The following is a 64154-nucleotide window of genomic DNA, read 5'->3' as shown; positions in this document are numbered from 1 at the left end:
CTAAACCAAGATATTGTTCTGCCTTCCTTTTTTCCAGATCCCTGTTCTACGGAAGAAAGGTCACTACATTCTTTGGATGTAGTGAGAGCAGTCAAAGCCTATCTGGAAGCAACTGCTCAAATTCGCAAAACAGATGTTTTGTTTGTATTGTCAGAAGGTCCTAATAGAGGACAGGCAGCGTTAAAATCTACCATTTCGAAATGGGTTCGACAAATGATTGTTCAAGCTTATGGCTTGAAACAGAAAATTCCGCCTTTTCAAATCAAGGCGCACTCCACAAGGGCTGTTAGTGCTTTCGTGGGCAGTGCATCCCCAAGCCTCTATGGCTCAAATCTGTAAGGCTGCAACCTGGTCTTTAGTCCATACATTCACTAGATTTTATCAGGTGAATGTAAGAAGGCATGAGGATATTGCCTTTGGGCGCAGTGTGCTGCAGGCAGCGGTACAAGATCCTCAGGTCTGATTACACCCTACTTTGTTGTGGTTCCCCTCCCCTCAGATAGCATTGCTCTGGGACATCAATAATTACTGAGGCTGTGTGTCCCGTGATGTACGAGAAAGAAAATAGGAGATGCAGACTAGAATACTGCAATCACTGATCAGCAAATTATATCACCTGTGATTTACTTAAGTTATCTTGCAAACCTGGCCTGTTAGTGGGTCCTGAGGACAGGAGTTGAGAGCCACAGCCTTAAGGATTGGCTAGGATAGGATGTAGACCGGTTAGAACCTTTTATCACATTTTGTCTGCATCCCCACTGGGGCGATGAACCTCTTATTCTGACCTGTTTGCCCTGATCACCGTTGTCTTTGGTGGAGGAAGTGATTGGAAATACTAATACCGTATATACTCTAGTATAAGCCAAGTTATAATAAAATCTCTCTCCCCCCCCCCCCCCCCCCCCCCTCCCCAATCCATCTAGTACAGGAAGTGAAGGAAAGTCTTCCTAAATGGGACACAGACCACAAAAAATATAAATACAATGAAGGTCTTAACCTTTTCTCTATTCTACATAAATCTAAGAATGAGGTAGCTTTGGATAGCTCAATCCTGCTACTAAAATTTTCAAATCAGGAGTTGTAGGAAATGTTTGCTATACAATTGGATTCTGTGGTGTAAGCTGCACAAATCGCAAGTTGTAGAAATCAATCTCTCATGTTTGTACAATTCTCCATTCATGTGCAATTGCTACTACATGCTACCTCAGGGGTCTTAAACTGGTGGCCCTCCAGCTGTTGCAAAATTACAAGGGTGACAGTTACAAGCATGACTCCCACAGGCAGAGGCATGATGGTAGTTTTGCAACAGCTGGAGGACCGCCAGTTTGAGACCCTTGTGCTGCCTGTTGGGGGGGGGCACGAGCGATACTTTCAGCAGCTTTCCACTCCTTGTTGATGCATCCCAATCTTGGAAAATTTACAGAGATTGTAATGATTCCTGGTTGTGTCAACATTTGCCACTTTTCCCCCCCATCTCCTGCACTTTACAAAGGAATTTTAGATTCCTAGCCAGGTAAATTAGATATATTTGCCTTATCATTGGCAACTCTGACTCTTTAAGTAGTTGTAAAAGGTGTGTGGGTTTTGTTTTTTCCTTTAACCTCCCTGGCGGTATGATTATTTCGGATTTTAGGTGCTGAAAGCGGTACCATTATTTTGCATGGAAATTTGGCATTTTATATTGTAGGTCTGTAAATCTTAACAATAACACACTTAAATCTGTCCAAACCAGAGTCTAGTAGATATCCCGGGTATGATAAAGTTTGAAACACAAAAACATAAATTATAATATAATAAATAAAAATAAATAATTAAAAAAAAAAAAAAAAAAAATAGTAATAAAATAAATTTCCCCACAATTCACTATCGCTCAATTCTGCAAGTGTTCTAATTTACTATCGCTGTTTTCTAGCTGGTCTAAAGCCACTTTTTTGACGTAAAGGGACACTTTTTGGTTGCTATGGACAATCTCCAGTTTCCAGGCAGAAAGAACCGTATATATCATATAAAACTGCATGCAGGGCATGGGCCAAAGCACTGGGGACAAAAGGGATGTGAAATCATTTCATACAGTACTGTAATCTGTAAGATTACAGTACTGTATGTGTTATGATTTTTACTTTTTTTTTTAATTTGCCGCCAGGCTCCGCCCCCGTGCGTCGCGCCGCTCGCAGGGAACGGAGCCTGGCACGGAGAGGCTTCGGAGGAGGACGGAGTCCTCGGACACTGCGGGTGACATCGCAGGATCCCGGGGACAAGGTAAGTAACGCCGCCCCAGGATCCTGCAATACGATCCCGAGTGTGGCTCGGGGTTACCGCTAATGGTACTGAATTTTAACCCCGAGCCACACTCGGGAAAACCGCCAGGGAGGCTACTGCATTCCCTGAATGAAGGTACAAAACCTTGAGCCTTTAGGCCTAGTTCACACCTAAGCATTTTGCAGATTTCCACTACAGTCCGTTTTATCATGGTTTTCTTATGTGTTTAGTAGGGGAACAAATGTTGTTATTCCTTACCTGCGCGGTTGGCTGAAAAGTGTAAATATAAAAGAAATTTATATATAAATTTTAAATTCTAGCTAGAGCTGCCCGTTCCAAAGTTGTAAAAACCAGTAAAATGTGTGTGTGTGGTGAACTGTGCTCCCTATGGGTTGATACCTTTTAAAAATATGTAGTACAAACATAAAACTGTAATAACCACTGGATTCACTTCAATGGAAAGTTGATAAAACAATCATATGTGTACATGAAACTGTGATCAAACACATTAATATCATCAATTTAGTAAAAGTCACAAATCAATAGTGTCCAAATAACCACAATGATGTAGTGTAAGTCCAAAGAAGGTCATCAAATATTCTCCAGTGAAAAGGTTATTTCATTGATCCAATGAATGGGTGACTAGAAATTCTCCACCAACACCAAGCACTCACCCTACTCCCCAAATGTACGTGATCCCTATTACGGAGATCTTAACAGCTTTGGAAAATTTGGGATATCTGAAGATCCGTCTCGGCAAGCCCAGTGTTACCTCCGGTCAAATATTCCAAAAGGAATAGCCACATGCATCCAGGTCAGACATAAAACAAGGAACAATCTCCCATGGTGCAGTATATCATAAAAAATGGTTTATTTAATAAAAAGTGGCTTTTAAAGGCCATCCAGCAAGAAACAAAAGTTAAAAACATACAGGGGGAGGCCGTTTTGCGCTCCACCTGCGTTCCACTGTAGGCGGAAGTGATGTGTTACGGTTTACCGCACCCAACACGTTTCATCAGTATGTCTGACGTCATCAGGGGTCACATGACCGGATACATCACCTCCATAGTTTTATACTGCCGCCCACTCGAAAGTATCCAATCCTTCCAATTGGCATTGAATTAATAGAAATTAAACTATGTACTAGTAAGTGTACATGTTTATTAGTAAATAAAAAGTTATATTAACTTAATATATTAAAATTGTCGCAAAAGAAATTGGAAATGTAAATGTTATAGCCTCACATGCGACACCTATGGTGAAAAGTATGTGAACAAGCTCAGAGTATTGTCTTGCAAATGTCGCCATCATGTGGCGGACAAAGGGTAGTGCTCCTCACAATCTACAGCTCATTTACAAGAAGTTTTAGATTGGATAAAGGACACCTTTTACAACATAAATAAAACATATTGAGCGAATCAGGTCTATATCGACATTAATATCCGCTGGATTAAGTGTATTCATTCTAAAAATCCACTCGGTTTCATTTTTTTTAAAATTCTCTGGGTCATGTCCCCCCCCCCCCCCTCTCCAGTGGGGTTCTATTCTATCTATTCCAAAAAAGGTTGCTAAACTTGGGTCCCTATTATGGTACATTCTGAAATGATTTGAAAGGCTGTGTTTGGGAAAACCCTTTATAATATTATTGAGGTGCTCATTTATTCTTGTGCTCAAAAACCTAGTGGTCCAATATACTGTAACCCACAAGGACATGCCACTACATATGTGACATGTGGATTTACAAGTAATGAACTTCTTGATACTGAATTCCCTACCGGTACTAAAAGATTTAAATTTATCTATTTTTCTAATATTTTTCCACGTCATTTTACATGCTTTATACCTCCGGCAATAAAAGAAACCGGTTTGGTCTAGAAAAGTGACGTTCTTTTTAGGGGGGTCATGAATGTTGGGAGCTAATTTATTCCTTAGATTTGGTGCTCTACGACAAATGAATTGTGGACGCTTGGGGACTAAGTCAACTAGTCTTTTCCCTAAGCAAAATTGGCCAATGTTTCTTCACTATACATTCTAACGCCTTATAATCTCTATTAAGATTAGTTAGAAAAGGTATCTGTTCCTTATTCTACTCTTTTGGTTTATCCATCAAAAGTGTTGCTCTGTCCATTTCCATTACCTGTTTCTGCAGTGGCACTAAATTTTGCTCATGGTGCCCTTTTTTCCTTAAACTTCTTCACAACTAGATCTGACTGTGTTAAATAATCTCCCAAACTATCACAGTTGCGTCGCACACGCATTAACTATCCCTTTGGGATCCCTCCCAACCATTTGGGGTGATGGTAACTTGCTGTGGGGATATAACTGTTCCTATATGTTTCCTTAAAAAAAGGTTTTGGTGATGATAGAACATTCCCCCTTCATTAAAACTAGATCTAAGAAACTCTGCTCATGTAAATTTCAATCCATAGCAATTTATTATTGATGTTTGATAGAAAAACCTTGAGACTTTCTTCTGTGCCATCCCATAATATCATCTATATATATTTTGTACTGTGATATTTCTGGTATATCACTGCCAAAGATATTGGTCTCTTCCCATTGGCTCATCAGTATGTTGGCCACGCTTGGGGCATATTTGGATCCATAGCTACACCCCTTATCTGGTTATAATGGGTGACTTCATGCCAGAAGTAGTTGTTCGAGATTGGCTAAATTCAAAGCTTCTAATAGGAAGTCTTTTTGTTCCCTTTTCAAATTGGATTTACTATCCAGTTAGAAAAAAACAGAAAAAAAGGAGGGCGCACTAACCTAGTGCATTACCACTGATAAACTTCCTCTCTATAAATGTATATATGTGTGCACACATATATACATTTATAGAGCGGCAATTTCGAGAGACCAGCCATTGCCCGTTCAGGCTCTGAAGAAGGGGGTGCTCCCCTGAAACGCGTTAGCCATTGGCCATTTGCACCGGTCTGACCCTCTTGGCAATAGGTCCTGGTGTGTCGATCCACAGAACAGCGCATTTGCGCCCTTTTCAAAGCTGGTTTTGATAGCTCGTTTGTGAGTATAATTTTTGCTGTTTTTATGCTGCATTAAAGTTTATCAGTAGTAATGCACTAGGTTAGTGCGCCCTCCTTTTTTTCTGTTTTTTTTCAAGCTTGAATACCCATTGTTCAAAGGAGGGCTGCAAGACGCTAGGCAATACCTTTTTTAGGTGGTCGCACCACATGTTCAGTTCCTGGACACCTGAGCGCAGGAGAGATTTTTATTGTATTTACTATCCAGTGCCATCCTAGTAGTTGAAATTACATCATTCTGTTTTAAATTGGTGTACAATGAATCAACACCCACAGTGACAATAAACGTATGGTCACTGATGGGTGTTTCCTTTAGGATGTTCATTAGATGTTTACTATCCCTCAAATAGGCCGGATATGTTTGCACAACGGGTTGCAAAAAGCACTAAAAATGCATAGGTGTGAATCGGGTCTTAGAACCACTTTAATTAACCACTTGCCGCCCGCCCTATTACAAAAGGACGGCGGCAAAGTGGTTTGATATTCCTGACTGGACGTCATATGACGTGATCAGGAATATTGAGCCGCTGCGCGCTCCCGGGGGTGCGCATCGCGGCGATCGTTGTTGCGGGGTGTCAGTCTGACACCCCGCAACACTGATCTAGGTAAAGAGTCTCTGACGGAGACTCTTTACCACGTGATCAGCCGTGTCCAATCACGGCTGATCACGATGTAAATAGGAAGAGCCGGTAATTGGCTTTTCCTCACTCGCCTCTGACAGACGCGAGTAGAGGAGAGCCGATCGGCTGCTCTCCTGACAGGGGGGGTATGTGCTGATTGTTTATCAGCACAGCCCCCCCTCGGATCCCGCCCAGGACCACCAGGTATGCCCCTAGACCCCCAGGGAAATACCACTATGTGCCCAGGCAGCTGCCAATCAGTGCCCACTCCAATGCCTACCACTGTCAGTGCCACCAGGGATGCCTATCAGTGCCCAGCAGTGCCGCCTTTCAGTGTCAACCAGTGCCACCCATGAGTGCCCGTCAGTGCCCGCTCATTGGTGCCACCTCATCGGTGCCGCCGTATCAGTGGCCATCAGTGAAAAAGAAAACGTACTTATTTACAAATTTTTTTAACAGAGACAAAAGCAAAACTTTTATTTTTTTCAAAATTTTCGGTCTTTTTTTATTTGTTTAGCAAAAAATAAAAACCGCAGAGGTGATCAAATACCACCAAAAGAAAGCTCTATTTGTGGGAACAAAATGATAAAAATTTAGTTTGGGTACAGTGTAGCATGACCGCGCTATTGTCATTCAAACTGCGACAGCACTGAAAGCTGAAAATTGGTCTGGGCAGGAAGGTGTCTAAGTGCCCTGTATTGAAGTGGTTAAGAACTGACAAATGGAAATGACTTAAATGATTCTGAAAAATGTATCTACTTAAGGTTACTAGGCCATTTCAAATAAAGGCATAGCATAAACTTCTCAAATAAAAATGAAAAAAATAAATAATACAGTTATACCAACATCTGAGTGACTTCGTTTGTGCCCAGAAGTGGCCTGTCTTTACCTTGGGTGTAATGTAATTTTACTGCAGTTTTTCTTTGGACAACTGTAAAAAAAAGTTTTAGTATTTCTAAATACTACTGCACTTATTTTATACCAGAGTTAGACAGGTTCAATTCAAGTACCAGTCACAACAAGGGAATAAACAGTAGTACAAGCATAATGTTTGCACCCCTCTTCTAAATTTGAAAAAACGAGCAGGAGCTGCTTCTAAATAACAAAAGGGGCACATGTCCCTTTTATTAATTAGAACGGATCTGTTCCCTCTTTCTATGCTGTGTCTGTGTGGACAGTTTTCTGAGACTGCCACGATCTTTAATTTGTAGCAAAACCTGTGCCAGTTTCTATTTTACGCTGCAATAGAAACTGGCGCTGAAAGACCCCTAGAGAATAAAATGGCGGTCGTCGCAATACTTTGTCACACCGTATTTGCGAAGCGGTCTTACAAGCGCAATTAATTAAAAAAAAAATAAGACAGCAGTAAAGTTAGCACAATTTTTTTCTATATTGTGAAAGATAATGTTAGTGAGTAAATTGATACCCAACATGTCATGCTTCAAAATTGTGCCCGCTCGTGGAATGGTGATAAACTTTGGCACCTAAAAATCTCTATATTAATTAATAAGCGGTACTTCTAGGTATAATATCCACCCTATACTTAGTTGACCACCACTGCGCCTCGGAGAATCAACCTAGATGATGATTATCATCAGTTGGTATAGCCTACCTATAGCTGCCACTTGGTAAATATCAACTGTGTAAGCAATATTTTCAAATCTTGTGACGTGACAATGGTGCACTACACCCCACGTGAAGAGTTAAAAATGTGGCGCTATCCCAAATACACTATATGTAATGTCACTATTTACAGTGAAAATCCTAATCTAGTGAACACATTTTTACAGGTGTATATTGAAAAAAAATGAAAAATAAAAAAATATACCAAATGAAATCAAAAACACCAAATTAAATACAATACCTAAAGTGACTCAGTGCTGACACTACTAGACAATCATATGTGTCAATCCTATTACAATCAACAAGTGTATAACATTAAACCAATAACATAATGTACATATTAAACATTGACTAAGTGACTATTATACAATAATTATAGTCCGTGACAAGTGCACACATATGTGAAAAAAAGTCAGTGATAATGATTAAATAAAAATCAACTGTGCCACAACAAGTCCTTATTGTTCCTGAAGTTTAATTGAACCTTCCACCACACCTATGTGTTCAGTGCTCCCTCTCCCAATAGACAGTCTCTCACCCGCTCTCTATGCCTCCACTTTCGTAAGAGGCTATCAAGCATAAGAGTATCCAGGCTACCAGTAGGGGTTAAGTGTATTCCATCCAGGGATTCGTTCCATATGCAAATGAAAAAGAACTCCCAATAGTGTAATAACGTAAAAACTTTTAATGTCGCACACTTCAAATTACACTTCAAAAGATCCACTCACATTGTGTAAACACTATAAAAGCACAGCAAAAAAATCCACGGCAATCTGTACACGGTAATATCAACACAGCAACCTGGATAAGCTTTCCTATGGGGTATGCGGTCACGGCGGACCTTGCCACAGCTGACGTGTAAGGAGTCTCTCTCACCCTCTCCTCGCCCGCTCGTCCAATGGTCCCACCGTCTCCCCTAATAAGCGAACCACAGAGCTTGCTTCCTTCTGTCACTAAGTATATGGTGTTTAACCTTCGCTCGGCCACGGGGGCGTGGCCGAGCGAAGGTTAAACACCATATACTTAGTGACAGAAGGAAGCAAGCTCTGTGGTTCGCTTATTAGGGGAGACGGTGGGACCATTGGACGAGCGGGCGAGGAGAGGGTGAGAGAGACTCCTTACACGGTCAGCTGTGGCAAGGTCCGCCGTGACCGCATACCCCATAGGAAAGCTTATCCAGGTTGCTGTGTTGATATTACCGTGTACAGATTGCCGTGGATTTTTTGCTGTGCTTTTATAGTGTTTACACAATGTGAGTGGATCTTTTGAAGTGTAATTTGAAGTGTGCGACATTAAAAGTTTTTACGTTATTACACTATTGGAGTTCTTTTTCATTTGCATATGGAACGAATCCCTGGATGGAATACACTTAACCCCTACTGGTAGCCTGGATACTCTTATGCTTGATAGCCTCTTACGAAAGTGGAGGCATAGAGAGCGGGGTGAGAGACTGTCTATTGGGAGAGGGAGCACTGAACACATAGGTGTGGTGGAAGGTTCAATTAAACTTCAGGAACAATAAGGACTTGTTGTGGCACAGTTGATTTTTATTTAATCATTATCACGGACTTTTTTCACATATGTGTGCACTTGTCACGGACTATAATTATTGTATAATAGTCACTTAGTCAATGTTTAATATGTACATTATGTTATTGGTTTAATGTTATACACTCGTTGATTGTAATAGGATTGACACATATGATTGTCTAGTAGTGTCAGCACTGAGTCACTTTAGGTATTGCATTTAATTTTGGTGTTTTTGATTTCATTTGGTATATTTTTTTATTTTTCATTTTTTTCAATATACACCTGTAAAAATGTGTTCAATAGATTAGGATTTTCACTGTAAATAGTGACATTACATATAGTGTATTTGGGATAGCGCCACATTTTTAACTCTTCACGTGGGGTGTAGTGCACCATTGTCACGTCACAAGATTTGAAAATATTGCTTACACAGTAAAAATCTCTATAGGTGACGTTTAAAAATTTCTACAGGTTACCAGTTTTGAGTTACAGAGGAGGTCGTTTGCTAGAATTATTGCTCTCGCGATCGCGGCGATACCTTACAGGTGTGGTTTGAACACAGTTTTTTGATATGCGGGCGCAACTTACATATGCGTTTGCTTCTGCGCGTGAGCTAGGCAGGACGGGGTGCTTTAATTTTTTTTTTTTTTTTCGTTTCTTATTTATTTTACTTTTTTTTTTTTTTTTTAATTCACAATGTCCATTTAAAAAAAAATGTTTGGGTCATTTTTATTCCTATTACAAGGAATGTAAACATCTCTTGTAATAAAAAAAAAGCATGACAGGACCTCTTTAACGTGAGATCTGGGGTCGAAAAGACCTCAGTTCTCATGTTTACACTTAAATGCTATATAAAAAAACCTCTTTTTTTTTCCCCCCTTTTTAAGACCATTGGGTGGAAGTGACATTTGACATCGCTTTCATCATTCAATGGTATGGAGCCGAGTGGGGGCTATCTTTCCCTCACTCAACTCCATGCCTGGCAGGGGAAAGGCACCTCTCCCGCCGCTAATAAAAGTGATCTCGCGACGAATCCGCCGCAGAGATCACTTTTATCTGAAAGCGGACTGCCTGCTGTTTTAAGAATATACCAGGGTTATGGCAGCCAGCTACTGCCATAACAATGGTATTCTACGTCAAAGTACCGACGTATAATGACGGTGGGCGGTCTGGAAGTGGTTAAGGTAATCCTGCACCTGTTGATTGGTTACCATGCATCACTGCTTCAAAGTCTTCCAAAGCCATTTTTATAATTTAAAAACTTTTGTACAGGGTGTTTTATAGGCTACTAGGTCCAGATGGTGTAAAGGTTATAAACTGGTTCTTGATTCTTTTGCAAGTTTATTTTGATCCACTACTATTAGAGAATGGCAACCTGTCCCAGTTCAATCTTTAGATTCCAACTGTCATCTTAAAGTGGAACTAAACCCACATATTTTTCAGCCTAGGAAGCTGCCATCTTAGATTCTGTTTTGATCTGCAACTATCATGGTGCTGCACATGTGGATCAGTTATGAGGCCAGACATTTGAGTGCACAAGTATATGACAGTTAGCATTCCTGGCATGCTAGCTGTTTTTGGAAGCCGTTAAACCGATGGGTTTAGTCCTGCTTTAATTGTTTGAGTCTGATCCGTCTCTAATGCCACGTACACACGACCGGACTTTACGGCATACTTTGCCCGGCGGACTTTGCAACAGACTTTACGACGGACTTTACGAATCAACGGATTTGCCTACACACGATCAACCAAAGCCCGACGGATTCGTACATGATGACGTACGACCGGACTAAAACAAGTAAGTTCATAGCCAGTAGCCAATAGCTGCCCTAGCCTCGGTTTTTGTCCATCAGACTAGCATACAGACGAGCGGACTTTTCAATCGGACTCGAGTCCGCTGGATAGATTTGAAACATATTTCAAATCTAATGCCGCGTACACACGGTCGGACTTTTCGTCTACAAAAGTCCGACAGCCTGTCCGACAGACTTCCGACGTACCTTCGGCGGACTTGCGGCAGACTTTCTTACGAACGGACTTGCCTACACACGACCACACAAAAGTCCGACGGATTCGTACGTGATGACGTACACCGGACTAAAATAAGGAAGTTCATAGCCAGTAGCCAATAGCTGCCCTAGCATGGGTTTTTGTCCGTCGGACTAGCACACAGACGAGCGGATTTCGGGGTCCGTCGTACTTACGACGTAAAGATTTGAAGCATGTTTCAAATCTAAAGTCCGTCGGATTTGAGGCTAAAAAAGTCCGTTGAAAGTCCGGAGAAGCCCACACACGATCGGATTACCAGCCAGCTTTAGTCCGTCAGCGTCCGTTGGACTTTTGTAGACGAAAAGTCCGACCGTGTGTACGCGGCATAAGTCCGTCAAACTTTTGATAAAACAAAGTCCGCTGGAGCCCACACACGATCGAATTGTCCAACGAAATCCGGTACGCCAGACCAAGTATGCTGTAAAGTCCGATTGTGTGTACACGGCATTAGGGCTCGTTTACGCCATACGTACATGAAAACTGATAACAGATTTCACCTACAGAGACATCAGTTTTCATCAGCATTTCAGTCTTCTTTTGCATGTTGCATCAGTTTCCATGCGCATTAGTTATGTGCCCTATTCACATCAATGTTGATGTCTTTTTTTTTTTTTTCCCTGTGCAGAAAACTGCATACACATTTCAGATTCCTGCGCATAATAAATCTGCATGTTGTGATGTGAACAGGGCACATAAAGAACCATTGTATGGTGTGTTTTATTTTATTTATTTATTGTTGCTCTTGCAGAACGTGTGCAGAAAAACTGACGTCTCTGCACCATGGTGTGAAAGAGGCCTTGAGATGTAACTCTTTTTTGCTCATGCAGTATAGCTGCACAATTCTGGGCAAAATGAGAATTCCTATTTTTTTGCTTAGAATAAAGATCACAATTCTTGCAGCGTAACAATCTTTCACATTATATAAAAAAAATTGGGCTAACTTTACTGTTTTTAGTTTTTTTTTTTTATTAATTCATTAACCGGTTCCCGACCGGCTCACGTGTATTTACGGGGGCAGAATGGCTCCCTTGCGCGAAACCCCATACGGGTACGGGGTTCCTTTTGCGAGCTGCCAGAGGGGTGTGCCCGCTGCGTGTGGCCGCAGGCGAACGCGTACAGGAGCGCCAGCACAGGGGTGTGTGTGTGTGTATGTATAAATGCACAAATCCCTGTGCTGTCAGAGGAGAGGAGACATGTCGTTTGTTCCTAGTGAGTAGGAACAGCGATATGTCTCCTCTCTTACTCAGTCCTATCCCCATACAGTTAGAACACACCGAGGGAACCCACATTTAACCCCTTGATCGTCCCCTAGTGTTAACTCCTCCCCTACCAGTGACATTTACACAGTAATCAGAGCATTTCTATAGCACTGATCGCTGTATAAATGTCAATGGTCCCAAAAGTGTCCAATCTGTCGGTCGTAATAACGCTAAAAATTGGAGATCACCACCATTACTAGTAAAAAATGCTATAAATCTTTCCCATAGTTTGTAGACACTATAACTTTTGCGTAAACCAATCAATATACGCTCATTGATTATATTTATATATATATATATATATATATATATATATATAGAGAGAGAGAGAGAGAGAGAGAGATATTTACCAAAAATATGTAGAAGAATATATATTGGCCTAAACTGATGAAGAAATTTTGTTTTTTAAAATAATTTTTGGGGATATTTATTATAGCAAAAAGTAAAAAATATTATTATTTTTTTTTCAAAATTGTCGCTCTTTTTTTGTGTATAGCGCAAAATATAAAAACCGCAGAGGTGATCAAATAGCACCAAAAGAAAGCTCTATTTGTGGGGAAAAAAAGGGATGCAAATTTCTTTTGCGCCGTCATGCAATGCTGTACCCAATTACCAGATAAAGCAACTCAGTGCCAAATTGTAAAAAGTGCTCTGGTCAGGAAGGGGGAAAACCTTCTGGGGCTGAAGTGGTTAAAGTGTATTTTTTCCCAAAAAAGACCGCTGCGCAAATACATTGTGACAAAATGTTGCAACTGCCATTTTATTCTCTAGGGTCTCTGCAGAAAAAAAAATATTTTTGGGGTACTAAGTAATTTTCTAGCCAAACAATACAGATTTTAACTTATAAGCGTGAGAAAAAGGTTTAGTCTTTAAATGGTTAAACGTCTCTCATTTAGACCCCTTTCACACAGGGGTGCTTTTCAGGCGTTTTAGCACTAAAAATAGCGCCTCTCAAGCCACCCCAGTGTGAAAGCCCGAGTGGTGCACTTGCAGGACGGGGTAACAGCGGTAAAGCGCCACTAAAACTAGCGGCGCTTTACCGCTAACGCCCGCACCGCCCCAGTGTGAAAGGGGTCTTACAGACAAGATCATCCCTTTGATCTAAAGTACCAAGTGTTACAATGTTTCTCTTTATCCAATGTTGTGAAACTTGTCAGACTGCCTTTTGTTTTTTTGGACAGCTGTAGGCTTGAGCAGAGAACTCTCTGCATAGAATCAGGAAAATGCTCTGAGATTGCATGGGGGGGGGGGGGGGGGGGGGGGGGGGGGTAGAATCGCGATCTTAGCTCTTTAACGATTAACCGTGCAGCTCTATCATGCAGTATTGAGTTTGTTGGAAATGTGAAAGAAATGTTTACACTTAAAGTGGTTATAAACTCTTTTATATACCTAGAGAAGTGATTGGCCTCAAGTGATGCACAGAGATTAAACCAATTCTCCTACATAAGTTGTACCTGTTTATCTGCAGCCATCTCTAGTGAAGATTATGTGGTGCAAGACTTGGTGACTGCACAAGTCTGTATGGCACAACAGTTTGATAAAGATCTATGTCCTACTTGTGATGCTGTTACTGGTGACAAAGGGTCATCAACAGGATTGCCATAGAGAACCAAGAATTTTTACCTGTTTCTCTAACCCGCTGCCTGGACCAGTGAGGTGGCATTTCCTCATTGACAAAGGACATTCTAAAGTGCTTCCGTCAGAGGGGAGGTGATGTTGTAAATGGGGTGTATTTCTCTTTCTTCTAAGTAGCAAGCTTGTCATTGGTGAGGAGTCGCCAACTCCAGGCCTGCAAATATGACATGACTGTTAGTGACTTTTTTTTTAAAGTATTAAAGCGGAGTTCCACCCATTTAAAAGTCAGCAGCTACAAAAAGTGTAGCTGCTGACTTTTAATAATCAGATACTTGCCTGTCCCACGGTCCAGCGATGCGGGTGCATGAAGCCCTGCTCCTCTCCGCTGTGCCGGCATTCTGATGCCCTGTACACACGGTCGGACATTGATCGGACATTCCGACAACAAAATCCTAGGATTTTTTCCGACGGATGTTGGCTCAAACTTGTCTTTTATACACACGGTCACACAAAATTGTTGGAAAGTCCGATCATTCTGAATGCGGTGACGTAAAACACGTACGTCGGGACTATAAACGGGGCAGTAGCCAATAGCTTTAATCTCTTTATTTATTCTGAGCATGCGTGGCACTTTGTGCGTCGGATTTGTGTACACGCGATCGGAATTTCTGACAACGGATTTTGTTGTCGGAAAATTTTATATCCTGCTCTCAAACTTTGTGTGTCGGAAAATCCGATGGAAAATGTGTGTTGGAGCCTACACACGGTCGGAATTTCCAACAACAACGTCCTATCACACATTTTCCATCGGAAAATCCGACCGTGTGTACGGTGCATAACTGTTGACCATTGCGAATGCACGAGCCACGCTGCGAATGGCTGGGCAATCTTTTAGGACCTGTGACGTGTCCCAGAAGATTGCTGGGAGGGGGGAGAGGTGATCTTCCTTCCGGGGGAGGAAATAGGAGCTGGGTGCCTCTAAAAACAGGGTGCCCCCCCCCCCCCACAAAATGACATGCCAAATGGGGCATGTCAGGGGGTCACCAACACTTAAAGCGGAAGTTTCATTTTTGGGTGGGACTCTGCTTTAAGTTCTTGGTGACTTTTTTTTTTTTTCAGAAGATCACTGGGATTTCTCTTGCAGTGTGTTCTGTGGCTGTAAACACTTGTTTGTTTTCAAATGTCTCCTGCTCAATGTAATGGAAGAAAAGAAATGGTTTTCAAGTGTAAAAAAATAAAAAACGGATTCACATTTTAATGTCCTTCTTCTGGCATTTGGTACAGTATAAAAACAACCTAACAAATACCAGAAAGTGTTCTAGAAGTTTGTTAGGCAGGTGCAATCAGTGAATAGATGGCCTTCTGGAAAAAGTACTTGGAGAAACATGAAGTTGTGTTGGTTCAGTGCCTCAAAGTGTAGAAGTACAGGATCAGAATGACAGCTGATGGCGGGCTTTGTATTTACAGAACACAATATATCAAAAGTGGTGGTGGTAATGGTTGAAAGTTTTTTTTTAAACTGGGAATTAGAACATTGTATTATACAGTTAGAAGCTTAAGACTTTCCCACTAAAATACAAAATTTATTCAGCCGTAAATATACAGTTTGGCAAATATTTCCCGTATCTTCTGAGTATTTTCCATATAGTATGATGTGGTTATTTCAACCATCCAGTGGGGAGCTTGTCTTTAACTTCCCCGGTTACTTGGTCACACGTATTCTGAGCAGCTTGACATCCTTGGTCAATTACTGTCAAAGAAAAATAAATGTTAAAAAGATAATTGGATATATATATATATATATATATAGATATAGATAGATAGATAGATATTATAGCAAAACTACAGGACATTCTAAATACCATTGCATTTTCAAATAGCACCTAGATTGCCAAGCTGCTATTGCATATTCAGATGTTCAATGATTTGTGTCTAGTGAAAGTAGTCTACAGGGAGAGCCCAATTCCATTGAAGGGTCCACTCACAAGTGCCCAGGCTCAGTGTGTCCATTCACACCAGAACAGGATATGCCATGACTAAGGTTCCCGCCAAAACGCATCAACTTCTTTGTTTTATTTTTACTCTTATGCAGTCAAATACGGATTACAGTGTCACCAGCTCCATCTTTCTGCATATCAATGATATGTGTACTTGTAGCTTCATCTTTTGCCTGGTAGAAAGCTGTGGAGTTGCCAGGGTACTATTGTGTCTTCACAGACTAATCTTTTCCAAAACTCATTCCAGTATTTGGATCCCGTTTTAAAAGTAAACCACTTAATCTAGTACTAAAAAAAAAAAAAAACATTCTCTATTCACTATTCTCTCCATTCACTAGGAGCCCTTAAGTCTGGGATGCTCCTATATGCAGATCTTCACTTTTGTAGAGAAAAGGGTTTCAGTCCATGGCTCCTCCCCCAATTCACTAATAGTCCAACAGCATGATGGCTGGCATTAATGATCAACAGACCTATTTCCTCTTCAAATATTACAAATTTCATAGTGGAGCATTTTGGGGCAATAACCGGCTTGGGAGAAGGCGTGTGTAGATCTTTAATGACGGTAGTTTAGTTTCTGTGGGGCTTACTTTAAATTACAAAGTCAATAGCTCAACATGTGACTGACCTATAAATGGGTCTTATATAAACTATAAGGAGTTTCACTTAGTAATGCAATATTTGGAAGCTACCAGCATCAACGCTCCTGCCCCTGTTTAAAATTTCCTATCCTTAAGCCCTGGTTCACACTGGAGCATTTTGACATGCGATTTGACATGTCAAATTGGCGGCAATTGACATCAATGGCACCGTCCTAATCGGTGCGACACTGCATCTGTTTCATTTCAAAAAGTAGTTTCTGTACTACTTTTTGCAATTTCGGGCTGCGATTTACATTGACATCTGTGCAGAAACCAGCACAGATGTCTCTGAAATCGCAGCCGAAATCGGGACTGACGTGCGGGAGTGAAATTAGCTGAACTCGCAAGGCTTAATTCCCGCAGCTCAGTGTGAACCTGGGCTAAAGGATAAGCTCACCTTTTAAAAAAAAAAAAAATAATAATAAAAGCACATCTTTTTGCAGGTAAAAAAAAATGTGCATTTATTATTTTTTTAAATTAGGAGCCTGGAAAGCATTGCACCCACGATCGGCACATTTTGGGTGCTATGCAGGGTTCTTGCAGACTGTATATAAGCCGTGAATGAGTGACGCAGTCGGGCGGGCGAAGCCCCGCACGGCCGTGTTCTCTGCAAATTCTGACGGGGGGGGGGGGGTAGAAGATCCCCCGCCACCCTTGACATCGGAGAGGTGTGGGGGTCCGTGGATTTATAACGTTACACCCTGAATATGGCTGTAACATGTTACAAAAGGTAAACTTATCCTTTTTAAGCAAAATTCGGCCAGTTCAGCAGGGACCAGCCAAATTTAGATCCATGTGTTGGCACTGTGGTTGAACAGAAGTTGATCTGCTTCTGTATGGCCACCCTGTCCGATTTTCACGGCTCGATCATACCCTGCAGCTCTGATCTGTGTATTCTGACGATGGGGACGTCTACCTGCTGTCAGAATACAGCGACTCCGGTGGATTCCCTCATCCACCTTAGAATATGGTCAGTATTTTCGCTTGATACTCATCCACTCAGTCCTAATAGGAGTGGGGCTCAGTGGCAAGGGCCAGCATATGAGAAGAACGGAACTGTACCAAGAAGGGGGGGGGGGGGGTGTACGGTTCAAAGTACCACACAGTTGAGCCAAATAGTTGCCTTATAGGAACATGGTGGATGCCACGATCACCTTCCTTCTTCCTGGCTACTGTCATGACCGACTGTCTTCAGTACAGCCTAAATCTGGCCATACATTATACAATTTTCTGGTTCAGTTCGGTTTAGATTTACCTTCAACTATGTTGTGCAAGGGCCTGCCTGACTGCATACAAATTGAAAGTGTTTAGGTTTGACCTACCATGGTTTTGGAAAATTGTAATAATGTATGGCCAGCCTTAGTCACTGACATGGAACAAGCATGCGATGAGAAAAGTCTAGTTAAAACCCTTATTATTTAAATGTTTGCTATTTGTGTCTCACTGACCTGGAATCACAACAGAAATAGGTCGGGAAATACCTACTTAGTTGTCCCCACTGAAGATATTAGTTTCATCTCATGTTCTGGTGACAACTAGTAAAATGTTGGATTTTTCAGAATTTTGTCTTGCTGACAATGGTCATGGTGAGATGGTGAACCTACCTAGCAGGGATATAGCAATAAAAATTTAAAAGAGGATATAATCCTTCCCTACTCTATCCAAAATAAAAAACTTTTGGCTATGCATATGCCTTAAAGAATATGTTACCCCAGCATTTCATATTCCTGATATGTGCCTGCTGTTCCATGTACTTATATGTAGAATTTTCCTGTTCTCTTTGTATTGCTTCCTTTGTGTGAAATCCCAGGTGTTCCTGTCAGTCCCTCTGCTTTCCTATTAAAAACTGACCACACTAAGCAGAAGAACACACCACGGTCAGTTCTCTAGCAATGCTGGGAACTCTGCCTGCTCTCCTCCAATGATCAGACGTCCTGATACACCTTCCCTACACAGCCATTCACTGAGAAGTTCAGTGTAATGCTGTTTCTCCACCTCCAGCTCCTATGCAGTTCAGAACAGAGGATATGTGATTATATGTATACACAAATGTTTTGCCTTTCATTTCTTTTTTAAACTGAATGAGTTGTTTAACAAGGTGAGGGTTTACATACACTTTAAAGTGGTTGTAAACCCACTTTTTTTTTTTTTTCAAACTAACACCTGCAAGACAAAGGCATAATGAGCTAGTATGCATAGCATACTAGCTCATTATGTAATACTCACTTGAGATCGAAGCCCCCGCTGCGGTGCCCGTACACCGCTCCGGCGGCCGACACTCCCGGGGGTTAATTCCGGGTATCGTGGCTCCAGCGCTGTGATTGGCCAGAGCCGCGATGACGTCACTCCTGCGCATGGGAGCCACCAGTAACGGCACACTCACTGAAGCAAACGGCACGTATATGCCATTGCTTCAGTGTACATGTGCCGATGACGTCAGCACATGCAAATACAGGGGATATCTCCTAAACCGTGTAGGTTTAGGAGATATCCTGGGTAGCTACAGGTAAGCCTTATGCCGCGTACACACGGTCGGACTTTTCAGCTACAAAAGTCCGACAGCCTGTCCGACAGACTTTCGACGGACTTGCGGCGGACTTTCTAACGAACAGACTTGCCTACACACGATCGCACAAAAGTCCGTCGAATTCTTACGTGATGACGTACACCGGACTAAAATAAGGAAGTTGATAGCCAGTAGCCAATAGCTGCCCTAGCGTGGGTTTTTGTCCGTCAGACTAGCATACAGACGAGCGGATTTTTCGACCGGACTCGAGTCCGTCGGAAAGATTTGAAGCATGTTTCAAATCTAAAGTCCGTCGGATTTGAGGCTGAAAAAGTCCGTTGAAAGTCCGGAGAAGCCCACACACGATCGGATTACCAGCCAGCTTTAGTCCGTCAGCGTCCGTTGGACTTTTGTAGACGAAAAGTCCGACCGTGTGTACGCGGCATTATTATAGGCTTACCTGTAGCAAAAAGTGGTCTGTAAGGGTTTACAACCACTTTAAGCCAGAGGATTAATCATGACAGCCTGGCAACTATCATAGGAGCAAGTCTACAATGCCAGCATGTTTCTTTTTTAACCACTTCAATACCAGGCACTTAGACACCTTCCCACCCAGGCCAATTTTCAGCTTTCAGCGCTGTCGCAATTTGAATGACAATTGCACGGTCATGCTACACTGTACCCAAACAAATTTTTTTATCATTTTGTTTCGGTGGTATTTGATCACATCTGTGGTTTTTATTTTTTGCGCAACAAATAAAAAAAGACAGAAAATTTTGAAAAAAAAACAAGTTTTTCTTTGTTTCTGTTAAAAATTTTTGTAAATAAGTAAGTTTTCTTCTGCAATGACGGGCACTGATATGGCTGCACTGACGTGCACCGATGAGGCGGCACTCATAGGTGGCACTGATGGGTACTCATAGGTGGCACTGATGGGCACTCATAGGTGGCACTGATGGGCACTCATAGGCGGCACTGATGGGTACTTATGGGTGGCACTGATGGGTACTTATGGGTGGCACTGATAGACACTGATGGGTGGCACTGATGACACTGATTGGTGGCATTGTTGGGCATCACTGATGTTACATGTTATATAATAGTGCCAGTCAGTGCCCATTTGTGGGCACTGATTGGCACAGATTGGGCATAATTTGCACATGTGGATGGCCATGGGGTACATACCTGGCCATCCACATGTTGCCCCCTTCCCTGGTGGTCCTGGCGGCTTCCCTGGTGGTATAGTGTGGGCATCCCCAGATCGGCTCTCCTCTACTCGCGCCTGTCAGACCCGAGTGAGGAAAAGCCAATCAATGGCTTTTCCTGTTGACTTCGTGATCAGCCGTGATTGAACACGGCTGATCACATGGTAAAGAGCCTCCGTGTGTGCAGAAAAATTCAGCTCAGCAGATATGGTGTGAACAAGCACCTAGATCCAGCAGTTATACAAATCGCAGAAAGTGTTTATAGGGGGTGTTTATAATGTTTTTGTTTTTAAATGTTTCAGATAAATCTGAAATATTTCCTATTAATTTCTGGCCACCAGTTGGAGCTCCAAGCTCATTTTTCCATGTTTACAGGAATTGGAAAATTGCTTTAGCTTAGATTTACACACAACACGAATCAGGAGTAACTCATCTGCATCCTTGCCTTGTTCATGGAGATTCAGTTTGAGGAGAAACACTCTCCTTAGAAAACTTATAATGCTATGTAACACCAGTGCCCTGGGTATCATTATTTTTCTTTATATATTTTTTTTTTAGTGAATAAAAATTTTATGTAAAAAGCTTCCTGGAGATAGAGTTGTAGGTGATAATGAAATAAAATTATGGGTAGGTGGAGAGCCAGGAAAAAGAAGAGTTCTGGAGACCTAGAGAGTGACATTTTTTGAGGAGTGGTCATCTGTATGAAAGGTTTAAGAGCACGAGTACGGAGTAGTGGCCACTGGTTTTAGCCGTTAGTAAGCTGGTAGTTTGTTTTAGAAGTGCAGCCTTGTGGGCAAAAGCAAGACTGTAAGGCCCCTTTCACACATGCTGTCCGATCAGGTCCGCCTGTCAGTTTTTCAGGTGGACCTGATTGGACCCTCCATTCACCACTATGGAGCGGTGGATGTCAGCGGTGACATGATCCTATCCACCAAATCCAGATGGATGGTGGTCCTATTTTCCATCCATCGATCGGATATGATCGGGTAAAAACTGACAGGCGGTCTGTTTTCACCCGATTTCCCCATAGAAGAGAGTGGGACTGGGTCCATATCCGCTCTGCACAGTGAGTGGAGATGGACCTGTTATCCACCTGATCAGCGGAGTGATCCCTGTGCTAAGCAAGCGGAGTCCGCCAAACAGAGGCGCCCGTGTGAAAGTGGCCTTAATGGTGTTGAGAAGGTTATCAGTGAGATAGTAGCTCAGACCGATGTAGACTGGAGGTTGTAGTAAACTTACCATTTTGACCAGCTTCCTTTCCCTTATCAACACAGGCCTGGACTACCTGTTCTCCTTGTTTAGCTGCAAAACAGAAACAATGATTTCAATATTTAGATTCTACGTTGTTTAATTACTAAAGTAGACCTATTATGGGCAAAATTATGGGAGCTTCAATAGTTCAGAGTCACTGAGCTGGAACAATCATGCAGCAATTCAAAGAAAAGGCAGAATTCCTTTTCCCATTTCATGTAAGGCTGGTCATACATTATACAATTTTCTTGTACAACTTTCTTTTAGCTTTACCAAAACCATAATGGTGAATGGCTAGCTTAATGCTAAAACTATGCTTAAGCTGCACAAGTGAAAGTTGCATTTCGTTTATGACGTGTGCACTCAGTTGTCTGACCCCTATATACAGATAGTGATATACAGTATGAATTCCAAACTTGAATTGCTATAATTACTTGATTTTGGTGGGACAAAAGTGGCATGTGGATTGTAAGGCCACCCTAAGGCTCGATTCACACCTATGCATGTTGCTTTTGAGCGTTTTTGGAGGTTTTTTTTTCATGCTTGCCGCGTTTTTGAGCCGCGTTTTTGCCGCGTTTTTGCCGCGATTTTGCCGCGATTTTGCCGCGATTAGCGTTTTGCGTTTTTTTTTTTTTTTTTCATTTTTTTTTACAGTCTTACAAAAAAATTACAAAAAAAAAAATAAATAAAAAAAAAAAAAAAAAAAAACGGCAAAAACGCACCAAAAACGCATCAAAAACGCATCAAAAACGCTGCAAAAAAGGTGCACTTGCGTTTTTGATGCTTGTCCATTGAAAACCATTACATGCAAAACGCTGCATTTTGCATGAGAAAAAGTCCCCGACCCTTTCCAAAAACGCGGAGATACAAAAAAGCATTGATGTGAACATGTTCCATAGGAACCCATGTTAAAAAATTCCCGTGCATTTCTGCAAAATGCAAAATGCATCAAAAAACGCGCTAGTGTGAATGGGGCCTAACTCCTGCTTGAGTTTAGGGCTGATGGCAGATAATCAAAAAACTCCTACAACACAGGTGCTGTCAGGACTACAAACTGAAGTGATTCTAAAGGTTCAATAAATTTTATAAACATTGATAATGATTGTACACAGAGCAGTCCCGAACCTACTCTTCTGGGGTCCCCCAGCATCGCTTTTGGCTCCTCTGCGCTTTCAAGTGCACCCATAGCAAGCCGCTAGCTATGGGGGCACTTGTGTAGACTCCATCCCAAGCTGAGATGTGTGCGTTTATTGCCCCTGCTCCCTCCTCACAGGATTTATTTGACAGCAGCAAAAGCCAATAGCTCCCACTGCTGCCTCCATGCCTAGTGAGGAGAGAGAGAGCGCGGAGCTGTTGCTCTTGGGCACAGCATGTATTGAGATTGGGCTCAGGTATATATTTAGAGGGGAGCTAATTACAGAAGGTGTGTTTATTTATTTTTTTACCTTAACCCCTTCACGCCGACGTAACATACATGCGGCCTCACAGAAGTGAGCTTTCCTTCCGAGGGGCCACATATATGCTTATCTCTCTTTATGCTGGGAACGCTCTCCCAGCACAGAGACCAGGGACTCACCAAGAGCCCCGGGCACCATACTAATGATCGGGACCCAGAACTCCCAATTCCGGGTCACACGATTGCTGTGGTAGCCTTTGGCTACCACAGTGATCAGTCACTGTGAAGCCCACCCCTGTGTTTCTCTGTGAATGGAGAAGAGCGATGCATTGTATTTCTCTCTCCTTGCAGAGAGAAAAAAATGTGTGTATAAAAAATAAATAAAAGGAAATATACCTAGATCAAGGTTTGATTTAGGTCATTGTCATTGTCAGGGTTAGTGGTTGGATCAAATGTTTTCGGTTTTTTTTTTAAATTAGTATCAGTGTCAGTTAGTGTTAGTATGTTTTTAGGTAGGACAAAAAAAAAAGCAAAATGCGCACTATTGTTTCTGGGCTGTACTACGGGTACAAACCACAAATGACATACACATATGTGTGGCTGCAATCATCAGAAGCAGGATCATTTATTTGGGGTTGTTCTTTGGTGGTAGGTTATGGTAGTAACAAGAAATATACAGCTACATTTCAAAAAACGTTTTTTATTTTTTACTATTTTGGGACAGTTTTCCTTTGATTACTAACAAAAAAAAAAATCAAGAGATCTCCATAAAACCCAGTTTGTCCTGAAAAAAAAAAACAAGGTACAGTAAAACCTTGGTTTGACTTGATATACAAGCGATGTCTTGATATAAGAGTAGCGTCATGTCACAACTGAGTATAAAAGAGAAGAGAGGCATCTCTAAGTGTAGCAATATGGTTACATTTAATGAAGGTACAACATTTATCAACATATTGCTACACTTATTTACATAGTAGGTGAGGTCGAAAAAAGACACAAGTCCATCAAGTCCAACCTATGTGTGTGATTATAAGTCAGTATTACATTGTATATCCCTGTATGTTGTGGTTGTTCGGGTGCTTATCTAATAGCTTTTTTAAACTATCGATGCGCCCCACTGAGACCACCGCCTGTGGAAGGGAATTCCACATCCTTGCTGCTCTTACAGTAAAGAACCCTCTACGTAGTTTAAGGTTAAACCTCTTTTCTTCCCATTTTAATGAGTGGCCACGAGTCTTGTTAAGACCGGGCCTCTTTTTCAGACTCTGTGTTTACAAGTTAAAACACGCTTTTTTTGCTAGAAAATTACTTAGAACACCCAAACATTATACATTTTTTTTCTAACACCCTAGAGAATAAAATGGCAGTCATTGCAATCGTTTTTGTCACACCGTATTTGCGCAGCGGTCTTACAAGCACACTTTTTTGAATAAAAAAATTAGACAACTGTAAAGTTAGCCCAGCTTTTTTTAATATTGTGAAAGATAATGTTACGCCAAGTAAATTGATACCCAACATGTCACGCTTCAAAATTGCGCCCGCTCATGGAATGGCGTCAAACCTTAACCCTTAAAAATCTCCATAGGCGACGTTTAAAAAATTCTACAGGTTGCATGTTTTGAGTTACAGAGAAGGTCTAGGGCTAGAATTATTGCTCTTGCTCTAATAATCGCGGCGATACCTCACATGTGCGGGCGCTACTCACGTATGCGTTCTCTTCTGCGTGTGAGCTCGTCGGGACGGGGCACTTAAAATTTTTTTTTTTTTCTTATTTATTTTGTTTGATTTTATTTATTTTTACACTATTTTTTTTTTTTTAAAGAATTTTGGGTCACTTTTATTCCTATTACAAGGAATGTAAACATCCCTTGTAATAGAAAAAAGAATGACAAGTCCTCTTAAATATGAGATCTCATATTTGGACTTATGATCTGATCACGTACACACGACCAGAGATTCCGTCAGAAAAAACTTGGATGGTTTTTCCGACGTAATTCCGCTTACGCTTGCCTTGCATACACACCGTCACACAAAAGTTCTCGGAACTTTCGACCGTCAAGAACGCGGTGACGTACAACACTACGGCAAACTGAGAAAATGAAGTTCAATGCTTCCGAGCATGCGTCGAATTGTTTCAGAGCATGCATGATTTTTTGCGCGTTCGAATTGCATACTAGAATGAGACCCCTGGATTGTTTCTAATTTTCTATACAAAATGTACATGCTTTTTGGAACTTTCCTAACCAGACACACCAGGCCCTTTCTACAGTGATATTTAAATGACCTTTACAGATGGTGGACAATCCTTTTAGCAATCATTTAATTGGATGTAAAATGAGAAGTGTAAGGCTCTGTCTATGCGAATCACTTAACATGTGAATCAGACCAGCATTCAATGGAGCCTGTTCACACATGCTGCGGTCCGTTTCTGAAAAGGGTCCTGTGCGAATTTGGGTCTGGTTTAGGTGCAAATTCAAGTATAAATTCGCATCTGAATTGCACTTGAACTGGTGAACAAAACCGCACCGGACTCCAGGCTGCAGACTGCAGCCAGACATGTATGGACCCAGCCTCAAGGGAATAAACATTCCAAACTTCTCATAATTATAGTGTTGGTATATTCTATATTTCAGCAATAGCCAATAGTCACAGATGCCAAAAATATTATTTTGACACTTTTCTTTGACAAGTATGCTGCTTCTGGTAACCTTAAAATACTTACCTTCCAGGAAAACTGTGGGCTACTGCCCCGGACAGCAGGGAAGGTGGGGGAGAGGGTTGCACCAGCAAGCCTCAGAAATGACAAACTAGAACTGTTTTCTTACTACCTCTGCTTATTATTGGGTGACTTTCTGCTCTAAGCCTCAGCTCTAAAAACGCCCAAGACAAATCCCTTTCATGGCCCCTTTTTACATCTGAGCGTTCTGTCACCTTAAGCAAAACACCTGTCGCTCAAAAAAGTACATGAGCTTCCTTTTTGGCAAAAAACAGGCATTTTACTGCTTTTCATTGGTCACTTGTCAACTCAAAACACCTGCACAAAAACGCTGCAAAAACACCAGAAACAACGCCTGCAAAAATAGCAACGCCTAAAAGTGTCTGAATACAGCAAAAGAAATACTGTATAGGGGAAGTATGCTCATTTAATTATATATTTAATGTGATGATGAAGTAAAATAACTTTATTCAGTCACCATCCCTATAGAGAGTACAGAAGAACAAATTATTCACTCTCCACCCCTAAGGGAAGGAAGGGAATACAAGTAAAGGGACTTTAACCACTTCAGCCCCGGCAGATTTGGCTGCTCAATGACCAGACCATTTTTTGCGTCGCTTTATCTGACAATTGTGCGGTCATGCGACGCTGTACCCAAACAAAATTGACATCCTTTTTTTTCCCCACAAATAAAGCTTTTTTTTGGTGGTATTTGATCGCCCCTGCGTTTTTTATTTTTTGTGCTATAAACAAAAGAAGAGCGACAATTTAAAAAAAAAACACAATATCTTTTACTTTTTGCTATAATAAATATCCCACAGTTTTTAGTTTAGGCCGATATGTATTCTTCTACATATTTTTGGTAAAAAAAAACCAAAACACAATAAGCGTATATTGATTGGTTTGCGCAAAAGTTATAGCGTCTACAACATAGGGGATAGATTTATGGCATTTTTATTACTATTATTTTTTATTTTACTAGTAATGGCGGCAATCTGCGATCTTTATCGGGACTGTGACATGGCGGACACATCGGACACTTTTGACACATTTTTGAAACCATTGACAATTATACAGCGATCAGTGCTATAAAAATACACTGATTACTGTGTAAATATCACTGGCAGGGAAGGGGTTAACACTAGGGGGTGATCAAGGGGTTAACTGTGTTCCCTGTGTGTGATTCTAACTGTGGGGGGATGGGACTGTCTAGGAGGAGAGAGATCGGTGTTCATATTTCGTATGAACACACGATCTGTCTCATCCCTTCCCTTGAGAGAACCGGGATCTGTGTGTTTACACACACAGATCCCGGTTTTCGCTCTGTCACAAGCGATCGCGGGAGCCTGGCGGTCATCGTGCTCGCCGGGCACTCGCATCTGCTCCAGGCGCACGCCTCTAGTGGCCAAAAGGCGAAGCGACGTAAGGTAACGTTTCACCCAGCCGTGTCATTCTGTCACAGTAAAACTGCGGCGGCTGGTCGGCAAGCGGTTAAATGTGCCATACTCAAAAACTATATCCAAATATAAAAATAAACGACATCTTTTTACAAACAGTAAAAGATACAATACAAAAATATATCTAAAAACATCATAAGTGGCTTCATATATATCATTGGACCGGTAAGAAGAATGTTACAATGTAAGAAATGATTTGCTTCTGTCCGTATATAATTAAATAAGCTGTACAGGATGCACAATGCATTGATCCTGTACTTCTTTGTCTTTCCATCTGGACAGAAATGCCAAGTCAGCAGGAAACCATATTGGGTCTAAGGAGGTACACTATATTACCAAAAGTATTGGGACGTCTGCCTTTACATGCACATGAACTTTAATGGCATCCCAGTCTTAGTCCGTGGACCAGAGACTGCGAGTCAGGGCTTCTCGTCCAACATCACTGCCTGACCTCACCAATGCACTTCTGGAAGAATGGTCAAACATTCCCATAGACACACTCCTAAACCTTGTGGAGAGCCTTCCCAGAAGAGTTGAATCTGTTATAGCTGCAAAGGGTGGGCCAACTCAATATTGAACCCTACGGACTAAGACTGGGATGCCATTAAAGTTCATGTGCGTGCAAAGGCAGACGTCACAATACTTTTGGTAATATAGTGTATGCCAATGCTAAAAGCAGCATTTGAAACAGAAAAAAACTTAGTGTATATATCTCTAAATAAATCTGCTTTACCCATGCAGTACAAAGAAAAAAAAGGTTCACTTTAGAGCTGGTCTATTCCCAGGCTGCACTCTCTTCCCTCCCCCGCTGCACCAGTCCCCCCATGACTGTGTTGCAGAATATGGCAGGAAGTGATCGTTCATTACTGAACAATCTTTGCACATAAGTTGAATTTATGTATTTACTTTAGTTATTTATATAGCGCAGACAATTTATGTAGTGTTGTACATACTGTACATTCCTCCCTTCCTGCCCTCAAGGAGCTTACAAGAATAACATGTTGTTTTTTTTTGTACAAAAAATAGTTTCTAGTTTCTGCTTTTTTTTTTTTTTTTTTTTAAATGTCAAAATATTTCAAATTGTAAGTTCCTTATAAATGATGTATTGCTTGTCTTTATACCAGTAATTACATCTTTGCACAACACAATCTGATAATTCTATTTTTCTTTTTTGTTCCAAGCAGTAGTTGTGTGTTGCCTTTACTACTTCCAATAGAGGGGATTCTTGCAAAGCATCATAAAGTAAATGAGTGCAGTTCTTACTTGTTTCTTGGGCAGCTTCCTGGGCTTTCTTCTGTGCTTGACCTAAGAAGCTGGACATGATTGTGGAAGATGGATTCTGGAAGTAGCAGATGTGGTTCCCTCTGATTTAGTTTGTTAAAGTTAATGTGTGTGTTCCTTTATATCCAAAGAGGGCACCACCCTATAACAGCTAGGTACGATATTTATCACATAACACGCCTGCTCTATGAGCAATGATCCTCTCACATTGCTAATTAGAATCTCAGCTAAAAAGTAATCATGTCATACCAGCTTTGGCCCGAGGCCATTCATTACAAACACAGTGCTCTTCTCTGTCAGTAAGACAGATTATTAAAGCGGTGTATAGTTAATTTTTTAACTTTTACCTACAGGTAAGCCTTATTATATATATATTATATATTATAAAAAATATCTCGTAAACCTGTACGGTTTAGGAGATATTCCCCTTGCTATGAGCCGCTGACTGCATCGGCGCATGCGCACAGGGGATTCTCAGCTGAAGGCCCGGCAAATGCCGGACCTGGCGGGGAAAGAGATCTCCCGCGCGCATGCGCGGGAGTGATGACATCGCGGCTCCAGCCGCTCACAGCGCTGGAGCCGCGATACCCGGAAGGCACGCCGAGGCAACATGTCAGCTACCTCGGCGTGGACCAGGTAAGATACTGACGCCTCGTTCTAAGGTAAGTATTTCATAATGAGCTAGTATGCGGTGCATACTAGCTCATTATGCCTTTTGCCTTACAGGGGTATAAAAAAAAAAGTGTCAGCGGGTATACAACCGCTTTAATAATACTCCAAGTCCCACCTATCAATTCTATTTTTCTTTTTGTTGCTAAACATTTGTGTAGTAAAATGAAGTTTTATGATTTCCTTACCTGCTGTAATGATTTGAGGAGCACTTTTAGCGTGTGGTCCCCTTCAAAATCCATACCAGACCTGAAGGGCCTGGTATGGATTAGAGGGGACCCACACGCCTTTTTTTTTCATGTTGGCGCCTTTGTTTATGTTGTTAGGACACCGGTGGGTGCCAACTCTTTAAAGCGGAGTTCCACCCAAAAATGGAACTTCTGCTTTTCGGATTCCTCCCCCCTCCGGTGTCATATTTGGCACCTTTCAGGGGGGAGGGGGGAGCAGATACCTGTAAAATCCAGGTATTTTCTCCCACTTCCGGGCATAGATCGCAGCAGTATCTACAGCTATTTACGCCATGTTCCGGACCCTCCTTTGCCCCCACCCCCACCCCGCTGTCTTCTGGGAGACTCACAGGTCCTAGAAGACAGCAGGGACCAGTGAGATTGCCCATGTGCAGTAGGGAACCAGGCTGTGAGGGCACAATCAGGAAGGCTTCACTTCCTGATTCTCTTACCGAAGATGTCGGCGCCTGCACCCAGGAGTTGAGGGACAGATCGTCTTCGGGTGAGGACATCGCGGGCGCCCTGGGCAGGTAAGTGTCCATATATTAAAAGTCAGCAGCTGCAGTATTTGTAGCTGCTGCCTTTTCATTTTTTTTTTTTTTGGCGGAACTCCACTTAACCACTTCAGCCTTGGAAGATTTGGCTGCTCAATGACCAGGCCATTTTTTGCGATATGGCACTGCGTCGCTTTAACTGACAATTGCATGGTCGTGCGACGCTGTACCCAAACAAAATTGACATCCTTTTTTCCCACAAATAGAGCTTTCTTTGGTGGTATTTGATCATCTCTGCGGTTTTTATTTTTTTGAGCTATAAACAAAAAAGAGCGACAATTTTTGAAAAAAAAAACACAATATTTTGTACTTTTTGCTATAATAAATACCCCCAATGTTTTTCTCAGTTTAGGCCGATATGTTTTCTTCTACATATTTTTGGTAATAAAAATTGCAATAAGCGTATATTGATTGGTTTGCACAAAAGTTATAATGTCTACAAAATAAGGGATAGATTAATGGCAATTTTATTATATATAGTGGGGCAAAAAAGTATTTAGTCAGCCACCAATTGTGCAAGTTCTCCCACTTAAAAAGATGAGAGAGGCCTGTAATTGTCATAATATGTATACCTCAACTATGAGAGACAAAATGTGGAAACAAATCCAGCCAATCACATTGTCTGATTTTTGAAAGAATTTATTTGCAAATTATGGTGGAAAATAAGTATTTGGTCAATATCAAAAGTTCATTTCAATACTTTGTTATATCCTTTGTTGGCAATGACAGAGGTCAAACGTTTTCTGTAAGTCTTCACAAGGTTGTCACACACTGTTGCTGGTATGTTGGCCCATTCCTCCATGCAGATCTCCTCTAGAGCAGTGATGTTTTGGGGCTGTCGCTGGGTAACACGAACTTTCAACTCCCTCCAAAGGTTTTCTATGGGGTTGAGATCTGGAGACTGGCTAGGCCATTCCAGGACCTTGAAATGCTTCTTACGAAGCCACTCCTTCGTTGCCCAGGCAGTGTGTTTGGGATCATTGTCATGCTGAAAGACCCAGCCACGTTTCATCTTCAATGCCCTTGCTGATAGGAGGAGGTTTGCACTCAAAATCTCACGATACATGGCCCCATTCATTCTTTCATGTACACGGATCAGTCCTCCTGTTCCCTTTGCAGAGAAAGAGCCCCAAAGCATGATGTTGCCACCCCCATGCTTCACAGTAGGTATGGTGTTATTTGGTTGCAACTCAGCATTCTCTCTCCTCCAAACACGATGAGTTGTGTTTCTACCAAACAGTCCTACTTTGGTTTCATCTGACCAAATGACATTCTCCCAATCCTCTTTTGGATCATCCAAATGCTCTCTAGCAAACCTCAGATGGGCCCGGACATGTACTGGCTTAGCCAGGGGGACACGTCTGGCACTGCAGGATCTTAGTCCCTGGCGGCGTAGTGTGTTACTTATGGTAGCCTTTTTTACATTGGTCCCAGCTCTCTGCAGGTCATTCACTAGGTCCCCCCGTGTGGTTCTGGGATTTTTGCTCACCGTTCTTGTGATCATTTTGACCCCACGGGGTGAGATCTTACGTGGAGCCCCAAATCGAGGGAGATTATCAGTGGTCTTGTATGTCTTCCATTTTCTAATTATTGCTCCCACAGTTGATTTCTTCACACCAAGCTGCTTGCCTATTGCAGATTCAGTCATCCCAGCCTGGGGCAGGTCTACAATTTTGTTTCTGGTGTCCTTCGACAGCTCTTTGGTCTTCACCATAGTGGAGTTAGGAGTGTGACTGTTTGAGGTTGTGGACAGGTGTCTTTTATACTGATAACAAGTTAAAACAGATGCCATTAATACAGGTAATGAGTGGAGGACAGAGGAGCCTCTTAAAGAAGAAGATACAGGTCTGTGAGAGCCAGAAATCTTGCTTGTTTTAGGTGACCAAATACTTATTTTCCACCAAAATCCTCCATCTTTTTAAGTGGGAGAACTTGCACAATTGGTGGCTGACTAAAAACTTTTTTGCCCCACTGTGTATATATATATATATATATATATATATATATATATATATATATATATAATTTTACTAGTAATGGAGGCGATCTGCGATTTTTATCGAGACTGCGACATTATGGTGGACACATCGGACACTTTTGACACATTTTTGGGACGATTGACAATTATACAGCGACCAGTACTATAAAAATGCACTGGTTACTGTGTAAATGTCACTGGCAGGGAAGGGGTTAACAGTAGGGGGCGATCAAGGGGTTATCTGTGTTCCCTGACTGTGTTCTAACTGTAGGGGGAGGGGACTAACTATAGGAGATGACAGATCATGGTTCCCAGCTATTAGGAAATCACAATTTGTCTCTCCTCTCCTCACAGAACAGGGACGTGTGTGTTTACACACACACACACACGTCCCTGTTCTGCCTCTCGTGCCCGCAATCGCGCATGGCACGCGGTCATCGCAACCGTCGGTCATGAGCATTGGCACCCCCCGCAGTGCAGTGCGCGCGCGCCTGCTATCCTGCCTAAAGGAGCCGACATACAGCTATGACGGTTCGCGGGATCGTGCCGAACTGCCACAGTATAATGAGGGCGGCTGGTCAGTAAGTGGTTAAAGTGTAAACCCAGGACCCTGCATTCACTATATCTGGTCTCCCACAGTACACAGAACATGGAAATGCAATTATTTTAGTAAATATAAACTGCTAAAAACCTTTTCTCATCAGCAGTATATAGCAGTCTTGTGACTTCCATCAGTGTCTGGTTAAAGCCTGTAGGAGGAGTTTTCATTCTCCTCTGTCTGGACAGTGATGATTGGCCCTGTGCTGATCACATGCACTCTCCCAAGAACAAAATAAACTCTCTAGGAATATGCACCAAACTGAGCATATGCAGAGTGTCTCCATGGCTCTGTTCTATCAGTAGATAGATTGGGGACAGTGGAAGAAGAGGAAGATCAGAGAAGACAGGATCAAACAACCTTTTTACACAATGCAGAGGATTAACCCCTTAGGTTCCACGGTGAGTATACCAAACATGCTTTACTGCATATACAGACTGATTTTATTGTTGTGGGTTTAGTAACACTTTAACAACTGATTACTCATCACCGCTGCTGACAGCAGGGATGAGTCACTGGTTGTTAGGACGCCAGCGGGTGCCTACTCCTAAAAAACAGCACAAATCGCACACAAAAAAAAAGCATCAAGAATGAATGTAAATGCATTTTTATGCATTTCCATTGAAGTTTATGGACCACAAAATCACACTGCATCGCACCAAAGTAGCACAAGGCCCTTCCCCAAAGTCACATCACAGCTGTGCTGCAATTATATGGATGGGCACCATTGGAAGCAATGTTATTTCCATTGTCATGCAATTCAGGGAGACCCGGGTATGAACCAGGCCTTAAAGCTGTGCCTTTTATAAACTGAGACACATACACCGACCAACCCTGACCTGTGGAGGCATGAATGCCAGTAGATCCCTAAAGGTATTCTGTGGTATCGGGCACCAAGCTGTCAGTAGCAGATTCTTTAACCACTTCCCACCCGCGCTATAGAGTGCGGGCTTACTTTCCCGGGAGGGCGTACATAACGTCCTCCCATAATCGCGGTGCCCAAGCGCCCCCCCGTGGCACACGGGCAGCAGATCACGGATTGGGGTAAAGAGCCAATCACAGCGGCCCTTTATAACATAATCAGCTGTGTCCAATGACAGCTGATCACGGTGAACACATGAGCCGGTTATCTGCTTTTCTTTCCTCATGCTGACAGTGTGAGGAGAGGAGAAGAGATCAGTGCCCATCAGTGTCACCTATCAGTGCTGCCAATCAGTGGCACCTATCAGTGCTGCCTATCAGAGCCCATCAGTGTCACCTATCAGTGCTGCCAATCAGTGCCCATCAGTGGCACCAATCAGTGCCCATCAGTGGCACCTATCAGTGCTGCCAATCAGTGGCACTATCAGTGCTGCCTATCAGTGTCACTTATCAGTGCTGCCAATCAGTGCCCATCAGTGTCACTTATCAGTGCTGCCAATCAGAGCCCATCAGTGAAGGAGAAAAATTACCTGTTTGCAAAATTGTATAACAAACTATTTGTCTTTTTTTTGTTTGTTTAGAAAAAAATAAAATCCCCAGTGGTGATTAAATACCACCAAAAGAAAGCTCTATTTGTGTGAAAAAAGGTGTTGCATGACCGCGCAATTGTTATTCAAAGTGTGACAGCGCTGAAAGCTGAAAATTGGTCTGGGCAGGAAGGGGGTAAAAGTGCCCGGTAGGCAAGCCGTTAAAGTGATTGTAAAGCTGCAGGTTTTTTACCCACATGCATTCTATGCAATAATCACATGTAAAATTCAACAGGCTAGTTGTAGAAAAGTTGATTGATCGATCAAATTGGGTACATTCAGCCTGCCTATACATGGTTGGAATCTCGGCCAGTCCCTGCTGAACTGGCCAAGATTCAAACCGTCTATGGCCAGCTTATTTTTATAGCACTGATCAATGTAATAATGTCACAGGTCCCCAAAAAGTGTAATTTGGGGTCAGATTTGTCTGCCACAGTCCCGCTAAAAATCGCAGATCGCCGCCATTACTAGTAAAACCAATACAAAATATATAAAAGTCCCTAAATCTATCCCATAGTTTGTAGACGTGATACATTTTGCGCAAACCAATCAATATACGCCTATTGCGATTTTTTTTTTTTTTTTTTTACCAAAAATATGTAGAAGAATATATATCGGCGTAAACTGATGAATAAATTTGTTTTCTTATATATTTTTTTTGGATTAGGTATTCTAGCAAAAAGTAAAATTGTCGCTCTTTGTTTGTTTATAACGGGTGATCAAATACCACCAAAAGAAAGCTCTATTTGTGGGAAAAAAAGACGTCAATTTTGTTTGGGTACAGCGTCACACGGCCGCGCAATTGTCAGTTAAACCGACGCAGTGCCGTATCGCAAAAAAATGCCTGGTTATTAAAGGGGCAAATCCTTCCGGGGGTGAAGTGGTTAAAAATTACCTCTCCAGCATCCAACTACAATTTTCAGCAACTTCCACAAATTTTTATGTAGATCTTCTAATAATGTAATAGATCTTGGTACATGGATTACAAGTTTAACAGGATAAAAAGATGCTCATTATAGTTTATTATAAAGCTGCAATATTTTTGTATATGCCGAAACTAGAAATGACTTTCCCCTGCATTAACAGTTGTGCTCTCCACCCTTCACCCAAATGGCTGAATCACTAATTAGTACCGCTAAACCTGATTATAGTAAAATATGTTTTCTATTCTACTGATGGCTGTTGTTACTTGCAGAGGAGTCACAGGTTTTTCCTTGGGTTCTTAAAAAAACAAAAAACTGCTTATCCTGCATGAAAAAAACAATATATTCTTATGCACCTGTGCCACCTAATAAAGACTATTCCTGGTTTTGTGATAACTAACGCTCACAATATATGTTACAATCAGATTGCACAATTTTTTTTTTCAAAATCTGCCAACAACTGTATTACAAGGGCATTTGGAAACTGAATGGATTATTTGGGTAAGCACTTAAAGCAGTGTTAAACTCAAAAGCAAACCTTTATTATATTGCAGCTTACCAATTCTTTCTTCTGTTTTCATCTGGTGTTTTTCAAAAGCACAAGCTCTCTGGCAGAATGTATCAATTTACATGGATGAGACAAACCACATAACACTGGCATGGGTGATTAAAATTATCAGCTTTTATTTATTCATGCAAAATCTTTTTCCCCAAAAGGAAAAAAAACAACTGTCTACTGTAACTGATTATAAAGTGTGAGCTGGAGTTTAGCTTCAGTTTGTTAGTGTATCTAAATCTGCTAACACATTTAACACTACCCCCACCACCCCAGACTGATAATGCTGCTGTGCCTCCCATGTTCATTTATGCAGAGTTATGTCTCATTAATACAAGAGGTATGTTACTGGCCAGATCACCAGGTGAAAATCGGGAGAAAAAGCCAAAGAAAAGAAAACCTATGCAGCCACCACATCTAATGTTTGGTATGCTGCAATATAATACATTTTTGTTTTTTAAATACCGCTTTAAGAAAGTTTTGGTATAGTTGTTTATTTATTACAGGTACTTATATAGCACTGTGAATTTATGCAGCTCTTTACATATATATTATACATTCACATCAGCCCCTGCCCTCAAGGAGCTTACAGTCTAAGGTCCCTAACTCACATTCATACATACTAGGGCCAGTTTAGACAGGAGCCAATTACCTACCATTTATATATTTATGTGTGCCCAATACCTATGATTGCACAGTCTGTAGTTGGCAAAGTTTTAATGAATTTATTCACCCTTGAGAAGAGGTGATTAAGATCTCATTGACAATAGGTGCTGAGCTACAGTGAGCGGCGGCGCTATACAGTGCGCTGTGACAATGGTTGGAGAATGGTTGCAAGCATTTCCATCTGCACTGACCACCAATGTAAGAAGGTTTTTCTCCTCTGACCTCCAATGTAACAGGTCCTTCTCAACCCACCATCAATGTGGGGGGCCCTTCTCCACTGACCACCAATGTAAGGGCACATCTCTCCCACTGACCACAAATGTAAGGGCACACCTCTCCCACTGACCACAAATGTAAGGGCACACCTCTCCCACTGACCACAAATGTAACAGGGATCCTTCTCTACCCACCACTAATGTAAGGGGGTCCTTTTCCTACAGACCAACCAGTTTAAGCAGTGCTTCTTCACTGACCACCAGTGTAAGGGGACACCTCTCCCACTGACCTCCAATGTAACAGGTTCTTCTCAACCCACCATTAGGGATGAGCCGAACACCCCCTGGTTCGTTTCGCACCAGAACCTGCGAACGGACCGAAAATTTGCGCAAACTTTAGAACCCCATTGAAGTCTATGGGACTCGAACGTTCAAAATTAAAAGTGCTAAATTTGAAGGCTAATTTGCAACCCTAAAAAGGGTTTGGGGACCCGGGTCCTGTCCCATGGGACATGTATCAATGCAAAACAAAGTTTCAAAAACGGGCGTTTTTTCGGGAGCAGTGATTTTAATGATGCTTAAAGTGAAAAAAAAAGTGAACTATTCCTTTAAATATCGTGTCTATAGTATGCCTGTGAAGTGACGCGTGTTTCCCGTGCTTAGAACAGTCCCTGCACAAAATTACATTCTTAAAAGAATAAAAGTCATTTAAAACTGCTTGAGGCTTTAATGTAATGTCGGGTCCCGGCAATATGGATGAAAATCAGTGAGACAAACATGGGTACCCCTCTCCCCCAGTCCATTACCAGACCCTTTGGGTCTTGTATGGATATTAAGGGGAACCCCCCAGGCCCTCTGAACAGCAGTATACAGGCGGTGCAAACAAGACAGGGACTGTAGGTTTGTTGTTAAGTAGAATCTGTTTGTAATTTTGCACTTCTACATTTTTTTCAAGTGTAGCTCCAGCCAAAAAATCTATTTTTAAGCTTTTTGGAAAACATAGGGAAGGGTTATCACCTCTGTGACATTTGTTTTGCTGTCTGTGCACCTCTTCAGAAGATTTTACCTCACTTTCTGTCCCAATGACAAATGTTTTTTGACAATTTGGAGTTTTTAGTGAAAAAAGGGTTGGTGATAAAGCATCAGTGGAGAGGAGACACGTTTTTCCCATATTAACTCTTACAGGAGAGAATTTCCCTTCCTAGGGGTAGATTTCATCTCACTTCCTGTTGTCTCCTTCCGTTTGCAAGTAGGAGTCGTTTGTAAATTGGATGTTTGAAAGTAGGGGACTGCCCTATATACTCTGCAGAAATTGCGGCCTTAGGTGTTGGTGTTGCCACAACACTGTAAGCCCTCACAGTTACTCTAGGTGGGCGCAGGAACAGGCTCTGCTGTGAAATATTAGATCAAGAATTGTAATTACATGCCCCTGTTGAACAGGGTCAGAAAAATTGGGCCTTTGGTGGTGGTGGTGCTGGTGCCACAACACTGTAAGTCCTCACAGTTACTCTTGGTGGGCGCAGAAACGGGCCCTGCTGTGAAATATTAGATCAAGAATTATAATTACATGTCCCTGTTGAACAGGGGCAGAAAAATTGGGCCTTAGGCACTGGTGCCACAACACTGCAACAACTCACAGATAATCTAGTTGGAGCGCAAGAATGAGCCCTCCTGCAAAATACTGCATCAAAAATTGTAATTACACACCCCTGTCAAATAGGGGCTGAAAAATTGGGCCTTAGGCACTGGTGCTGGTGCCACAACACTGCAACCCCTCACAGATACTCTAGTTGGAGCGCAGGAACAAGCCCTGCTGCAAAGTATTGCATCAAAAATTGTAATTACACGCCCCTGTTAAACAGGGGCTGAAAAATTGGACCTTAGGCACTGGTGCTGGTGCCACAACACTGCAACCCCTCACAAATATTCTAGTTGAGCGCAGCAACGAACCCTCCTTGCAAAATATTGCATCAAAAATTGTAATTACACGCCCCTGTTAAGCAGGGGCTGAAAAATTGGGCCTTAGCCACTGGTGGCGGCTCCCAGAACCAAAATATTCTTACAAGCTATCAGCATGATCATTGAGGAAGAAGAGGATAGTCACTCAGCATAACAGGATAGTCACTCAGCATCAGCATAGGCAGTCTAAAAGGGATCTGACATTTAAAAAAAAATTATTCGGTTACATTAGCATCAGGTGCTTGGTAGCTGGTGGTGATCCAAGACTGATTCATTTTTATGAAGGTCAGTCGATCGACTGAGTCGGTGGACAGGCGCAACCTGTGATCAGTTACAAAACCTCCAGCAGCACTGAATGTGCGTTCCGAAAGAACGCTGGATGCAGGACAGGCCAGTAGCTCAATTGCATACTGTGCAAGCTCTGGCCAGTGATCCATCCTCAAGACCCAGTAACCCAGAGGATTTTCGGCGGGAAAGGTGTCCAAGTCAGATCTTGCCTCTAGGTATTCCTGCACCATGTAAAACAGACGCTGGCGATGGTTGCTGGAACCGATCATACCTTGGTGCTGCGGACTAAAAAATTGTCTGAACGCATCGGTCAGATGGCCACCTTCTCCACCGCTCCTTCATTGACTGACCGAAGCCTCAGCAACACGTTGTCCAGGGACAGGAGTTTGTAACCTCCCAGTCTCTGGGAACGCGTTGCACAGACCTTTCTGCAAGGCCTCTCGAAGATGTTTCATCCTCTGCTCCCTCTGCGACGGCAAGATAAGGTCCACAACCTTACCCTTGTAACGTGGATCAAAGAGGGTTGCCATCCAGTATTGATCCCTCTCCTTGATACCATGAATACGTGGATCCTTCTGCAGGCTTTGCAGGATCAGGGAGGCCATGCAGCGTAGGTTTGCTGAGGCATTCGGTCCGGAGTCCTCTGGGTCACTAAGGAGGGACATGATCCGCAGCCACCTCCTCCCAGCCACGTACAAGTCCATGGGTTTCTTGGGTCTGTAAATGATCCCTTAAAGACTGCTGCTGATGCTAAATGCCAGGCTCCACCTCCATGCTGACACAATCCTCCTCTTCCTCTTCCTCCTCCTCCTTGTCCTCTTCCTGTGTGATTGGTGGGCACGCAGGAACACTGTCTGAATAAAGGGGGCCTTGAGAGCTAAGGAAGTCCTCCTCTTCCTGCCTCTGTTCTGCCTCAAGTGCCCTGTCCCTATTCCACGCAGCGTGTGCTCCAACAGGTGGACAAGGGGGACAGTGTCACTGATGCATGCACTGTCACAGCTCACCATCCTCGTGGCCTCCTCAAATGGTGACAGGACAGTGCACGCATCCCTGATCATGGCCCACTGGCGTGGGGAAAAAAAACAAGCTCCCCTGACCCTGTCCTGGTGCCATAGTCGCACAGGTACTCGTTGATGGCCCTCTGCTGCGTGTGCAGCCCTACAGCATGGCCAACGTTGAGTTCCACCTGGTGGGCATGTCACAGATTAGGCAGTTCTTGGGCAGGTTAAATTCCTTTTTGGAGGTCAGCCAGCCGAGCACTGGCTTTATATGACCTGCGGAAATGCACACAGACTTTCCTGGCCTGCCTCAGGACATCCTGTAAGCCCGGGTACCTGCCCAAGAACCGCTGCACCACCAAGTTAAGGACGTGCGCCAAACAGGGCACATGGGTCAGTTGTCCCTGTCGGAGGGCAGAGAGGAGGTTGGTGCCATTGTCACAAACCACCATACCTGCCTTAAGCTGGCATGGCGTCAACCACCTCTGAACCTGCCCCTGCAGAGCTGACAGAATTTCTGCCCCAGTGTGGCTCCTGGTCCTCAAGCACACCAGCTCAAGCACTGCATGGCATCTTTTGGCCTGCGTGCTTGCATAGCCCCTTGAACACCTACGGAGCACCGCTGGTTCCGAAGACAAATCAGCACAGGAAGAGGCCATAGAGGAAGAAGAAGAGGAGAGGGTGGAGGAGAGAGGTGTGGCAGAATCACCACTAGTACTATTTTGGAGGCGCGGTGGCGGAACAACCTCCAACACTACTGCACCCTGTCCTGCATCCATCCCAGCTGCCAGAAGAGTCACCCAGTGTGTGGTGAAAGATAGGTAACATCCCTGTCCATGCCTGCTGGACCATGAGTCAGCGGTAATATGCACCTTACCGCTGACCGCCCTGTCCAGCGAGGCCAAGACATTGCCTTCCACATGCCGGTAGAGAGCCAGAATCGCCTTCCGTGAGAAAAAATGGCATTTGGGAACCTGCCACTGAGGAACCGCACATTCCACAAACTCACGGAAGAGGGCAGAGTCTACCAACTGAAAAGGCAGCAGTTGAAGTGCTAGCAATTTAGCCAAGCTAGCATTCAACTGCTGGGCATGTGGATGGCTGGGAGCGAACTTTAGGCGGTGCAGCAGCTGGGGCAGGGAAATTTGCCTTGTACAATCTGACGTTGGTGTACCGATAGCAGATTGCCCCCAAGTACTTGGCTGTGACACACCTAATTCTACACCTTCATTCCTCTCAGTGCAGGTCTCAGAGAGGACTGAAGGTACAGTGGGGTTGGAGATCCCAGGTGATGAGGAGCAAGGAGAGGTCCTCTTTGTTCTTTGGTGTGGGTCTTTTAGCTATGCTTGCCAACGAACTGCATGGGAGGTCAACATATGTCTGGTCAAGCATGTGGTGCCCAAGCGAGAGATGTTTTGGCCATGCGAGATACGCTTGAGACATATGTTGCAAATAGCAGCGGTGGGATCTGATGCACTCGTCTCCAAAAAAGGCCCACACCAAAGAACTTTTGGAATAATGCGCAGAGACAGCAGCGCCCTGCACATGCGGAGCTCTGTGATGTGATGCAGTTGGTGTGCTGCCCTTAAGCGCATCCTACCTCGTTGGTGATGTGCCTCCTCCTCCTCCTCCTCTCTCCTATCAGGCACCCACGTGGAGTCAGTGACCTCATCATCCCCTCCCTCCTCATCACTGGAGCAAAGCTGGCAGTATGCTGCAGCTGGGGGAACATGACTGCCAGATTGCTGTCCTTCTTGGACACCCCCTCTCTCTGGGCTCACCTTACTGCCTTCCTCTAGCTGGGTACCATCATCAGAGCCTTCAAAATGCTGGGCATCCTCCTGGAGCATGTACCCAACACTGTGGTCAAACAGTTTGGGGGACTCCTCAGGAGGACATGGTAGGGGCTAGGGAAGGAGTGACTGATGCCATTGAGCCGAGGGAAGAGACCACGTTGGCAAGTACTTTGCCAGACAAAGTACCCTGAGCCTGGGTGAGAGAGGATGAGGAGGATGAGGTTGGCTTGGTCATCCACTCTACCAAGTCTTCCGCATGTTGCGGCTCAACACGGCCAGCTGCCAAAAAAAAGGACAAGCGTGTCCCACGGCCACGTGCTGATGAGGATGCACTGTCTCCACGACCAGCACTGTTGCCTCTAGACACAGAGCCTGCTTTGTCCTCTTTTATTGGCTCGTGACTGTCTGCCTCTCCTTGTTGGCCTTCCAGACATACTAATGGCCTGCAGTGAGATGTAGCTGCACAAAGCTGGGATGTATATATATATATATATACTGATACTGCAGCTAGTAGAATCAACTGCCTGCCTGTAGTATTATTAGTATGAGAACAACAGCAATTGTCTTCAGGTAGCTTTAGGTGCACACTGTGCAGAGGACGCAGTACACTAACTGTAAATACTGTAGCTGCCTGCCTGTGGTATTAATATAGGATCAGAAGAACACCACCAATTTTATTCAGGTAGCTTTAGGTGCACACTGTGCAGAGGACACAGTACACTAACTGTAAATACTGTAGCTGCCTGCCTGTGGTATTAATAGGAGCAGAACAACAACAATTGTCTCCAGGTAGCTTTAGGTGCACACTGTGCAGAGGATGCACTACACTAACTGTAAATATTGTAGCTGCCTGCCTGTGGTATTAATAGGATCAGAAGAACACCACTAATTTTCTTCAGGTAGCTTTAGGTGCACGCTGTGCAAAGGACACAATACACTAACTGTAAATACTGTAGCTGCCTGCCTGTGGTATTAATAGAAGCAAAACAACAGCAATTTTCTTCAGGTAGCTTTAGGTGCACTCTGTGCAGAGGACGCAGTACACTAACTGTAAATACTGTAGCTGCCTGCCTGTGGTATTAATATAGGATCAGAAGGACACCACCAATTTTATTCAGGTAGCTTTAGGTGCACATTGTGCAGAGGACAGAGTACACTAACTGTAAATACTGTAGCTTCCTGCCTGTGGTATTAATATAGGATCAGAAGAACACCACCAATTTTCTTCAGGTAGTTTTAGGTGCACACTGTGCAGAGGACACAGTACACTAACTGTAAATACTGTAGCTGCCTGCCTGTGGTATTAATAGGAGCAGAACAACAGCAATAGTCTCCAGGTAGCTTTAGGTGCACACTGTGCAGAGGACGCACTACACTAACTGTAAATACTGTAGCTGCCTGCCTGTGGTATTAATAGGATCAGAAGAACACCACTAATTTTCTTCAGGTAGCTTTAGGTGCACGCTGTGCAAAGGACACAGTACACTAACTGTAAATACTGTAGCTATCTGCCTGTGGTATTAATAGGAGCAGAACAACAGCAATTTTCTTCAGGTAGCTTTAGGTGCACACTGTGCAGAGGACACTGTACACTAACTGTAAATACTGTAGCTGCCTGCCTGTGGTATTATTGGAGCAGAACAACAGCAATTTTCAGGTAGCTTTAGGTGCACACTGTGCAGAGGACACAGTACACTAACTGTAAATACTGTAGCTACCTGCCTGTGGTATTAATAGGAGCAGAACAACAGCAATTTTCTTCAGGTAGCTTTAGGTGCACACTGTGCAGAGGACGCAATACACTAACTGTAAATACTGTAGCTGCCTGCCTGTGGTAATAATATAGGATCAGAAGAACACCACCAATTTTAGTCAGGTAGCTTTAGGTGCACACTGTGCAGAGGACACAGTACACTAACTGTAAATACTGTAGCTGCCTGCGATACTAATAGGATCAGAAGAACACCACTAATTTTCTTAAGGTAGCTTTAGGTGCACACTGTGCAGAGGACGCACTACACTAACTTGTAAATACTGCAGCTGCCTGCGGTACTGTACTAATAGGATCAGAAGAACACCACTAATTTTCTTCAGGTAGATTTAGGTGCACACTGTGCAGAGGATGCACTACACTAACTTGTAAATACTGCAGCTGCCTGCGGTACTGTACTAATAGGATCAGAAGAACACCACTAATTTTCTTCAGGTAGCTTTAGGTGCACACTGTGCAGAGGACGCACTACACTAATGTGTAAATACTGCAGCTGCCTGCGGTACTGTACTAATAGGATCAGAAGAACACCACTAATTTTCTTCAGGTAGATTTAGGTGCACACTGTGCAGAGGATGCACTACACTAACTTGTAAATACTGCAGCTGCCTGCGGTACTGTACTAATAGGATCAGAAGAACACCACTAATTTTCTTCAGGTAGCTTTAGGTGCACACTGTGTAGAGGACGCACTACACTAACTTGTAAATACTGCAGCTGCCTGCGGTACTGTACTATTAGGATCAGAAGAACACCACTAATTTTCTTCAGGTAGCTTTAGGTGCACACTGTGCAGAGGACGCACTACACTAATGTGTAAATACTGCAGCTGCCTGCGGTACTGTACTAATAGGATCAGAAGAACACCACTAATTTTCTTCAGGTAGCTTTAGGTGCACACTGTGCAGAGGACGCACTACACTAACTTGTAAATACTGCAGCTGCCTGCGGTACTGTACTAATAGGATCAGAAGAACACCACTAATTTTCTTCAGGTAGCTTTAGGTGCACACTGTGCAGAAGACGCACTACACTAACTTGTAAATACTGCAGCTGCCTGCGGTACTGTACTAATAGGATCAGAAGAACACCACTAATTTTCTTCAAGTAGCTATAGGTGCACACTGTGCAGAGGACGCACTACACTAACTGTAAATACTGTACTAATAGGACTAATAGAATCAGAAGAACACCACTAATTTTCCTCAGGTAGCTGTAAATACGGTAAAAACACAGTACACTAACAGGACACAGTACACTAACTGTAAATACTGTAGCTACCTGCCTGTGGTATTAATAGGAGCAGAACAACAGCAATTTTCTTCAGGTAGCTTTAGGTGCACACTGTGCAGAGGACGCAATATACTAACTGTAAATACTGTAGCTGCCTGCCTGTGGTAATAATATAGGATCAGAAGAACACCACCAATTTTAGTCAGGTAGCTTTAGGTGCACACTGTGCAGAGGACACAGTACACTAACTGTAAATACTGTAGCTGCCTGCAATACTAATAGGATCAGAAGAACACCACTAATTTTCTTAAGGTAGCTTTAGGTGCACACTGTGCAGAGGATGCACTACACTAACTTGTAAATACTGCAGCTGCCTGCGGTACTGTACTAATAGGATCAGATAACTGGATAACTCCCCTGTGCTCCACTGAATGGATTGCAATGCAGATCGCACTGCAATACATCCCTTCCCAGCTATGCTAACTGGGGAAAGTGACAGAATGACCCAGAAGTTACACATGTCGCTTTCCGGGTCACAGCAAGAAGGGGAGGACGACACACGTCCGCTCTCCTCCCTTACACCCGCCGACACCCGCCATGTCAGTCCAGAGCCTGCAGATGGGCAAGTGGAGTCCGGAATACATGGTGGGGGCACATGAGCAGGAGGCGCCGGTACCAGGGATGTGTGGAAGCAGGAGTCTGCCTGTCAGTTTTACACACATACCCAGTGGCTGCAGCCACCAGATTGTATGTGAACCCCCCTGCTGTCAGGTCCTTACGGACCTGGCAGCGAAAGGGTTAAAACATAAAAAAAACTCAGACAGGCACCCCTCTAGGAAAGGCGGCTGTAGGCACATGCCTACAGTGCCTAGTGGTAAATCCGGCCCTGCCTGTGAAAGAGGAGACTGTATGTATATACTGTGGATTCAGGGCAGCCATCAGAAATGTTTGGGCCCCTTACACAGCTTTAGGCCTGGGCCCCCCCGAGCATGACCACCAACATTCCCCAGGGCTCGCCCATGGGCCATCCCACCGAATCCACACACCGGCCACCTCACCTGTATGCACTCAGCCCCTGTCCCCTCAATCCTGTATATATGTCAGTCCCCCACTCAATCCTGTATATATGTCAGCCCCCCACACTCACACCTCTGTATATATATGTCAGCCCCCGCACCTGTATATATGCCAGCTCCACTCACACCTGTATATATGTCAGCCCTGCTCACACCTGTATATATGTCAGCCCTCCTCACACCTGTATATATGCCAGCCCTCCTCACACCTGTATATATGTCAGTCCCCCCACTACTGTATATATGTCAGCCCCCCTCGCACCTGTATATATGTCAGCCCCACCCTCCCCCGCACCTGTGTATATGTCAGCCCCCACACCTGTATATATGTCAGCCCCCCCACACCTGTATATATGTCAGCCCCCTACACCTGTATATATGTCAGCCCCCTACACCTGTATATATGTCAGCCCCCGCACCTGTAACTATATCTGCCCCCAGCCCCACCACCACCTGTGTATATCTGTCAGCCCCACACATACACAATCTATAAACACACAAGCCTCTGGCCCCTCCCTAAACACAAACAGCCCCCCTCCCTTTCCTTCACAGCCCCTACTTGTAAAGGAAATCTTCCTGCCTAGTCCCAGTTTGTTTTTACAAAGCTGACATGTTGCTGACACAGGGGAACACAATATAGGCAGCTCACACGAGGGATGCACATAGTAGCCAGATGTGACAGTAAAGAGCTCGATGTCTGAGCTCAATGACACAGAGAGCAGCAGAAGCTGCGAGATCGTTTCTGTAGTACGCAACACTGCTCCCCTTCACCCATCTAGCCCTCTTCTGGCCCGGGCGGGCCGCTCGGGCCCCAGGGCCCCTTACAGTTGTATCGGCTGTACCCCCCTGATGGCGGCCCTGTTTGGATGTATATAGCAGTCCCAACATTGACTGTTAATTTTCTGGGCATCTCATAATTTCTCTAATGCCACGTACACACGACCAGACTTTCCGGCAGAAAAGGTCAGACGGAATCATTCCATCGGACATTCCAATCATGCGTGGGCTTCATCTGACTCTTTTACTTTCGAAAATTCTGACGGACCTAGAAATAGAACATGTTTTAAATCTTTCCGAAAACCGTTCGTCTGTATGCTATTCTGACGGATCAAAAAGGACTCAAGGGCAGCTATTGGCTACTGGCTATTGAACTTCCTTATTCTAGTCCCGTCGTACGTCATTGCGTTCTAAACGATTGGAGTTTGGTGTGATTGTGTGTTTCAGTGGGACTCCGTCGGAACTCCGTCGAAAAAACCGCCAGAGTTCATTCCGACGGAAAAACCAGTCGTGTGTACGCGGCATAACCCTATCCAAGTTAAATTCGCCTCAATAAAAATACAAAAACAAGTGCAAGGACTGTTTCATGTCTCTGGATGCTTGAAATTGTATGCCTGGCTGGGCAGGGTGACAGACTACACTCAGCAGCCCCTACTGGGGGTACAGCTACACCAATATAAAAAGTCCAAAAAATGTGTAAAAGTCCCAAAGTGCTTCAGGAAGAAAAAGTGCCTTAGTGTCTCATGTGTTTTACAACCACTGTTGTACTTTTTTCTTTAAGCCTTCATTCACCGTGTGCAACCTCCACCTTCACAAAACCACCCACCTGATGTATAGACCCACTGCTGTTTAGGGTCAAAACACACTTAGGATTAAGGGAGGGTACCCCCACTCCTCCATCTTGCTTATTCAACAGCGCCACCTCAATCCTCTTGCTCTTCAGGGTCTGCACTGCTTATCTCTCCTAAAGGGTTTTACCACTATTGTTCTTTTTTACTTATCAGCCAGACCAGTCCACCAATTACCATAACTCTTTTATTCTCACATGGATGCCGGCATATGGATAAATGTGAGAATAAAAGGAGTGATGCCTAATGAGTAAAGAAGAACAATAGTGGCGAGAACCCCTTAGGAGAGATAAGTAGTGCAGACCCTGGAGAGCAAGATTGAGGTGGTGCTGTTGAATAAGCAAGGTGGAGGAGTGGCGGAACCTTCCTGTGACCCTAATCTTGTTTTGACCCCAAACAGCAGTGGGGTCTATACAACTGGTGAGTGGAGGTTGCACTCAGTGAATGAAGGCTTAAAGTGGAAAATACAACAGGGGTTGTAAAGCACATGGGACACTAAGCTTCACTTGAAGTAGCATGATTTCAAAGTTGTACTACTTCAGGTTGTACTTGGAAGACATCTGTGACTTTATGCACAGATGTCTATGCAATTCATACCTGAACATGCAAAAAGTAGAGCAAGAACTACTTTCAAAATCGGCGCGACTCCGATGGAGTCATAGTCGCACCAATTTGACCACTTCTATTATGAACAATAGGGTGTGACTTGTCATGCGATTTGAAACGCTCAAATCGCATGACAAGTTGCACTGGTGTGACCGGGGGCTTGGGCACTTTTTCTTCCCTAAGGCACTTATTTGGGACTTTTACCAAATGTTTTGACTTTTTATACTGGTTTGATGTTTCATATATAATCGCGTGGTTTTATGTATAAACTAAAGGGTATTTTTGTATAAAGTACTGAGCACATATTTAGGACTTTGTATATAATTCTTTATATATATATATATATATATATATATATATATATATATACAGTATCTCACAAGTGAGTACACTCCTCATATTTTTGTAAGTATTTTATTCTATCTTTTTAAGTGACAACACTGAAGAAATGACACTTTGCTACAATGTAAAGTAGTGAGTGTACAGCTTGTATAACAGTGTAAATTTGCTGTCCCCTCAAAATAACTCAACACCCAACCATTAATGTCTAAACCGCTGGCAACAAAAGTGAGTACACCCCTAAGTGAAAATGTCCAAATTGGGCCCAAAATGTCAATATTTTGTGTGGCCACCTTTATTTTCCAGCACTGCCTTAACCCTCTTGGGCATGGATCTCACCAGAGCTTCACAGGTGGCCACTGGAGTCCTCCTCCACTCCTCCATGATGACATCACGGAGCTGGTGGATGTTAGAGACCTTGAGCTCCTCCACCTTCCATTTGAGGATGCCCCACAGATGCTTAATAGGGTTTAGGTCTGGAGACATGCTTGGCCAGTCCATCACCTTTACCCCCAGCTTCTTTAGCAAGGCAGTGGTCATCTTGGAGGTGTTTTTGGGGTCGTTATCATGTTGGAATACTGCCCTGCGGCCCAGTCTCCGAAGGGAGGGGATCATGCTCTGCTTCAGTATGTCACAGTACATGTTGACATTCATGGTTCCCTCAATGAACTGTAGCTCCCCAGTGCCGGCAGCACTCATGCAGCCCCAGACCATGACAGGCCCACCACCATGCTTGACTGTAGGCAAGACACACTTGTCTTTGTACTCTTCACCTGGTTGCTGCCACACACGCTTGAAGCCATCTGAACCAAATAAGTTTATCTTGGTCTCATCAAACCACAGGACATGGTTCCAGTAATCCACGTCCTTAGTCTGCTTGTCTTCAGCAAACTGTTTGCAGGCTTTCTTGTGCATGATCTTTAGAAGAGGCTTCCTTCTGGGATGGCAGCCATGCAGACCAATTTGATGCAGTGTGCGGCATATGGTCTGAGCACTGACAGGCTGACCCACACCCCTTCAACCTCTGCAGCAATGCTGGCAGTACTCATATGTCTATTTCCCAAAGACAACCTCTGGATATGACGCAGAGCACATGCACTCAACTTCTTTGGTCGACCATTGTGAGGCCTGGTCTGAGTGGAACCTGTCCTGTTAAACTGTTGTATGGTCTTGGCCACCATGCTGCAGCTCAGTTTCATGGTCTTGGCAATCTTCTTATAGCCTAGGCCATCTTTATGTAGAACAACAATTCTTTTTTTAAGCTCCTCAGAGAGTTCTTTGCCATGAGGTGCCATGTTGAACTTCCAGTAACCAGTATGAGAGAGCAGGGGCATAGATAAGGGGAGTCAAACCCCCCAGAGCATCCTGGCAAAATGCCCAGACAGTATCCCTGCTGTTTAGCCTCAGCATCAGCACAGTAGAAGCAATCAGAGTTTCGGAGTGCAGAAGCCAGCCCCCTTCTATTGAGCCCAATCCCCTCAGTTTAATAAGGGGCCCCCCTGAAAAGCATGAAATTACTGCGAGGTCTCAGATGCCGGCAATTGACAGTGCACAGTTGAGGGAACTCCTAGACTCCTCCTTGTGGTATCATATGACACAGCCAAAGGGAGACTGGGGATGCAGAAGTTTTCCTGCTTGTATGCCGTGCTGAATCTGAGGTCTGGTAAGTGGGGCGGTATCAATTTTCTGTTTTTCTGGAATGAGGAAGTGAGAATTCCAGCCTGGGGGAGTTTCTTTTGGTGGGGGGGGTTGAGGAAAGGGGGTGGGTTTGCTTTTGGAGAAGGGGTGGTTAATGGCAGGGATTTGCTTCTGGGAGGGGAGTTTGATTTGATGAAGTGAGACTTTCTTCCTCGGTTTAGAGACAGAGGGTTTCATTTTTGGGGGCATATTTGAGGGAGGGAGATATTTTACAGTGGGAAATCTTTGCTTGGAGAGGGAGGGTTCTTAGGAGGGAGAGGGGGATTTTTTTTTCCCTTTAAAAGAGATGTTTTTTTTTTTAAATTATACTTACCTAGGTGGATAGAGCATCGATCGAATGTTGCATCTGTCCCCAGCTGCTTCTAAGACCAACAACAGAGCGATCAAAGACCGCTGATCACTCAGTTCTCAGCCTTCAGTGATCAAAGAGTGGTGACTGTCAGTCCCTGGCTCTGCCCCCCCTCCCCTACACTCACTGGAGTACCAGGCTGTGGAGGGAGCAGGAGCGGCTGGCTCAGGGTCTCAGTGGCTCACTGAGAGGCTGAGCGAGCTGCTGGCCCAGGCATCTGGGTGAATCCTGACTTTAAAGTTAGGATCTTTCCACAGCCTGGACCTGCTGAGCGATGTCAGCTGACAGCGGGCTATAGGTGGCTGTCGGCTAAAAATGGGTCACAAAAGTGCAGAATGAACTGCGCTCCTCCCCAGGAGAAGTACAACCAAGCGGTATGCTGTCCCTTCAGAGCGCATGCATCGGTGAGATCACCGGCTGCTTTCCATGTGAATATCTCCTAAACACCACATGTTTAGGAGATATTCACTGTACCTACAGGTAAGCGTTATTATAGGCTTACTTGTAGGTACAAGTTCAAAAGCTGGGTTTACTATAGTTGAAGACTGAATAAAAGCCAACCATATTGACCAGGTGCAACCATCCTGTAGTAGACAGTGCACAGTTTTTTTGTTTTTTTTAATCTCTTAAAATATTTCATAAAATTTCTTAGCACACAGTTTTTTAAGGTTTAAATAAATCACTGAATTTACTGCCTACCACAATATGTTGCCCCTTGCACCTACTCAACTTGCACAGTAAGAAAAGATAATAAGGTTATCTAAAATGCAGTCTTGGGTCTCATTCATATATCCTACATGACCATGGTGCAGCAAGTATACTGCAAATACCTGCACCCGGGGTCTCAGATGTTTCAATCTGTGCTCAGCCTGTACACCTGAGTGATGGACTGAAAAGAGCCAAGGCTTTCTGCTGCTGTAAACATGTATCCACATGTATCTGCACATCCAGTGGTTATCTGTAGGTAGGGATACATTTTTGCCCTTGGATAAAATCTCTCTGCATCCAGGGTCAGAAATTTGTCCCTAACAGCAGGTAACCACTGTGACCCCAGGTTTGTTAGTGTGTCGCTCAGACTCAATCGATGTGGGGAGTAATGTAGATTATACCAAATATGCTACAGGAGTGTCGGCAAGGGATGGAGCTCATCCCAGCTCCTGTAGTCACTGAAGGGAAGAGAGAAAAAAAACATCCCTGGTGCTGCACATCCACGAAGTCCTATGGTAATGTAGTAGTGATGGAAGAGACCTCAACCTGGGTTCCCGCCAGGCCACACCCCAATGTGTCCTGCTTTGTCCCCCGAAGCTTAAACATGGGGACCACTGGATGCGCAGATACATGTTAACAGCAGTGGCTCTTTTTAGCCCATCACTCAGGTGAACAACCTGAGCAGCTGACAAAAATTGGAATATCTGGGATCCTGGCTGTAGCAATTCATGGTATATTTGACATTCCATGGCCATTTAGAACAGATGAATGAGATCTAAAGTCTGGTTAACACGGTGAGTTTTTTTTTAGTTGAGCTCGCTGTACTAATGAGTACACTACCACACCACAGCTGCGTGCTTTGCGTTCTATTCAGTTGAATGGGGATAATTTTTGCCGCGCTGCATTGCAAAGCCTCATGGCCCCACTCTGCTGTCACATGTTTTTACCGTACCTCCCCCAACATTAAAGTGTAAATGATGCCTTTGAGTTTGAAAGACCTGAACCCCCCCAGGAAAAAAATTATCTACGGCCCTGTGAGAGCGATAATAGCAAATTTAACACACCTGCTCCCTATTCAAACCTGAGACCTTTTAACACTAATGAGTCACATGACACCGTGGAGGGAAAATGGCTAATTGGGCCCAATTTGGACATTTTCACTCACTTTTGTTGACAGCGGTTTAAGACATTAATGGCCGTGTGTTGAGATATTTTTAGGGGACAGCAAATTTACACTGTTATACAAGCTGTACACTCACTACTTTACTTTGTAGCAAAGTGTCATTTTTTTCAGTGTTGTCACATGAAAAGATATAATAAAATATTTACAAAAATTGTGAGGTGTGTACTCACTTTTGTGAGATATTGTGTATATATACAGTATATTTCTCTTCACTTTTGTGGGATTTTTTTTAGTTTGGCTGAGCTCTGTATTTATGTAACTTATATACAAAAACTTTGCAGTATCCATTTAGAAGTAGATGTAAAACATCTGATCTGACCTCATCCATTGTTCTAATTCTTTAGGCTTCTGTTGGTTTCCTAGTCTGTAGAATTACATTTCATGGATACCGATAATAGAACTTTATGTGTGACAAAGGCTAGTTGTAGCTGAAGGCTGTTTGTTCAGATGTAGATGAATTAGTTATAAATGACAGGGAATTCATCTCTTGTTTATGATGTTCTAGCCCATTGCCACACCTGGTTCTGAAGTAGAAAACGCCCTTTAGCTGCATTGTATAGAAACCACTGTACCTGAGCCGTATTGTTAACAAAAATATTATCCTGATGCCAAGGATGATTTGAGGGAAACAAAGACACTACAGTGTAAAGAATTACTTTTTAAAGTGGTGCTCAACTTTTAGAAAAAGAAGCAAAAAAGATCTAAAAATTAGTCCTTCCAGCATAAGCATCGCTAAAAATTACAAACACATTAAGTCTTAAAGTGGTGTATAAATCCAGGTGTTGAGTGGTTTAACATATCAATGTGACGGTTCATATCAAAATCATCAGCTGAGTAGACATTCGACCATCACCACACCATGTCCCTCTGGGAGTTGCACTCTCCAAATTCCTAAAGCACCATCGCCTTTGTATAATATGTTCAGCCTTTGTAATCAATATCAAAAGGACATCAGCATGGAAATGCAATATCAATCAACCAGAAGGATAACGAACGTTCTGATCCTGTGGATCCCCAGACAAGCCACAATCCTTTCATACAGCTCGGGCATAAGGAAGGAAAGGAGTCCTCATAGTGTAAAACTGTAAACTTTTATTCAACAGATAAACCCAACCCTTATGCTATTGCACTTACAAACATATTATCAAAAAGAGTGTTCAATAGGTAATGCACTGTATATATTCAGTTCCAATACTCTCACCACCTCTTGTGGAGATAAGATTGTCGTGGTGGTTCCCGGGAAGAACTCTGAGCCAATAACAAATGCAGCAAGCCATGTGATCACGCCTAGGTGCGTTTCGTCATTCCGTCTTTGTCCACCTATTGACAAAGACGGAATGACGAAACGCGTCTAAGTGTGACCACACGGCTTGCTGCACTTGTTATCGGCTCCAAGTTCTTCCCTCACCAGCTGCATCAAGTGTGAATATATCTTAAACAGTGCATGTTTAGGAGATGTGCAGGTAAGCTTTATTATAGGCTTACCTGTAAGTAGTATATGAAAAAAAATGAGTTTACTACCGATTTTAAATTGACTGCAAACATTTTAGTTATTTAATTAGAGACTCATTTTGTTTCTGTTGCGTAGACACTAAAGCTGGCAAAACATGGATCGAAATTTTGGGGTTCAGCAAGAACTGCCCGAATTTCGATCCATCTAGGGCTGTTTCTTTTCATGACGAGTCAATTGATACGAACAGTCCAGTGCTGGAAAATTTCCATTCGATCAGCGTTTGCAGACAATCAGCTGCAGAGCTGATCAGTGTATTCTGATGGTGGGGGAGCCCTGCTGTCAGAATACAATGACACAGCAGGGAGGATTACTACATCCATATCAGATATGTGGATAGGAGAACCAAGTAAATTTTTCTCGTTCAGCCGGCTTACTGAACAAAAAAAAACGGAACCGTGTATGGTTAAGGCTTAGTTTACAATTTTAGTGGAAGTTGTCAAAACATAGATGGTTGAGACACATTTTCTCTGTCCCCAAAACTGCTCCCTCCCCCAAATTGCAAATGCAGCCTGATGGGGTGTACACATGAAGCAGATGTGGTTCTTTGCAGCATAGCAAAATGATGCCCCCTGTTGTGTTCGCCAGGTGTGACATATTCAAGAATTCAAGCGATAGGGACCGTACCACAACTGCAAGCCAAAACGCTAGGCTTGCGGTTGTGGCGTGGTATTCCCAGTCTGTTTGTCTGTCAAAAAATAAATAAAAATCCTTCTACCAATTGCAAATGTCCTGTTGGGGTTGTCAAATACATTTTGTGGATTTCAACTCAAAACTTTGTAAACCTTTTTACAACTGATCTCCATGCAGTGCAGATAGCAATAAGGATAATAATGAGTACATTCGATGGAGAGTGAAATGTTTAGCACATTCAATTTGGCAATAATACTTATCATGATTTTAGCATGTTCCTGATGACCACATGGGAATGACTACTAGAGTATTGACATTTGAATCTGCACTGAAGAATGTCTGAGTTGGCGGTCTCACAGGTTTTTCATTTGTTACTTCTTGATGCACTCATATACTCCGAATATTTTATGTGTAGTGTCTGTTATCAATGCCAGAGATTGGTAGCTAAAATATTTTTAGTCCAAAAAGAGATAATTGTTCACACAAATGTGTTTAAAATCCCAAGGTTCAATGGGCCCCCTTCATCAGGGCTCAAGACTCCAAAATTGAAGAGAATCTGGACACAGGATTGAAATCTTGAGCATGTAATATCAGAAAGACATGTACCTGTTTCGATCTCTGGTTTTCACCAATGACCACCAATGTGGCTGCTAAACCAGTAAGCCAAACAAGTTACATGTTCCTCTGATACTATTTGTCCAAGATGTCTACCATGTGTACAGATAATCCTCAGATTTGGAATCCCAAGCCCTGATGAAGGGGGGGGGGGGTTCGACCACAAAACACATTGACATTTTTATATGAACTTTGTGGACTAGATTTCTGGACCAAATATTTTTTGGTGCTCTATTTTCTATTAACACTACAGAAATTACTCTAAGGGCCTAGTTATGACCATGGTGTAATAGAAAGCTGTCTGTATAAAGGTTCTACATCATTGGAAATGCCTATCCAGCATGGGTTCAGCACACTGCCACCTTATTTTCCTTTCAAAGGGATAGGTAGCCCTTTGGCATTATTTTTTTGTTTGTTTTTTTGGAGGTCACATCAGTGTACTCTGGAAATTCGCTGATGTTTTACCTTATTCAGCATGTTCATAATTTGTTAATATAAATAAACAATTTTGTACAATTTATATAAAGGATCCTGACTAATGATTCTTTGTCTTTAACAGACATGATAACACAATCATAGAATAACACATTTCATCACATCATGAGTTACAGTTCTACATTTACAAGTCACAGCTTGCGGCTAATAGATACGAGAGGGTATACATTAAGGAAGCCAAAAATAATTGCTCTGTCTCCGGTCTTGCCACATTAAAGCTAATTAAAGAAGCCTGAGGTTAGGTAATGGAACGTAATAAAGCTCCCCACACTAGTTTTTTCAATTAGGATAGTGATCTTAATTGTGATGTAATTGTGTAACTGTGCTGTAATAATATGGATGTACTTTTGATAATATTACAGCCTGTTTATCATTTTGCTTTACTAGTGACTTTGTGGTCTGTTTAGCATTGTAAGATCCGTTCAGGTCCGTCTGTCAGTTTTTTAGGCGGACCTGAACGGACCCTCCATAGACCTCTATTGAACGTCGGATGTCAGTGGTGACATGTCTGCTGACATCCGACCCGCTCCGATCCGAAAAAGTGTGATGGAGGAAAAACCTACTTTTCCATCCGTCTGCGGATCGGTTGACGACGGACTCTATGGTCCGTCGTCATCCGATCCCCCATAGGGGAGAGCGGCGCTCTGACAGGTCCGTCGCTGCACAATGTGCAGCAACGGACCTGTCATCTGTCATCTGCCTGCTCAGCGGGGATCGATGGAGCGATCTCCCCTGAGCAGAGCGGGCTCCATACACGGACACGTCCGTGTGAAGGAGCCCTAAGGGTGCTCCACCCTGCTACCAATGTAAGGGGAAAAGTCCCCACTGGCCTCAATCATATGGGGGCACTATACCGGCCACCAATGTAGGGAGGCTTTCTCCACTCACCACTAATGTAGGGGGGACATCTTTACTGACTACCAATTGGGGGCGGGTGGCAGGCATTGTTTCACTGCCCATAAATGTAAGAGGGCATTATTAATACCACTGACAGCCAACATAAGGAGACACTTCTCCATTGCCACTGATGTAGGGGTACATTTCTCCACTGTCCACCATGGTAAGTGAGCGCTTCTTTATTAACTACCAATGTGGTGGTGCACGTCTCCACTGACCACTATTGTAAGGGGACACTTTTCCTCTGACTATCAATGTAGGACACTTCTTAACCTATTAGTAATGTAGGGGAACATTCTTTGTGCTGTTAGTCACCAATGTAAGGGAACACTTCTTGAGTAATCACTGTTGTAGAGGGACACTTCTCTATTTATTGCCATTTTGAGAGAGCGCTTCTCCACCGACCTCCACTGGGGGCACTTCCCCCACAGTCCACCATTTTAACAGGGCACTATTACTATGAACACCAATGTAAGGGGACATATCTCCATTGGCCACCAATATAATGGAAACATCTCCAGCGATCACCAATGTAATGGCTACATTTCTACTTATACTCCAATGACTACCAATTTACAGAGCACATCTCTACTAACCACCAATGTTAGGGGCAGTTCTCCATGTACCACCAATGTAAACTACACTTCTCCACCATCTACCATTCTAGGGGGACATAGGGGATCTGTGGTGGGCGGAGTTTGGTGAGAATAAGCTAATCAGAATGTAAGTACTTTTTTTGGTTTTTTTTGGTTTCAGGTGTTGGCAGTGGATGGAGCTGGGCAGGACACACATAGCTTTAGGTAGAGCTGACAAAATGAGAACTGCTCCTGAGCATTAAGGAGACTGGCCACCCAGCGCAGAGCACAGCTACCACCCGGTTGTCCTTCTCCATTGGAAGTCATGTGATCTCACTACAGTTTCTGCACATTGGAAATACAGATCTGTTAAATGAGGGCACATAAGCCATTCCCTGCTTTTTTTTAGTATTGTGCCCAGAGATTACCTTAAGGAAAGATTATCTGGTACTTTACTCAGGATTTCTCTAAAAGGATACAAGGGAGAATTAGAATTACAATTTTGTTACTGAAACGTCTGCAATTTGAACTTTGTCTATTATCTGTCCCTTTCCAGTAGGGAGGATACCATCCTTTTACTTTGACATTCAATGAAAATATCATGACCAATAAGTAATCCTCTTTTTCCTCAACTCTCAATATGCCTCTGTTGTTTAGACCAGTGGTTCTCAACCCTGTCATCAAGTACCCCCAACAGGCCATGTTTGCAGGTTTTCCTTTATCTTGCACAGGTGCTTTAAATCAGAGTCAATGGCTTGGTATTTTGGCCAGCTATTTTATCTAAGAGAAATTCCCAAAACATGGCCTGTTGGTGGTACTTGAGGACAGGGTTGAGAACCACTGATCTAGACTAGTGACTAGCTTTATTTGGAAGCTTGTGCAGAAACCTTGGCATTGAACAAAGGCACTTCCCAACCCTATTATGCCACATAACAGCATTCAATAGCTTAATTAATGAAAAAGCAGATCTTTTGTAAGCACACTTACTGTGTTAAGTCATTAGTGGATTTGTCTTCTATTAACTGCACAGTAGTAACAATACCCTCACCTAGGTATTCGATTCGATCTAGATGGTACAGATTTTCTGGCATCCTGAGTTTCTCTTTCTAAATGAACCCTGTCTTTGTTCTGCAGATATGCTGATACAAGGAAATATAATCATTAAAGTGTTACCATGTCATTGATATTGATTTAAAGCAGCTGTGCAAAGTAAAGGAAAACCTGAAAACATGGCCTGTTGGGGGTACTTGAGGACTGAGGTTGAGAACCACTGGTCTAGGGCATTCAGAGACTGTCCCTGACAAAGCTGGGAATGGCTTAAGTTTTAAGCTTAAATTTAAGTTTTGCTATTTGTACTTATTTCATATGCCCAATGACAGGGAGTTGGATACCTTGCAGTTCTCTTCTGCATTGCTCACTTTTAATGACCACCACCCTACAGACACTCCCACCCAATCGTTCCTTACTGACCTAGACAAAAGAAACATTTTTCATAATTTTTTTTCTTTGTAACATACAGTAGTATACATGTTGGGATGCATAGCTGTACAGTAACAGGGAAGAATCGGTGGTTGCTGAAATTTAGCCTCTAGTTCATAGACCTACTTGTCCCTGGGACAGTCATGTGCAGAAAGGTCATCAGTTCCAGGATAGCAGAGCTTAGGACTCAAAACTACTTTTTCCATTATCTCAGCTCTTGTAACGTTTCACAGTTTCAGTATTTTGCCATTTCCACAGCAATTACAGGTCTATGAACTATTTTCTCAAGTGGAGCAATCTTCAGATTCATGTTGCAGTAGATTAGATTATAAAGGGACATTTTTTGATTTGTGCATACTATGTTTAAAAATGTACATGTTGAGTATTTCGTACAAATGAGACTATCATTTGTAGTGTTGACATAGGAAAAAATGTGCCTTAGATGTTTGCTATGTTGTTACAGCAGGCAAAACTTATTTTTTAAACTGTGAAATGAATACTGATTGCTTTGTACCTGCTGTCATGTATGTATTTTGGAATGTACTGTACATATCACATTTATTGATGCAATTTTATATAGTTTTGCTGATGTTCAAGAAAAAGGAAAGCATCAGTTTATTTTACCATGTACTGTATGTATGTTTGTATAACATTTTGAGCTGCCTGTTAACCATTTGTTGGTAAATTAAAAAATGTGGTTGATAACGCTACTCCCACCAGTTACATCCGGTGTTGCCAACCGTCAGTATTTTTACTGGCAGCCAGTAAAAAACGGGCACTTTTCTCCTGCCAGCAAATGCCAGTGACAGGATAAGGTTGCCAGTAAAAAATATAGCTGTGACACTTGGCCCGGCCAAAACCATTTGAGTGCCTTCTACAATTATTAGGACAGTGCTGGCAGGGGGGGGGCGGGTCTGGTGTAGGCAGTGCCTGAGCATTTCGTGTGATGTCATGGTGCAAGGGAACCAAGTCGACCGTCAGGAACCTTGTGTGAGCAAGGCAAGCTGGAAGCGGCACTGTCAGTGCTGTTTGGACTGGAGTGTACTGAAGGGACCATCTGGCGAGGACAAAGACTGTCACTGTAACTCAGGGGAGGACGTGTCGGTGAGGTGTCATTATCATCTGTACGGCTGCACACTGCTGTCAGTGTTACCGTGAGAGTCAATTTCACGTGTGTGTGCCGCCTATTCACATTTCTTGCCCTCCTGAGTCCTGTCCCTGAACTACTTACTTACTAGTAAATCTATCGTATTTACTATCGTAAAAAAATAAGAAATGTTTTTTATGCCTTAATATCTACATTAAATCACATTGCTAATTGTATTTGTTTGTAGCCTAAAAACTAAAATGTGCACTTAAAACTAATTTTGGTAACTTTTGAAAATGCCAGTAAAAACGTGGCTGTGCCAGTAAATTTTAGGTGTCGTGTCAGTAAATTTCAATCTGGTAGGTTGGCAAAACTGGTTACGTCCATGCTGCTTTTTAACAGTGCTAAAGTATGACAACTGATCAAGTACAAGCTTTAAAGAATCGCACAAGAAAAAGAATAGACTTAAGGCTTTATTTGCAAGTCATCATGATACTTGATTTGGGATTTTGTACATTTAATCAAAGAAAATATATTTAAAATGGTTTAAATTTGATAAATCAGTTAAACAACAAAATGCCAGCTCTGTACATAGATTCACTTCTTGAAGCCACATTTCACTTTTGCTGTTGCCTTTTCACCAGCATCCTTTGCAACCTGACATCCTTTGTCTATAACTAGAGAGAGAGAGAGAAAGACAGCGTTAACCGAGGCTGGGTGACTACCAAAATATAATCAGAGTTGCATAACAAAATGAAACCAATAAATTCATTACTTAGTCAATTAAAGTTGAACATTTGAAGTGAAAAAGGTTTGGAACCCACATCAGGTTTAATTTTTGAACTCTGTCAAAAACTGAAAGGAGTTTTAGGTGGAGTTCCTTTTAATAAATAGCTGAGCCACACTTTAACATTGTGGTATCATGTGTTTAAACCTTGAATTTTGTAGAGGTTACCTGTGGGCAGACAAATTCATTACCACCAGTACTTGGATAACCTTAGAAGAACTCCACACCAACCCTGACCTCTCTAACTCTTTGGAGGCAATCCCTGTTACCCCATTTGCTCCACTCCTGCTCCAAACCCCACAGGTTTGTTAGAACTGTCTTTATATTTGAGGAGCTGTGCAAGGGGTGAGGTTCCATATAAAAGTCACTCTCTACATCTTACTATCTTTTGTTGTACTCTTAAGCCTCGTACACACGATTGGATTTTCCACAGACAAAGCGTCGGACTTTTGTCCGAAGGGCGTTGGCCAGGAACTTGTCTTGCATACAAACGGCACACAATTATTGGCAAACAAACACGAACGTAGTGAAGTACTACATGTTTTTTCATCCCTTTAGCACCACCCTTTGGGCACCTTCTGCTAATGTTGTGTTTGGTGAACATTGATTCCGAGCATGCGTGTTTGTACTTTGGACTTTTGTCCGACGGACTTGTGTACACACACTCAGAAAATCCGACAACACACCGTTGTCCGCGGAAAATTTGTAAACCTGCCATCCAACATTTGTCCACGGAAAGTTGGTCAACAATTGTCTGATGGAGTGTACAAATGGTCAGATTTTCCGCCAACAGCCTGTCATCACACAATTCCTGTTGGAAAATCCGATTGTGTGTACTAGGCTTAACTCCTTGCCGAAACTCTCATTCTTCTGATAGTGGGAAAAAGACATTACACTTAAAATTATCAAAAAAATAAGGCACTACTTTTTTACCCATCTATCTGCAGTAAATATCAGGAGATCAGGATTACAAAAGCATCACTGATTTGTTCAGGATACGATCGATTCTTTTCAAATTCTATCCATTGGAAGGCCAATGCTGGTGTTTCAATTTAGCCAAAGATACCTCCTGGGGGTGAATTCTGACCAATATCATACACTAGTTCACCAACACACCTCTCACTGCTGCCCCCTTCCTTTTTTTCTTTCACTCAATCTCACCAGTCCCCTTTCTTTATCTCTATTTGTCTCCCATGCCCCCTTTCCCTCACTTTCCTCTACTCAGGTTGTCGGCTCCGCTCTCCTCAAGTTTATCCTGTTAAGTCCTTGATACCGCCTTCCCCCAAACCTATTCTTCTCCTCCCCATTACCCCATCCTTTTGTTGGCTACTATAAAAAAATTTGAAATGTCTTGTTTTCACAGTTTTATTGTTACTGCCGGTTCACACAGGGGCGACTTGTCAGGCGACCCAGCCGCCTGACAAGTCGCCTCCCGTTCTGTACTACGGAACCGTTCTAATAGGAGCGACGCAAGTCGCTCCGACTTAGAAAAAGGTTCCTGTACTACTTTGGGGGCGACTTGAGGCGACTTGCATAGACTTCTATACAGAAGTCGTTTTGCAAGTCACCGTGGAAGTCGTGTGCAGGTCGCCTCGGTGAGGCGACCTGCAAGTCATGCCGCCCCTGTGTGAACCGGGGCTTACAGTCCATGGAACATAGCCTTCTCAGCAGGTCTTTTTTTGAACAATGTCAGCGTGAGTCTGTCTTTATTAACATACTATGCAAGAAGCCTAGCCTGTTAGTAATCAAATCTAGTTACAATTGATAAGGACAATCTGCCTGCACAGTACAGGTGGGGTTAATTTGTAAATGTGACCAAAGGCAGAACAAACACAACAACAATCCTTGTGCATGTGGGTCTTTATATTGGCCAGAAGTGGCTTGCCAGCTTGTTCGTACAAACTAAGGATGAGGTACTTTAAAGTACACTCATCGGCCACTTCATTAGGTACACCTGTTCAGTTGCTTGGTAACAAAAATTGTTAATCAGCCAATCACATGGCAGCAACTCAATGCATTTAGGCATCTAGATGTGGTGAAGACTACTTTCTGAAGTTCAAATCAAGCACCATAATGAGGAAAAAAGGGGATTTAAGTGACTTTGAACGTGGCATGGTTGTTGGTGCCAGAGGGGCTGGTCTGTGTATTTCAAAAACTGCTGATCTACTGGGATTTTCACACACAACTATCTCTGGGGTTTACAGAGAATGGTCTGAAAAAAGAGAAAATATCCAGTAAGCGGCCGTTGTGTAGACGAAAATGCCTTGTTGATGTCAGAGGAGAATGGACAGACTGGTTTCAGATGATAGAAAGGCAACAGTAACTCAAATATCCACTCGTTACAACCAAGGTATTCAGAATACCATCTCTGAATGCACAACACATCAAACCTTGAAGCAGATGGTCTGTAGCAGGAGAAGACCACACCGGGTGCCACTCCTGTCAGCTAAGAACAGGAAACTGAGGCTACAATTCGCACAGGCTCACCAAAATTGGACAATAGAAGATTGGAAAAATTATTGCCTGGTCTGATGAGTCTTGATTTCAGCTGCGACATTCAGATGGAAGGGTCAGAATTTGGCGTACACAACATAAAAGCATGGATCAATCCTGCCTTGTATCAGAGGTTCAGGCTGGTGGAGGTGGTGTCAATGACAATATGTTCAGTGAACTCCAATGGCCTCCATAGTCACCAGATCTCAATCCAATAGAGCACCTTTGGGATGTGGTGAAATGGGAGATTGGCATCATGGATGTGCAGCTGACAAATCTGCAGCAAATGCGTGATGCTATCAGGTCACTATGGACCAAAATCTCGGAGAAATGTTTCCAAAACCTTGTTGAAGCTATGCCACAGAGAATTAAGGCCGTTCTGAAGGCAAAGGGGGGTCCAACCTGATACTAGCAAAGTGTACCTAATAAAGTGGCCATGAGTGTATATCTAAACCCAAGAACAAAACTTTAATATTTTTGCTGTAATCCTACCACCAACATACTCCCTGTCCAAGGATGACAGTGCTCACTGACCATGTTTATGGGGCTGCAGTGTTGTGATCCTAGGACAGAATTACAAAACACCTTCCCCTCTCTTCATTTCCATAACTTCGATGGAAATGTTCTTTAGATCACATAGATAATCAAGGCCGCAAGGTAAGACAACTTGAGATAATGCAGCAGAGTACATTTCTTTTAGGATCAGCAGGTATTTTTACACTTATGAAACAGATATAAAAAAACATGTCCAATGATATAATTAACTTTTATACCAAATATGAGAGTTTCTTTGTTAGGGTTTACATAAACTTCAAAGACTATGATCAACATAAGTTTACCCATAGACAATGAAATGGCTGGAGAGGGCAACAATTGTATGGGAGACCCGGCTGTCTTCACAAACAGCCATACTAGGTTAGAAAAACTTCCCCCCAACTGTTCACTTCTCCCAATTCTGCTTATTTTCTTCTCACAACAGAAATAAACTGAGATTTAAGCTGGTCATACACTAGTACATTTTCATATGAAAATGTTTTTCCTAATCTTTAGTGGGGTCAAATCGAAATTCGTTTTAAACAGCAGTGACAAGAAAATTCTGGATTAATGGAAGTTGGATGGGGATTTTTTTCTTGATTGATCGGATTTCTTTCTTTTTAATTTAAGTTTTGCACAAGATACATATAGGAAAAACAGAAAAGCCTAATTCTGCTCAATTGAACAAAGATGTATAAACCAAAGGAATGGGCATTCGGTACCAGTACCCTAGGGCAAATTCAGAGCTTATGTTTTTTTTTTTTTTTTTTACCCATAAGGCATCTATCTGCAGTAGATATCAGGAGATCAGGATTACAAAATCATCACTGATTTGTACAGGAAACCATCCATTCTTTTCAAATTCTACCCACAGCTGGGAGGCCAATGCTGGTGTTTCAGTTTGGCCAAAGGTACCTCCTGACCAATATCATACACTGAATCCTACTCCCCTCCCTACCCATGTCAAGGGACATTGGGCAATAAAAATGTACAAACGATTATGGAATCAAGTAGACACCTCTGAATATACTATGTCATAGGGAATTCAAACCATATATTTTGTGGATTTATTTTTAATGATCACATTTCTAACAGTAGACATGGTTTTCGTTCTGGAAAATCC

The 64154-nt window shown here is 42.9% G+C and overlaps 2 long non-coding RNA genes across 2 annotated transcripts in view; both read right to left on the bottom strand.

Moving 5' to 3' along the window:
- Positions 1–15518: 15518 nt before the first annotated feature.
- Positions 15519–28544, bottom strand: LOC141106198 (uncharacterized). Its single transcript, XR_012235693.1, has 3 exons — positions 28386–28544; positions 21542–21604; positions 15519–15706 (listed from the first exon to the last, which is right to left on the bottom strand). It is a non-coding gene; the product is annotated as an uncharacterized lncRNA (long non-coding RNA).
- Positions 28545–59677: 31133 nt separating this feature from the next.
- The window catches only part of LOC141106197 (uncharacterized), a 20684-nt gene continuing 16207 nt past the window's right edge, over positions 59678–64154 (bottom strand). Inside the window, exon 3 of the long non-coding RNA XR_012235692.1 lies at positions 59678–59894. This is a non-coding gene — a long non-coding RNA (uncharacterized lncRNA). The remainder of the gene's footprint in view (positions 59895–64154) is intronic.

This window comes from Aquarana catesbeiana, linkage group LG08 (genome assembly GCF_042186555.1).
Source record: "Aquarana catesbeiana isolate 2022-GZ linkage group LG08, ASM4218655v1, whole genome shotgun sequence".
NCBI classification, from domain to species: domain Eukaryota; kingdom Metazoa; phylum Chordata; class Amphibia; order Anura; family Ranidae; genus Aquarana; species Aquarana catesbeiana.
The sequence above is the reverse complement of the archived record's forward strand: the minus strand, read 5'-3'. Positions and strand labels throughout refer to the sequence as shown.